The 60948-nt window shown below is 38.8% G+C and overlaps 4 protein-coding genes across 8 annotated transcripts in view; 3 read left to right on the forward strand and 1 right to left on the reverse strand.

Moving 5' to 3' along the window:
* The window catches only part of c1h16orf87 (chromosome 1 C16orf87 homolog), a 16388-nt gene extending 8591 nt beyond the window's left edge, over nucleotides 1–7797 (forward strand). The window contains exons 2-4 of the mRNA XM_044346264.1: nucleotides 678–777; nucleotides 5130–5309; nucleotides 7274–7797. Coding sequence (XP_044202199.1) covers nucleotides 678–777; nucleotides 5130–5309; nucleotides 7274–7392 — 399 coding nt within the window. The 3' untranslated portion in view covers nucleotides 7393–7797. The remainder of the gene's footprint in view (nucleotides 1–677; nucleotides 778–5129; nucleotides 5310–7273) is intronic.
* A 7652-nt stretch (nucleotides 7798–15449) lies between these two features.
* Nucleotides 15450–30926, forward strand: gpt2 (glutamic pyruvate transaminase (alanine aminotransferase) 2). 2 transcript variants are annotated; one of them, XM_044346379.1, is made up of 11 exons: nucleotides 15450–16051; nucleotides 17572–17661; nucleotides 19641–19749; nucleotides 21506–21639; nucleotides 22000–22258; nucleotides 24284–24363; nucleotides 25161–25297; nucleotides 26574–26748; nucleotides 27415–27570; nucleotides 28898–29010; nucleotides 29614–30926. In XM_044346379.1, the coding sequence occupies exons 1-11, from the start codon at nucleotides 15758–15760 to the stop codon at nucleotides 29768–29770; spliced, it is 1704 nt and encodes a 567-aa protein (XP_044202314.1). In that variant the 5' UTR covers nucleotides 15450–15757; the 3' UTR covers nucleotides 29771–30926. The 2 variants fall into 2 exon arrangements, with proteins under 2 accessions (XP_044202314.1, XP_044202391.1); XM_044346456.1 differs by having other exon boundaries at nucleotides 15452–16051; nucleotides 22000–22243; nucleotides 29614–30138.
* A 4330-nt stretch (nucleotides 30927–35256) lies between these two features.
* Nucleotides 35257–42165, forward strand: mtfmt (mitochondrial methionyl-tRNA formyltransferase). 3 transcript variants are annotated; one of them, XM_044346739.1, is made up of 10 exons: nucleotides 35257–35629; nucleotides 38072–38269; nucleotides 38529–38651; nucleotides 38733–38835; nucleotides 38921–38996; nucleotides 39092–39183; nucleotides 39275–39353; nucleotides 40408–40481; nucleotides 41311–41403; nucleotides 41651–42165. In XM_044346739.1, exons 1-10 carry the CDS (start codon nucleotides 35439–35441, stop codon nucleotides 41654–41656), a joined length of 1035 nt encoding a protein of 344 aa, XP_044202674.1. In that variant the 5' UTR covers nucleotides 35257–35438; the 3' UTR covers nucleotides 41657–42165. The 3 variants fall into 3 exon arrangements, with proteins under 3 accessions (XP_044202674.1, XP_044202598.1, XP_044202521.1); XM_044346663.1 differs by having other exon boundaries at nucleotides 35258–35629; nucleotides 41311–41519; XM_044346586.1 differs by lacking the exon at nucleotides 41651–42165 and having other exon boundaries at nucleotides 35258–35629; nucleotides 41311–41627.
* A 7217-nt stretch (nucleotides 42166–49382) lies between these two features.
* Nucleotides 49383–59390, reverse strand: mthfs (5,10-methenyltetrahydrofolate synthetase (5-formyltetrahydrofolate cyclo-ligase)). 2 transcript variants are annotated; one of them, XM_044346947.1, is made up of 3 exons: nucleotides 59244–59390; nucleotides 53402–53666; nucleotides 49383–50189 (listed from the first exon to the last, which is right to left on the reverse strand). In XM_044346947.1, exons 2-3 carry the CDS (start codon nucleotides 53610–53612, stop codon nucleotides 49963–49965), a joined length of 438 nt encoding a protein of 145 aa, XP_044202882.1. In that variant the 5' UTR covers nucleotides 53613–53666; nucleotides 59244–59390; the 3' UTR covers nucleotides 49383–49962. The 2 variants fall into 2 exon arrangements, with proteins under 2 accessions (XP_044202882.1, XP_044202801.1); XM_044346866.1 differs by having other exon boundaries at nucleotides 59002–59389.
* Nucleotides 59391–60948: the final 1558 nt, after the last annotated feature.

Genomic DNA, 60948 nt, shown 5'->3' on the forward strand with positions numbered 1-60948 from the left:
TGTGATCCGTTGCACCCCTACTGTTAACATGTCAGTTTTGTAGACTATATTTTATATGTCGTGCACAAAGATCAGAGTGTGTAAGTCATGTATTCGATACATGCATTAATACTTTTAGAACTGTGAATGTTTTTAGTGTTCAGTCTTTCTAGTATTCAGCACTGATCTGAACCTGTATCACATTATAAGCTTTGTGCTACTTTATATATTTCTGTACACTAAGAAAATACACAGGAAACACATGTAAATCATGTGATATGTTGTCTGTTTTTGACACACATATATATATATATGTATATATATATATATATATATATATATATATATATATATATATATATATATATATATATATATATAAATGAGCTGTTTTGTAGTGCCTTCCAAGGGTCAAAGCTAACATTTTCACTCCATCTCTTCCCTTAAGTGGCAAAGCCTTAAAAATAACATCTGCCCCAATAGCCTATTAGTTAATACTCATGCCACATAACCGCAACATCGGCGTTTGATTCCAGCAGCGGGGCCTTTTATTGCATGACACCCCCCCACGTCTCTCTCTCCCCTTGGTTTCCTGTCAACTCTCTCCACTGTCCCTACTGTATAATAAATGCACAAAAATGTCCTAAAAAAATATCAAAACAATAACATCTGTATGTTCCCTGTTTGTCTTTCTCTAGATTCCAGTTGCGTGCAAGTCCTGCCCGTGTGGTTATGTGTTTATTAGCAGAAAACTCCTAAATGCCAAGGTAAATGAGCGCTCTTCTCCAACCATAGCAGGTAAGGTTCAGCTTACATATAAAAGCTTCTCACTCATGTCTGAAAATGTAGTTGGACCTTGTGTTTAAAGGTGTACTATGCAGGAATTGTCAGTCGGTGTTTTGTAAACACACAGCGTTCGAAGTTGGCCCCTCCTCCTCGGCAGAGAGAGAGAGACGGTTAAGTGAGCTAGAGAGTGAATGGAGAGAGCGAGCGGTGCTGGCGAGAACAAAGCTGTGAATCAGTAATAAAACATTATTTTCTGATTGTTTCGCAGCTGTTACGATCTAAAGCACAAAGTCTCGAACAACAAATCAATGACAGGCAGAGAGTAAAGTGTCTGCAGATAAAAACACCGCCACACACTTGTAGTGAGTCATAATGACGATTGAGAGGGATCACTTTTGTATGAGTCTATATATATATATTGTTTTTTTTTTAGGAAAAGTCTCCACAGTATACCTTTTTTATAATGTTTGCTTGATTCTTCCGAATGTATATTGTGCAAAGTAATATTAGCTCTGTTGCATCTTGCAGTACTGTCATTTATTTTCTAATATACCATGTATATTTTCTAACCGGAGAAGTGCCGGCTCATTAGAATAGGTACCTGCTCTCCTACATCTCTGTCTAACTGTGTCTCTGCAGCACTGTCACTTCTCATTACACACACTACTTAATGCAGATACACAAACTTGCATTCAAATTCAGAAACGATGTCGAGCATGTTTTGTTTCTTCAAAATATGACGAGTACCATTCAGCGGCATACGCTAGTAAGTAAGTAAAATATCTTGACAATCTTCCTTCCAGTTGCCACGGCGTCAACTATGCTTCATCGGGACAGCAGACCCTCATTCACCACCAACTGTAGTGTGTGTGTGCGCCATGCAGGGCGAACTCGCCCTTTATCAAGTGCTTTGGTTATATTTCTAGCGTTGTCTCACAACACCACATGAACCTCGGTCTTGTCTTTGTCCCACTGTTGTAACATAGTGTCAGATGTGGCTGGCAGCAGTGTGGGACTTAGTGTCGCTGGAAATCTTCATCCACCCACTGAGCAGTCAGGCATCAACATTGACATCAAGCTTACATTAGATGTCAAATGTCTGTTCTAAAACTGATTGATGCTTTGCAGTTGGCTTGCAGGCTCTATGTGTGGAATGAACCAATGTTAAACAACTCTGGTACCGCAACGTCCGAGAAGTATCGCCTACTCGGTGTTGTGTATTTTGGGCTCAGATCATTTTTCAAATTTCTGAAAGCTCTGTCCTCCACTATGGTAAATGTCTGGTCATCCAGTGCCATGAATTCCTTATATTCCTTATAATGGCTTTGGTCTTTTCATTACTGATGCCAGTGGTAGACAGCAGAGGCTGCTGACTTGTAGCTGGCTCTGTGCTCTCACTAGCTTTTTTTTTTTTTTTTTTTTTAGCTGTTTTTGCCTTTGCTTCTTCAAATTGGGCATGTTCACTGGGGTGATGTTTTTTTTTTTAAAGTGTCTGATTAAGTTAGTTGTTCCAAATGTTTTCAGTGATGTTCCTCCACAGCTTATTCTGGACTCACAGCTTTGAGTCGTCTTCACTCGTGCTCATAACATGTTATTGATCAGCAGGAGGTTGAACTTTTTCCCCCGGTCCTGGTGAAGATGGAAGAAAAGCGTAAACATTAGAAAAGACAATGGTGACTGAGGAAACGTTTAACTCACAGCAGGGTGTGTGAGAGTTATAGTAACTTACAGGGCTCAAAACTTTAACTTTTTCACCACCTTCCAAAAACTGTCCCAAAGCATATTTGTGTATATTTGGTTCCCACGTTGATGAATCTGCAGATATGGAGCACGGACACAAGATTCAGCCAGTTTAATTTTCCCCATACGGCCCTGGTGAGAGACGGGCTCAGGGACACTCTCTTATCTTTTTAACATTTATTTTTTGTTTTTCAGTTGATTTATATTTAGAGTTCAAGGAAATCCACTGTTAAAAAGAAGTTTTTTCAATAAATGCATGATGTTTCCAAAGTCATTGAGTAATCATGTTAAATAATCCTGATCTCAGTATCGACCAAAATAATCATGATCATGATTTTTGCCATAATCGAGCAACCCTATCACCCTCTGTGCCACTGTGTACAACGTGCATTTTGTGTGTGTTTGTGTGTGTGTGTGTGCTGCTGTGTGTGTGCATCCTGAACCATGGTGCGGCACATGTGTGTAAATTTTCATGGTCGGCCAAAAATCAGATATATAAGACTGATGGGGCTGGTCACCAGTTATATCCGATCAGCTGCAAACCAGCTAATTTCCATCAGCGGCCAATCGATGGGTGCATCTCTATTTTAAATCAATAAAATTCATTCTACATTCAAAAACCCATGAAGACGAACTGAAAACATGTTTTTAACAATTACAAAACTTGACCTTGACCACTGCATTTGCAGGAATATTTTAATCCATTCAAAAAAAAAAAAAAAATTCATCAAGGTTAGCGCAGTACTTTCAACAACGCCAAGTTCATGCCTTGTCCTTTCCTCATGCGGACACATGCAGAGATGTGACCATATACAATAAAACAAGAGGTTAAAAGCTCATTTAACACGTCAGAATTAAATCCCCCAACACTCCTCTCAGTACTGTGGATACTCGGCCAGACGTGCCAATACACTTAATGTCATTCTTGCAAGTCACTGTTTTAATTTAGCTTTCTAGCTTAGCACACACATAATAGCACAACATGCTGTCATCATAAAAATAAACATGCTTCAGTATATGCCTACTTGCCAGACTAATCAAACAGTCTGCTTTATGACAGACTTCTGTCTTCTTTTTCTTGCTCTCCTGTTGAGGGCTCATCCACGGCGTGTTGTGCCTCTTTTACCTACATTTCTGCAAATCTCAGCAGGGACGGAGGAAACATCTGGTCCATTTACTGCATCATCACATAGCCTAGACGCCATCTCATCTCTACTGTCATGCAAGTGCTGACAGTAAAAGTTTTCTTTCTTTTTTTTTTTTTTTTAAGGCTATTTTTATTTTAGATATTTTATTTGGTCTGTGGGTGAAGCAGCATAAATCACTATGAGGGGGATATATTTTTGTCACCACCAGGGATAAAATTAACTCAGCAGAAGGGATATATAGACCAAAGGAGGAGAAATCCCCCCCCCCCCCGGCAAATCACACCCTGTTTAAACCTTAAAACTGCGGAAAGACCTGAAGATGACAGTTCTTCCCATCCAGTCTGATGGAGCCAGAAAGAACAGGATAAACTGTCCGAATCCAGGAGTGCAAAGCTTGTAGAAACTTACCCAAGAAGACTCAAAGCTGTAATTGCTGCCAAAGGGAATTCTACAAAGTACTGAATCAAGGGTCTGAATACTAACATAAATTTTTAATAAATTTGCAAACATTTCCAAAAACATGTTTTCACTTTGTCATTATGGGTTATTGAGTTTAAATTGATTAGCAAAATGGCAGTTTTACCCATTTAAAATTAAATCTACAGCAAGTGAAGTGAAGGGGGGATGAATACTTTCTGAATCCACTGTAAAAAGATATGAACCTCTTAACATCCATCCACTGGTGACCTGCTTATGCCAGTTGTAAGGAGTAGCATCAGCAATTGGCACAATTTGGCCAATTTGAAATGATTGGAGAAGTTCAGGGGCATCAGTGACACCACAAACTAAAAACTCCCTAGCTCCCATAAGGTTAGGCCTAGAGGTCTGGATTATTATACAGGTTGACAAGATGTAGAAGGTATATGGTGTTCTGCATAGTTCTGGCATAAAGCATGTTTTAATTATTGTTATTTAAATATGAGTCATGATAGACGAGGACCAAAAACACTTATTTGAACTGATGTAGTTTTGTTTGTGTTTTAGCCACATGCTAAACAAGCACATTTTCAGAAACTAGACGATGTCACTTGTCAAATGAAGCCTTAAAGTTCTTCTGTTATGAGCTTTTCCGTTTAGGTATGCCAAATAGGCTAAAATTCTATAAAAAAGGTGGATGTTAAGGGGTTAAACATCAGCAAGGTTCAGGAGTAATTATTAAAGAAAATACTCAGCTGTATCCACGCTAACTACACAGACTTGTGGAGGACAGTCTTAAATGTATTGATCTAAAGCTTTTTTTTATTTTTTATTTCTGCATAGCTGTATCCATCTCATCCACACACCTTTTTTGTGGCTTTGGCACAGGAACATGACTTCATTCTTAATTTTTTTTTCTACAAAGCTCTGATTGGCTCGGTTGTTTTTTGCTGTCAATCAGCACAACGCCAGACCTTTTTGAGTTGCTGAACAAATCAGAGATGTAGGTCTAGAAGCAGGCTAACACATACATTATGGTAATATGTTTTTTTTATTCAGACAAGCTGGACTCTAAGCGGAGGAGGACAGAGCGCATTCGTAGAGACCGGATCGACTCTCCTTTAACCAGTGACATGGAGAACAGGAGAAGATCCCGGGCCAACAGCCAATCAGATCCAATCCGGAGGGGACGAGGCAGACCAAAAACAGTAGGGCTTAAGAAACAAGAGGAGGAGAAAGGTAAAAGATGTGATGATTTACAGTTCCATATTATAGGTGTACTCTTGTAATGTCTTATATTAATTTATTGGTTCATTTGTCTGTCCATGTCAGCAACATGTGATATTTTTGATTGAATTCTTTGGGATCCTGCTACTTATATTTGTAGCAGGGCTGTTTACAATATTAATGACTATAATACTTCATCTAGTAGCAGCACATAATGAACCGATTTCGGCAAAACTCCCTCAAATAGTGGTCACATCAGGACAAAAACCCATCAAGTCTCCAAATTAGGAATAATTTGCAAACCATTTTCTCATTAAAACCAGATCCTAAAGGTGTTTTCAGACCTCAAGTGGTTGCCATCGTCACCATTGTTCGCCATCGTTTTCAATGCAAATGCAATGACAGCCGTGCCACAGAGGTCATGCATAGTAACCACACCTCTTCACCAGCAGTGAACACACAGATCAATGAAGAGGATCATCAGCTTCACCATCAGCTTCAAAAGTTTGATTATGGACTAATAAACTGCATTTATGACATTAGTTAGCAAGACCTGGTATTGTAATGGTGTCATATTGCTAATCATTCCTTTACAATAAGCTACAACCTGTTCTATTTAGCTACTTGATGAGATTATAGGAGGTGCAGAATCCTGTGGTGTATGGTACAGGCTGGTAGGACTGGAAGTAGCCGGGACCCACCACCATAGCCTTTCACCCTGCTGCCACACACTCAAAATGCGGCAGACAAACCGGTAACCACCTGCTGTCTGAAAACACCTTAAATCAGTTTGAATGTTGTACGGGAGTCGAGCTGTAATTTAGTATAAATGGGTTGCATCATACAAGTTAGTTACAATATAGAGTTGAGATCCACTTGCCTGAGCAGATGCAAAGTTATTTCTTATTAACTACTTTTCAAAAAGGCCACTAAGAGACTTGGTAGGCTCCTATATGTGACACGTCCATACAAAACCATCCCGAAGTCCAGATGACGTTTTACTGATGTTTTATTGAAAAAATAAACAAAAATGAAAGAGTCTGACAAGCAGCTATTGCACAAAAAATTTACAAAAAATGCAATCTGACTGTGAAAATAAAGTGATGAACAGACGATGGTAATGATAGTAATGATGGTGACGATGGTGACAATGGTGACGGTCAACAGAAAATATCAGGGCTCTGCCAACTCCGTTTGTCCAAAACTCCCGCCACCACCTAAGTCAACAGGTTAAATAATAGGAAACCACACCCATGTGTCAAGCAACGTAAGTGACGCAATATATAAACAGAAATAACAACATATTTTGGCTCCTACAACCATCACTAAGGTTATGGTAACAGATGAAAAGACTGACTATGGAGATGAAATCATTACTCTGCACCAGTGATTTGGTAGCAGTTGTTTTCAGTATTTCAGTGGAACTGAATAAAGCGGCGAGTTTGGAGTTTCAACTAACTCGTTACATGGCATCTGTCAGTCTGGAGTAACACTTGAACTTGCCATCACTCACTCTCAGCTGGTCCGACAGATGTTGGTGTTATGCACAACGTTACCATTATAGGTGTGCAGGCATGGTGGTATGTGACATCAGATACTACAGATCAGGGGTTATAAGACTGATACTGTCCCCACCCCCCACCTTTTTGTACCTTTTTTGCCACGTGTCAAAGCCACTACTGTTGATTAGCAGACCAAATTACAATAACTAACTTCTCACTGTTTTCAGAACACCTGTGTGCAACAATTCCTTTTGCCTCCATCTCTCCCTCAGCGCCCCCCTTTAACTCTCAGTAGTCTCATAGTTTGAAAACCTCTGCTCCACATTGAACCCAACATTATTAACCCTGTGTTCTCAATATGTTTACCCTCCAGCCCACAGTACAGCTCTGTCTCATATTTGCTACACTAACTAGAAGTTGGTCCATTCTGTCAATGTTTTGTCTGTGATCGACTCTGTTTAATTGTGTTCACAGAGAAACAAGAGAAGGAAGTGGATATTTACGCCAGTCTTTCTGATGAGAAGGCCTTTGTGTTTTCGGTGGCCTTGGCTGAGATCAACCGCAAGATCCTAGGTCAAACACTCATCTTATAGACTAAAGGCTGAATAACTGAGAAACCCAGCACAGAGGACCTATCATAGGAAAACTACCAAATGGCAAGAGGATGACCAAAGAGGCCAGAACTGGCTGAAGCTGAACTTTGACCTGGATGTGTTTCCATTTGGGTGACTGAACGAGATTCAGAAAACTGCTGAAAATGAAACGAGTTTAATTTTAGGAGAGTGAGAGACTGAACAAATAATACACTCATCTTATTTGAAATAAACGGACCGCTATCAAGTGAATGTCTACAGTTGACTTGAGCTCCACATTAACAGAAGGAACCAAGACATTATCAACCAAGTGTTATCTTGTCAACTGATGATGCCTTTGTTATTCAGACTTAAAAACCAGTTGTTGAAAATGCAATAAAAGATTTTTGGGATTGCCATTGATAAGTGATCTAACGGAATAGTTGAGTGCATAGAGCATCCTGGTAGAGTTCAAACTTACACTTCACTGAGCAAATCAAGCATTACCAGCTCCAGTACTGGGACAGACAAGAAAAAATATTGTCCTTTTATTACTGTGTTCAATACATGCCATGCATTTAGTAGATAGTCTCATTCATGTTCCAAGAGAGATGAAATGAATCTTAAATAAGCTGACCTGACATAGTCTATAACGATTTGTGGCAGTGTTTTAGGTGCTATACAGTCAAATTGTGTTTGACTCTTTACTAAAGGACTGCACCGAGGTTTCGAACCGGCTAAACAGAAGAACAGCGGCACCACTGACCACTGTGTGTCTGGTCTCATATTTATTTTAAGCCATTCCTGTTTTAGAGGTGCAAACTATGGGAGGAGGTACTGGAAATTGCTACAAATACCCTCAGCAGCTTATTAATCACTGCATACTGACCACTGCAGTTGAAGAACCAGTGTCTGACACTTAATGTCTGGGAGAAGCAAGTGTAAAAATCTGTGCCACAGCTTTATAGCAGAGAGTGACAGACAGAGAAACACAAATTAAAAGATGCCTTATAAAGTTCTTTTTACTGATGCTAACTATTCAGCATCATAACACAAGACAAAAGAGCGACAATGAAACAACCAGGTATTTCCTCTCTGTTTCCTCAGTGTGCTTATTTTCCTGACTTTTAATGTTTCACAGCAGTTCCAGCCCAGTTTGATATAATTGTAACAACCAGTAATTAAGTGGGCTTGCAGAAGCGAGCAAGTCAGAGGAGTTGAAAAGTTTTCAGTCATGATGTCTTTGTTGTGCTTGCTATTCAATACTTCCCATCATAGGGGAGACCAGGGGCAATTGTAAAGAAATTGTCATTACTCAAAAACCTCTTGAACTATTTGAATACCTTTTTTTATGTAGGTACCTTGTATTTTTACACGCAAAGTTAGTCAATCAGTGTTAAATGTTAGTCACCATATTGATTGAAAGTCAAATGATACATCTGCCCCCGTGTGCAGCTGCAAGCATGTAGGCCTACCTGCTTCATGTCAGCACAACTCAGTCATCAGTTGATTACCACACAAGTATCAAAACCAAACAGCACAGTAGTGTATAGTATAGTTTCTATAGTTTATTGGCACAAATAAGACACGGATAGGTCAAATAGCAAAACAGCCTATAAACACAGAAATGTATGAGCATTAAATCAAAAACAGCACGCCAGGCTGCCTACGAGGGATTGAATCCTCATCAACAACAGTTAAGATACCCATCACATACAGATGAGCGCAATAATTTTGTAGTACAATTAAGACACCAAATGTGAGGGTCACGTGTCGACAAACCAGCCTATAACAACACACACATGCATGAGCATTGTAAATACCAACAAAAACAGGCCAGGCTGCCTACAAGGGATCCAGTCCTCATCAACATCCATCACATACAGTGTCAACAGTGAATAATACAGTTCACAGGGAATAGCCCTTACCTTGAAAAAGAAGCAAACATAGAGGCCTGGTTTCAGATATATTGGTAAATCCAAAATTTGCGAGTAAGTTTCCTTGTTCTCTTTTTTTGACATATCTGTATGCTGACTACAAAACAGAGAAATGAATGATGGAAGTTCAGTGTGCAGACTGAAGAGTAGGACTAAGAAAGTGTTGGGGAAAGTGAGTGAAGTTTATGATATTGTGCCGCCACACACCTATGGTTTAGCAAGAATAGCATGCATGCAGGTATCTGTATTTAGGTGAATTAGTGATGAATCACCTTCAAGCATGAGTCATACATCAATAATAGCCTAATCATACACATGATCCATGATAATGAACATACAGACAAATGGAAATGCATGGCAAAAATAGCAAAATTTCACAAAGCATGTTTTCAGGGAGCTCGTGTCTTATTAAGAGGAGCTAAGCTACCCTGTTAGCTAGAAACAACAAAGCTAACATTTGACAAAAAATATTAAATGTTAGACAACAGAATGGTCATCAAAACAGATTTAAATTAATAGACATTAAAGGTTAAGACAGTACTGTAGATGAATAAACTGAATTTCATACCTCAAAAATGAGTCTTGGCAGAAAAACCTTGACACGTATGAGACATCAGTTTGTCCTTTAGCAGGCAGAAAGGGATCATCACAGACCATGTGCATAATGAGTTTCATGGTTCTGTCTCGTTTATGATTGGTGCACTTTGAGACGTTACAATTGCCCCCAGTCTCCCCTACACAAAGCCACCTTCTTGGGCCAATATTCCAAGTTCAACAGCAGAAAATGCATAATTATTTTCCAGGTATGCGCAGCACGACTTAAAACAACCCAATATCAGCTCTTACTAAGCAGAACTTAATGCAAATCAGATGAACTGCAACTCTGCACAAAAACTTTGTAAATATCCCCCTATGTAACAAAAAAGCCACAGTCAAGACAGTTTCCAGCTTTCCTAGAATGATACAGGAAGTCAGTCAAATATTTATGATTGCAAGGTACTGTTGATGTAGTTCTGAAAGCAGAATAGGTCATAGTGAAATCATTTTCTTTTAAAATAGTATTTTATCAGTCTGTCCAACTTTTATTCAGTCAACAGTTATTGTTGGTTTATTGATGTTCTGTTTTATGGGCCATAGCAGAATGTCATATATCATTATTTATCATGATAACACCACAATATACACTCAATGGTCACTTTTCTTGGCCCATCCTTTTTTTCCCCCAGAACACCCTGGATTCTTCGTGGCTCAGATTCAACAATGGGATGGAAACCTCCTTGCTCAGAGATTCTTGTCCATGTTGACATGATAGCATCATGCAGTTGCTGCAGATTTGTCAGTTGCACGTTCATGCTGCAAATCTCCCATTCCACCACATCCCAAAGGTGGATTGGATATAGATTTGGGCCTCATTTCCCCAAAAGCATTTTAAGGCTAAGATGATTGTAAAAAAAAATCAAGCTTAAGAAGTTTTTCCTAAAAGCTTTGTAACCGAAGTCTCTTAGAAATGATGGCAGATTAGCGAGTGAGGCTAAAAGCATCTAACGAAACTCTGCAGCTCACAGGAGGAACCGAAATCCACATGCTCTGTTGAAGTTTTCATTGTTTTTGTACATTTTTGAAGTCTTTACTTTTTTCATGAACACTGATGTTCTTTAAGTGAAGTTTGATGTAAACTGAGTGATGTTTAAATTAGAAAATAAAACTAAACAAACACACGCACAAAATTAATTCAACAGTTGATCTGCCCTCTCCTTCATAATACATTCATCTTCTGGCTGAAATGTCACTTCCCCACTGCTATAGTTTCAGGTTCCATATCTTCTCTTTTGTTTTTATTTATGGTGTGTATGGTTTTGGCTTCACGCTTATATACTTTCTAAAACCAGCTTCCACCCACTAATATGAACTATAAAGACTGTGACTGTTTACTGTACATTAAGCTTTGTTTTCATACTCAACAATTTCGAGTATAAAACATTTATTTGTGTAGTTTACAACATCTATGATTTGTGATGTGTATATTTTCAATATGCAAAGTAAAATATATATTCAGCATCATCTTCATAACAAAAGACAGCTGACTTTAAGAAGCTGTTAGCGCATGTGCTCTTGTTCTTAAGTACTGCTTTGGGAAATTCATGTAGAAATTTAAGAGTGTTCATAGAAACACTCTTAACTTTGATTGACTGTGATTGTGAAATAAGGCCAAGGTGACTAGAGGTCACTGGAGTACACTGAAGTGGAACCAGCTTGGTGGAATGTGTGCTATGTGACACAGTGTGTTATCCTGCTGGATGGATCCATGCTCAGAAGGTATTGAGGGACCTAATGTGTGCCAAGGAAATATTCCCCACATCATTACACCACCAGCCTGAACTATTGACACAAGGCCACTGATCCACTGATTCAGTTGTTTATGCCAACATGCATGTGACAGCAGAAATCTTAGACTCATCAGCTCAGGCGATGTTTTTCCAGTCTTCTACTGTCCAGTCTTGGTGTGCCCACAGTGGCCTCAGTTTCCTGTTCTCAGTTGACAGCAGTGGAACCTGATGAGGTCTTCTGCTGCCAGAAATTTCACACCTGTAAAGATTGTTGGGGCTCAAACATCCATCTTTACAGGTTTTTTTTTTTTTGTTTTTTTTTAATCTTCACATCACTTCACATTAAGGAAATCGACTAAACTGAGTTCTGTGATGGAATATTTTGCGCAAGCATTGGGACTGTTATTTAACAGAATGAACCTTCTTGGTATTAACTAAGACTAACAAAGTTGAATATTTTACAATTAAAACAGAAAGTGTGTATGTAGAACATGATGCTGGTCAGACATTGAGCCAATGAGTCGTTCGAGCTCTAGCAAGAATTCTAACTGCTGTTCATCGTGTGATGCTGCTGAGCTACGGTATTCTGAGCAGGCTTGACTCATCTCAAACAAGCCTATTGCTATCATTTATATGAAGCTATTTGAAATATATACATAATTGGAATATATATTTCTTAAATTTTCTTAAGAGAGTTTCAGAAAATACAGGTCCACAAAGCAGTTTTGCATAAACTTGAGCTAATTTACTATTAAACATACATTCGGGCTAGCTGTCAGGATGAAATCATAGCCTATCCCAAATGAAAAGAAAGAAAATTCTACGAACGAGTTCTCTAAATCCTAAACATGAGTTCAAAAGAAGTAGAAAAAAGATTCTGTAATTGAAAACCATTATTTAAAAACAAGAAAATCTATCTTTTCACCCAACCGTGTAATATAACATATTTTATTAATTGTATAAATTGGAATATATAATAAAAAAAGCCCACAAAATGGAAAAGTGGAGTGTGTGTAATAATATAATTTCTCTAATGAGTCTCCACTTGCACTCTGTATTCTGGCTGAGAAATATTGCATTAGCACAAGTTTTGAACGGTCTGTTCTGATATCATATTGTTATTGACACAATAAAACACCATCACATTCTGACCAGTCAAATGACAGCTGATCCTGGTGCTGTGTGGTCTTACTTCATAGTGAGACTGCTGAGCATTCACATTGTATATTATGTTTTAAAACTGGTCACGTATTTGCTAAAATGAAGGCACAGAGTGAGCACAAACAGCAGAAGTGAATGTGCACAACATGACATATCCTCACCTCAGTGTAGGAAGTTAAAAGACAAAATTAAGATTCTAAGCACTTCCTTGTTACTGAAACGCATAAGATCAATACATCTGCATGGTCAAACAAGAGGCAGGCCAAAGCAGCTTTGTGTGTTTATGGTGTGGTCTAAGTTGTAAACAAAGGAGAGAAGAACTGCACATCCACATCTCTTTATTTATGTTATAGATCAACATTTCAACTCACCTTACTAAGTTGTTAAAACATATGAAGTGAGACCAGCAAATGTCCAACTGTTCAAACCGACCATATGTACATTTATGGCAGAAACTGACAAGTCAAAGTTCAACTGAAATAAAATTACCATTAGATTAAATGACCTTTTCTTTTTATATATTAGGTAAAAACATCTACTTTGCCTGAATTGACTGATAGGATACATACAATGAAAAAAACAACGGTGGGCCTGTCCATAACTAATTTACATATTTTTTCAAATTGTGTTAAAATGTAATAATGTGACAATTATCATGACATTTTTATCAACCCTAATTTTGGGAGCCCCCGCCTGGTACTTGAGGCCCCACGCGCTCTGGGTGCTCTGTGTACGCGGAGCAGCGGCACTGCATCCGGCAACTCTTCACTACCACCCAGCACCTGTCTTAACTCCTCCATGAACTCCACACAACAGTCTTCCTTCTTCAACTTCCACCATTTGATCCTTGTTATGTCTCCAGTCTAGGGGAAACCTAGACGCAACATGCTTAGAGCCCCCGCTCTTCCCAATCCCAAGAATGGTCAGCCCGACAACCATCAGAGTTCATTATGTAGCAGTTTATTTTTGAGTTGTGCAATGCCCAAAACAACAAACAAGAATTAATTAACCCCACCCTAAACTTCCCTAATGAAAAATAAAGTTGAAACAAAAGACAAAGCTCTAACCTAACTTCTAATTGAGAAAAACAGGAGAAAACATAAGAAGTGCCCTGAGATAACTTGTGATTTGGCTGAGTACTGGATAAACATGACCACAATAAGAAGTTCCTAAAATGACAGAAATCAGCTCTTATAATACATCCATGCAACCACCAGGGGGCGATCAAGATGTTTTGGCTTCACTTTTAGGGAGCTGTCATGGGGTGCTTTTCGTTATGCTAATTGTATATTTCCTCACATCCTCTTTCCTCCGTGACCCGGAAACCGATCTCCCTCCACCATCATGGAGGATATACCAATCCTTTAAATGCACCTGGAGGAGATGAGGAGAGAGGAGAGAGGACAGCAACACTCCTTTGATCCAATGTGTGTATTGATTGGTCGGCTGATCTGACAGGACAGTAAACTGTCGGGCTGCTGTTATAATACAGCAGATCAGCAAAACTACCTGTGGAAAAGGAATGAAAGCACCAACAGCAGCTTCTCATAGCCTATTTATTTATAAAATAAAGATTACTGAATCATGAATCAATCATAAAAACACTACTATTTTTCTTCATAAGCCAAAAGGCTTCTCCTTTCTTCTTCTTCTCCGTTTCAGTGCGTCTCAGCTCCCTCAGGAAAGTATGACGCTGCACAGTCACTTGTCTCCTACAAAATCATCCTGAGCCTGAAAAGCATGTCAGACTTTCACAAACTAAATAAGCAACGTTTTATTTAGACATATTCTTCAGGCTACGGCTGTTTTTATTGTTCATATCGGTTTTGTTCTTTTAGTAATTAACAGATTTAAATGGTCTGTTTGTGTCTTATTCTGTGACAGCCAGATGCTTCTATAGATCTACAATCAAATGATAAAAACATTGGAGCAGTTATCAGGGGTGTTCCTTCTAGCTATCAGTATGTATAAATTATTAAGTAACAGTGTAAAGTATTAATTAATTGTACATGAATTTTAAATGCAAACTTTAGAGTTTAAACTGTTATTTAGTAATTTATATTGCTGACTTATTCATATTTGACATTTAGGATGAAGTGCGTCATGACAACTTGTCCTCTCCTTAAAATGACGCTTTAGTGAGCGAGGAAGTTTCCTCCCTCTTCTCATTTCTCAGTTTGCACATCCTCGATTCCTTTTCTCGCCTCCTCTCATCATGTCTTCATGTCATGTCATGTTCCTCCCTCCTGAGATGCGAGCGGAGGAGGTGAGGAAGAGATACGAGGAGAGAGAGGAATCGAGGTCACAGGCATTTAACAGAATGAGACATCCTCGCTTCGGAGTCGTCATGTCAATGAAATATGCGGCAGAGCTGCATCATCTGTCCATTGTTCGGGTTACAGCCTACCGCTGTATTTTCTGTTCTCTGACAGATGAGCATAACAGTGTTCATGACAACGTATATATTTACTTCTAATTCAAATCACAACGTAATAATATGTATGATATAACAAGAATGTGCGAATGTCACACATGATTATATTTTATTTAACGCGCGTGCACACACGCATATCCTTTATATATTTTATTGTGTGACGCACTACAAATGGTTTGTATATTCCAGCTGTGTGTCACGCCTCTTTTATACGTCATGGATGCTGAAAAGACTTCCGCAAAGGATTCACCTGTGCATCCTCGCTCATAGCTCCTCCAGGAAGCCTCTCCTCTCTCCTCGCTTCTCTCTCCTCCAGATGCATTTTTAGGAAATTGAGACATCCTTAAACATATGACGCGCTGATATCGATTTCCGGGTCACGAGCAGGAGGATGGAGGAGAGAGGAGACAAGGAGGCACAAAGCAGAGAAATGAGAAGAGCACAGTGTTACGGTCACGCAATCGGATTGCTGTAAATATTAATCGGTGTTGTTGACTGATGATTCATCGAGCAGATCCAGAGGAAACATGTTTCGTCTTCAACACATAGTCCATCGCTCTCAGCCTGTCCTCCACCGGATGAAGTCGATCAATTCATATCTATGGCAGGATGCGCGACTTAAAACGCAGGGGCCTCCAGTTCAGTCTGGACTGAAACGGTTCAGCACAGCAGAGGCTCCTGTGGAGGCAGGGGACCCATCCAGGATGAGAGAGAGGACCCTGACCATGGAAACTTTAAACCCGCAGGTGAAAGCGGTGGAGTACGCAGTGAGGGGGCCCATCGTTATAAAGGCGGGAGACCTGGAGAGGAGGCTGCAGCAGGTTAGTAGCTACAGTATAGCTAACGTCACTAGCCCACTGGTTTCAAAGATTTGTTTTTTCATCTATATTTACAGCAAATAATTGATATGCGCTGTTTGTAGTTACGTTTGTCTTTAACAGCTGACAGATTCCGTTCACTACCGTCCTGCGCTCTGTCTGAGGATGGAAAGCTGTAAAAAGCTGGTTGAATTTCAGACACACACACACACACACACACGCAGCACTACATGCAGCTGTCAATGTCAGCAGAGCTGAACAGGTTGCATCATCTCTCACTATCACAGCTTGTGCTCTGAAGCTCTTCAAAGAGCAGGGGACCAGATCCGGCCATCCAGCACATATATGTACACCCGTGATGAAAGCTGATGTTTGACTTTCAGAGCTGACATCGAAATTTATACAGACATTTTCACAAATTTACTATAGATAACGAAATAAATACAATGTCCGTGTGAAGATGACTTGTTCCATTAATCCTGCCCCCAGAGAGGCGAGGCATTAAAACCATGGTGTTACCCTGCTGTTGAAATTAAGTCCACTAAACTGCCAGAAATGACACATAATATGGGTCATTCCATGTCGAATCAGACAGAATCTAGGAAAGTGGTTGCAGCACCCTCTCAGATTTTGTTAATGTATATAATGTTTGGGTCCCAAAAATAAATAAGGCCTGTAAAATATTTTTGTTCAATTCCAATGTTTTAATATTTTTTTGGCCCTTGATATATTTTTTTTAATTTTTACACTCTCAACACCTTATCTGGGAAGCCATGTTTGGGCATTAATCTTGAAAAGTATTATTCCTAGCCTCACCAAAGTTTGTAGGATGGAAGACAAACATGTTCTCAGTATGACTCAACCATAAAAAGTTTGTACTGCATGCCTATGGATTTTCTATAAGGCCCTAGATTTAGAAAAAAAGTGAAAAATTCCTTTACGAGTGATATTGAGGGTATTTTAAACCCATTTTTTGCACCCATAAGGTATCAATCATTATTTCCTCCATAAATACAATCTTTTGTTTATTTTGTGGCGGTATTTGAGGTCTCTACCACTAATGGACATGAAGATATTAAGAATAAAACAAGGTGTGGTTGCATTTTTCAGCCATTTTCATAGGACTAAAATGGTATGTGGGGTAGCTAGTAGGAGGATGTATGTGGGAATAGCTGTATGCATGATCATTTAGTGTACAAATTCCAATGTCCTTCCATCTTCTCTTCATAGATAAATACACATAGTTAAAGGCTTTGTTTTCACACCGATGGTTCTGTTATGCTGTGGGGGGCATTGTGCTTGCATGGTTTGGGTCCACTTGTCCCCTTAGAGGGAAGGGTCTCCACCTTTACCCTGTGATGAAACATTTCTATCCTGATGGGAGTGGTGTCTTTCAGGATGGTGTTCATCCCTCCACAAGAGTTCTCAAGACTTGTAGAATTAAGTGCCAAAGCTGAGGAGGTTCAAAAGCCTCAAATTAGCTTGATGATGTATTTATGATGATTTGCTTCTTGTCTCTCCAGGGAGTCAAACAGCCTTTCACTGAGGTCATCAAAGCCAACATTGGTGATGCCCATGCCATGGGCCAGCAGCCAATCACTTTCCTCCGTCAGGTAAGGGTTGAATTAGGAAGCAACAGACCTACTGTTTGTCTTAACTGCTTAAAGCATCTGTCACCTGTAGGTCTTTGTCTACCTGGTACAGATGGGCACTTGATGAGTTACTAGACATTTCGATTGCACTTGAATGAAACACACTTTGACATTGAGTTTGACTTAACATTCAAGCTCAATTAATCAACATTATTTGCTTTTTTCAAGCTGCTTGGAAACAGCAGCTTGAAAAGGTCCAATCCAATTTTTAATCAGGAGCTTTCAAGCACATCCAGTAGCCTTTTTCATTGGATGGGGTTTGCTGGATTGTCATTAAGTGGTTTATTTGTACTTATATGACAACACGTGAGGGGAGAGACCATCAACTGTCTGTGAACACCAGACTAAATCTAGTCACAACATTGTCTAAAAGTGTTTTCATGTTCTTCCTGGTTGAAAGTTTTAAGCTGTGTTGCACCTCTGACCACTGATGGGTATGATCAAAAGAGTGCTCTGTTGCACCTGTAAGTACACCCAACACTGATGTCACTTTGTACTGAGTTGTTCAGATACAGAGTCACTTCATGACATAGAAAGGAAGCTGGAAGACTTGTAGAGGAAATGGCTCAGGTATACTGTGTTTAGACTCACCCTGTGATGCAGATTAAACCCGTATCAGTTGACCCTTCTCTTGACCAGAAAATGATGTTTAAATGTCATTTAACGAGAGAGAGAGAGAGAGAGAGAGAGAGAGAGAGAGAGAGACAAACAGACAGACAGAGATCTGTGGTTTATCAGCGAAATGTATGAATTGCACAGTAGACTGTAGTCTCTGCTAACAGTGAGAACTAAGACACTATTTCTGTGCATTCGTTATGTAAGGGACAGGTTAACATAATTCACATCAGAATCAAGATTTTTCTACAATTCTGAGTTGGTTCACAGATGCCAAATCAATTTTTTTTTAAATAATGTAGTTAATAATGTAAACAGACTCAAAGGAGAAGGCTCTCTCAAGCTTCTCATCAGCCTTAAGCTTGTGGATGTGTAAAGTGTGTAGGCACCATGTCCGTCCTCACGTCTCCTCCTCGCATCTCTCTCATATATCCTCACTGGGAGGAGCTAAGATGCGAGTGAGGGAAGTGAGGAGGCATGTTAGCGTAATGAAAAGCACATCTGGTTTGTTCCAGACTTCTTCCATTTAAGAATTCTGAAGGCCACTGTGCTCTTGGGAACCTTCAACGCAGCAGAATTGTTTTTTGTAGCCTTCATCAGATCTGTGTCTCTACATAATCCTGTCTCTGAGCTCTGCAGTGTGAGACTTTATATAGACAGGTATGCCCCTTTCCAAATCATGTCCAATCAATTGATTTTACCACAAGTGGCCTCCAGTCAAGCTGAAGAAACATCTAAAAGATGATCAAGAGGAATGGAAGGCACTTGAGCTAAATTTCTAGTGTCATAGCAAAGGGTCTCAATACTTATGTCAATGTGATATTTCAGTTTTTCCCTTTTATTCATTTGCAAAAAAATCTAAAATTTTGTTTTGTCAGTATGGGGTATTGAGTGTAGATTAATGAGGGGGAAAAATGAATTTAAACAATTTTAGTATAAGGCTGCAATATAAAATGTGAAAAAAGTGAAGGGGTCTGAATACTTTCTGAATGAACTATATATTCCCATTCTGCCATATCTCTGTAAGAGTGAGCAAACTGCACCTGTAGTTGAGCTGGTTTGTTCAGTAAACCAATCAGTTGACCTGTGCTGGAGAGTGACCTCACATTCCTCATGAGATACATCAGCAGGAAAAGTTTAAGCATATGGTCTAAAATTTAAAAACGAAAATGCCTCGTCTGTTTCACATTCAATTTTCCCTATGGAAATTGTTGAAAGGAGCTTGTCTTAATATGAACTGATCATATATATGAACTAAATGATTGATCTGATTGATTGAATACAATATAAGGAAACTTATCTTTTAACATTCGGCCTTTCTGTAGGTGGTGGCTCTGTGTTGTTTCCCAGAACTGCTGGATAGTCCGGCTTTCCCTGATGATGCCAAACAGCGAGCCAAGCGCATCCTTCAGGACTGTGGTGGACAGAGCCTAGGTTTGTGCGTGTGTGTGTGTGTTTTCCTGTTTCTGTCAGCTATAGATGGGTAAACTGTGTGTTTGAGAGGAGTGGCAGATTATATAATACAATAGCACATGGAGGCATATTTACCAAGAATCATTAAAGGATAAGGCTGATGATTTTCTATATTTTTCTTATTGTCAACCAATCAACCAAACCAACAACGAACTGATCTACTTACTAGTATTACTTACTAGTATCGTTTGACGAGAGAAAAATGTCTATCCTTTCATATTATGCTCTATTGTTTATTTCATTGTGACGCAAATCACATTTTTACAGCAATATTTTTGGTTATTTGGAGTCTGTCCATCTTTTGCACAGATTTACTCTTCTTGGCTTTTTACTTGTGATGTTTTTATTGCTCTTGCTAACCTAACAAGTTTAGTTGTCATCAACTCTCCAAGCCTGCACTGCTATCTGTCTCTACTCTGCTGCACTGCACACACGAGGAGGGCTCAGCCCCATAAAAAGCCAGACTAGTAAATTATGCACATTTGCAGGGAAGAGAAATCTGAAAATGGTGTGCCACACATTTGTTCGTGGTTAAATTTGTCTGTTTCTGATGGGCATTTCTGGTCTGTGAGCCTGCAGGTCTTAAGCATTTACTCTTTTCGTGAGGTAAAACATCACATGCAGACAAGGAGTTAGTTTCTTTTCTATTGGTGTGGTTACTAGGGATGTCACGGTGTGAAATTTCTCCCACCAGTTAATAAACTCATGACAACACCGGTATCACCGATTACACCGAACATTTTGCAAGATAAGATATGCGTCTGACGCTCATCCATAGAGCACTTACTTTGATTGTCAACGTTGGATTTTTATTTTAGATCTTCCCTTTACTTAAGAGTTAGTGATGGTGGGCTTCAGGCCGCTGCCAGCGGGTCCTCCTCCATGTACAGCCGGCCTGCAGCACAAACAGATGCAGGGACGAGCCAGAGGACAACCGCTGCTTAGAACCATACCAGAGAAACCTGTCTGACATCTGGAGAGAGACACACTGAGAGCAGGCTGGGCAGGCAGAGAGTTGCTGCTGAAAACAAGCACCTAGACCTGAGGAGACATGAGAGCAGCTGCTCGCTAACAGCTAATGTTATGTTAGTTTACAGAACAGAGCAGTACTGAGGACAGAAGTCTCAGTCTGCTACTTTTGGCTGTGACTATGCTGCTGCTGCTGACTCACGGAGCAGAAACTCTAGTAGTTTATAATAAATTACTAAGTATTGATAACACGCTCAGTACTTTTTTTTATTTGATGAATGTGGACGCTGATATGCAAAAATGAACTAAATGGGTTTTATTTATATAGAAATAAACAAAATGATGGTATGGGCGATGGGCAAGTAATGTAATCAGTGTATGCCCTAACACCATGTAACACCATGTAACACCAGTACTACGACTACTGCGGCAAGCCTACTGGTTACTGTAATCAGCTGCGGCTAGTGCTCTGTTCTGCTAATTGTGTGTAGGACATTGGTGTATGGAAAGAAAGTACAACAAACTGTAATTACTAACCACAAGCAACATAGTGCTGCTTAGCAGGGGAGAAACTTCTTTTTTGTGGATTTCATGTAATTTTACCCTTGAGTGCAGCAATCTATGTAAAACATGAAGTTACACTGACTAATATCTCCATTAAAATAAAAGTTATTATTCATATTTATCGTTATTATTGCATTTGAAAAACTATTTGGTGTATATTGTATATTGTGTGTTTTTGGTTCAGGTTCGTACAGTGCCAGCCAGGGAGTGGAGTGCATCCGTCAGGATATTGCTGACTACATCACGCGCAGAGACCAGGGTGTACTTTCTGACTGGAACAACATCTACCTCACCACAGGGGCCAGTGATGGCATCATGGTATGAAACACTGCTTTTGAGATGATGGGAGGGGGCATGCAGGGAAACAAGGGGCTTGACATGAATGACAGTTGTCATAATAGTGATTGCACTTCTACCAAAGTGGGAGAAATGCTAACAGCGATGGCAAAGTGAAGCGGTTTCAGAGAAGAGGGTGGAAGAGCGTGGCTGAAATCTGGATCAGTTCCGGCAGGAGTTCGGAATTATTCTGTGCTGAACTGTGTGTGGTGTGATTTCTTAATGACACAAAATGTAGTTCTGTAACATACGTCTGATTGGGTTAGCAGTACGTCAGTTTGATTGTGGGGAGCAGCTTCTACAAACAAATTAACCACATCAGTCATATCTGTTGTTTTGTAGAGCATCCTGAAGCTTCTGGTGTCGGGTCAGGGCAGCTCCAGGACAGGTGTGATGATTCCCATCCCTCAGTACCCACTGTACTCTGCAGCCATCTCAGAGCTGGGGGCAGTGCAGATCAACTACTACCTTGATGAGGCCAATTGCTGGGCACTAGATGTTGAAGAACTGCAGCGAGCTTACCTGACAGCCAAGCAGCACTGCCAGCCCAGAGTCCTCTGCATCATCAACCCTGGAAACCCCACTGGTAGGATGCATTTATGTGTGTGTGTATGTACACCGAACACTTTATTAGGAACACCTGTGTAATATACTGCAATCCAATACAACAGCTCTGCCATAAATTTTACAATTACGAAGCTTATACGTTTCAGTTTTTGTTGACATTGTCAGAAAGGTGATAATTCTACCTTATGTTTATCATTGAGGTTGTAATAGGTGGTGCTGGTGTACTGGTTTGTATTATACTGAAAAGTGTTCCTAATATTTTGCCACCTTCATGTATGTTAATAAGGTGGACAAAATATTAGGAAAACATTTCGATTTAATGCATTGGCAATGAGAATCCCTTGTCCTCATATCAAAACTAGAGTCCAGTGGAAACTGCTTGGTGATCACGGTTACAGTAATCAACTGCTTATATGGATCAAAAAGCTCTGGACAGAATCATTCCTATACGAATGCTGTTTGAATAATTCACTTATAGAAATCAAGTAGTCAGCTAACAGTGTTCATTTTGGGTCTTTTCATACATGAAAAAATATGGAAAAAAAAATTAAAAGCTACAGAAATTCTATTTTCTTTTTACTTTACTCACATAATACATGTATGATGTGTATTTAGCGGCTGCACCACCATTATCAGGCGTTGAGGCACACCTCTGCAGGTTTGTGTGGAGGTGCGGGGTGTGGATGATTAATGTAATTGCTGTAAAACAATCAGAAAATAACATTTAATTGCTCTCATTCACCTTTCTCGCTACCACTCTCTAGCTCGATCAACCACTGCTTCTCTCTCTCTCTCTCTCTGTCTCTCTCCATCTCTCTCTCTCTCTCTCTCTCTCTCTCTCTCTCCATTTCTCTCATCTTTTTTAAATGAGTCGGGAAGCCGTCAGCAAAGCCTAACTTTATTTTTAATGTCATCAAACAAAGAGAAATGTCCTCCCCTCTTCCTAGCAATGTTTTGTCTTCCCTCATGGTAGGGTTGTACAGCGTTACAAGTTGTGTTTCTCCAAAAGTTGATTCTGGTTCAATTTTCTCGCTGCGGGCCGCTGTGGCCTCCACCCCCGCAGCCTAAACACACAATCTATCAGCCTGGTGACCTGAGGTTGGTGCTGAATGCACACTGAAATCATGATGGGAAAAACAAAGTCATTTTCTCTCAGTGAAAAACGTAGTCTCCTTGAAGCTTATGACAAGCTGTCAAAAACGAGCCAACGAGATGCAGCAGCGAAACAACAAGCGTTTAAACAGCTGTTCTGTGTTTTCAAACAGTCAATAAAATTCAGTAAATACCGAAGCTGCCTGTTTCATTACTTTATATTCATGTAATAAATATACAAATGTCAATTAGATGGTAATTTACGTTAGAAATTAAGAAAAAGAAAAAATCAGTTATAACAATCATCTACTTACAGTGATCAATTTGACATGGACGGACATGATCATTATAAGCGGTTTCCACTGTACTTCCTTGCCTTATGAACGAAGTGTCTGTGTTTGACCAATCAGCCACAGTCATCCCTGCAAACCCCACCCCTAAAGCTTTTTCAGCCCCTGGGACTATCCCACCTGCTGCCTCTGGTTGAAATGCAAGTTTTGTGTCTTTTGACCACTTTCACATTTCTATGCTTATTATAGAACATTTAAGTCATTTTTTGTGACATGTGTGTGAATATCCATGCCAGTTGCATGAGAACATACTATAGCTATTCTCCTACTTCAGTGTTTTGTTAACATCAATTATGCTGCAGTGGGACAGTGGGACAGCTAGCTTCCCCTATTCACAAAAATCTCCCAGTTGCTTCCACTGTACTATGTCAGTAGTGTTTGTTGGCTGGGTCAGGGTCACTCTCAGACTGTGTTAAGTTCTGAAGTGTATCAGCATGTAATGCTTTTTACTGTGACACTTCCATCGCTTGTTGCCATATTTTTGAATACCTTGCACCTGGACACTTATACATGAAAGCATATTTGTTGCCATGACACCAGTGTGGTATGTACTTCCAGTGTGCATAGCAGTTACCTCTGTCTTTCTAACCCTCTGACATCCCCTCTCTGTTCTCTAGGTCAGGTGCAGAGTAAGAAGTGTATAGAGGAGGTCCTTCACTTTGCCTATGAAGAAAATCTGTTTGTCATGGCTGATGAGGTAAATTCCATAACTGTCAAACCACATCAATGTCTTCACAGCGCCTGGCTGTACTGCATCATGGGTCATATTCAGACTGAGCAACATGTGGAAAGTTATCTGTATTCACACTTGGTTCTCAGTGGGAGCACCAAGAGGGTAAATTCTCCCAAATTACAAATGGCATACTTGTCCACTTCCCTCTAGTTGTATGTTTCCATCCTAACAGTTTTGGTTTTATATGTCCACTTTTTGAGATATCTCAAAATGTCAGTATCTCTGAGATTTCTGCAATAAATGAACAGGAAAAGGCCAGAATATATATGTCCATAATGAAGTCCTAATATTGTGTGATGTGTATTTTAATACTAATATAATATAATATACTACTTAGTCTGGCATCCCCAGACTTTTTTGTGTCCCTTGTCTTTAAGTGCTTGCATTTGTGCACATAACGAACAGATAAAATGCTTTTCTTCTTGCAAATTCACAACTTTATTATTGAGATATTATCATTTCTATTTTTCTCTAGTTTATTCCATAAAAGTAAGTTTGTTTTTTTCTAAATTAGTCAGACCTTATTTTCCAAATCTTAGATTTTTCTTTTTCCCCAACAGTGGTCTTCATAATCTGACGTTAAGAACCAATCTGTGTTTTTTATATTGAATGCCACTGGCTCTCATGTAAGCCTCCCATGAAGGCTACAAACTGCAGCTTACATTGGCTGCAACAATTCCAACAGACTTCCTTTGTCAGTAATTGGAAAGATGTTTTTGTGTGATACCAGTTTTTCATCAACCTGGCTGGTATTTTTACAGGTTTACCAGGACAACGTGTACTCCTCAGACTGTCAGTTCCACTCCTTTAAGAAGGTTCTCTGTGAGATGGGCCCTGAGTACTTCAACAATGTGGAACTGGCCTCCTTCCACTCCACCTCCAAGGGCTACACTGGAGAGTGAGTATCCTCTTATCTGAGCTCTTATCTCATCACAGGATACCTGCACACGAACAGAGTGTACATTTGAATGAACATTAAAATGTGCTTTTACAACTTAACTTACTTTTAACTCCACTGAAAAGAGCATTAGGCTTGTATGCAAGTTAGGTTATTATTAGAGATAGGCCTTTTTTCTAAGAAGACTTCCCAGTTTTCTGACATTCTCAGCTCTGTTTTAGACCTTCATTTCTGCAGTGTTTCTGACAAGTTAGGAGAGACAATTCTTGAGTGTATTCCTGGGCTGTCCAGTTGTGTCTGGAACAGAAACACAATTTATTAGACATGTCTGAGGTGAAGCTGAGCAGGGAGAGGGACGTTTTAGTATTGATATAGCATACAAATGTCAATACATGTCAGTAAGGCTCCACTGTTATCCAAAAGACTCCTACCTGCATGTTATCAAATACAAAGCTATAAAATGAAAATTGTTCTTTAGGGGAATAGTTCCACATTTTGCGAAACTCAATTCAAGTTTCTTTGTTGAGTTAGATGAGAAGATTGATACCAGTCTCAGACATGACAGTGTATCAATCTCCTCATCCAACTCATAATAAGAGAACAAATAAGTGTATTTTGCAAAATGTTGAAATGTTCTTTTAAGACAAGTTCAGTATATTTATGAAGAACTTAAATTGACCATTAGAGTCGGCACTGCAGTTCAGGCTTTTCACATTCGTTGAGCACAGTTTATGTTCAAACTCAGTCAGGTTTTACACAGTTCAGTAGCTCCCTGCGATCCTGGAGGTCCAGCCATCGGTGGTTAGAGCAGCTGCCAGGGCAGTGGATAATTCCTGGACAACTGCAGCCTGTGCTCATGTATAAAGTTCAGACACAACAGACTGACTAATGCACACATGAAGGCACAATTAAGCAGGGCTGTAACAGACACAATGGTTCAGTATTTCTGATTGTTTCTGTTCACAGAGACATAACTAACTAACTTTTTTTCCAGTCCCCTACTCATTATCCAGTGTCGCTGTAACTGACTGAAAAACCAAAAAACTTCTAAGCAGTGGATCTGAATCACTTGCTCCAACTCACTTATGTTTTCTATATGAGCCACACATCTCAGGGAGAAATTGACAGTTTTTTTTTTTTTTTTATTTCACTGAAGAACCAAGTGGTTTGGTATGAATACATGTATTATTACACTCCTAGTGTAGATTGCCTTTTTGTTGACCCATGACTTTCCATGTCATTTGTCCACTACTCTGTGTTTCTGTCTCCCACCCAGGTGTGGTTTCCGTGGAGGCTACATGGAGGTGTTGAACATGGATCCACAAGTGAAGGCCCAGCTGGTCAAACTGCTGTCTGTTCGCCTCTGCCCTCCTGTCTCTGGACAGGCAGCTATGAACGTCATTGTAAATCCCCCCAAAGTGCATGAGCCCTCGTATGCTCAGTTTACCAAGGTGTGTGTCTCTGGCCTCTTGTTGTTCAAAATAACTGCAGATGTTCACAGTGTCCAGTCAAAAGGACATGGTCAAAATACTTCGGTTGGGGGGGGGGTGCTTATTATATTTGCTACATGCATTGACATATGAATATATATATATATATATATATAGTAAACAAGAACAAACATACAGATGATGTAGGACTACAACATTTTTATACACTGCTATTGCCACAGGAAGACATGTAGACATGCCTCACAACGTGATTAGATGTGAGTTCACCTTTAATTAATTAAATTAATTAAATAATTCATTCATTTTATTTCAACAAAATATTTGAAAATATTTTCACAATGGTGCCCCCTGTCTTTGCATGAATCCAGTGGAATACTGTCAGTTCTCAGTAGAAGGGAGAATCTCAGGGCACCTCTCACATAGAGCAGGTCTAGACCATACTCTTTTAATTTACAGAGACAATTTCCTATACATATATATATATATATATATATATATATATATATATATATATATATATATATATATATATATATATATATATATATGCACTTTACAGTTTTCACCTGAGTAATGGGTACCCGCACCCCGTGTGTGTACAGTGTATGTGATGCGTACCTGACCATGAGTTACCTTGACTGTTTTATGTGTTATGTTGGTGCCCAGGAAAAGAGCTCAGTCCTGGATGCCCTGGCTCACAAGGCCAGGCTTACAGAGCAAATCCTCAACTCGGTCCCTGGGATTAAGTGCAACCCAGTCCAAGGAGCCATGTATGCCTTCCCTCAGATCTTCATCCCACCACGAGCAATTCAGGAAGCCCAGGTCTGTTACTCTTTAGGCACTCTTTAATGTAATGGAATTTTTCCTGTGCTGTGTTTTTTTGTTAATTGATGCAAAACAACAGAAGTTCACTTCACAGAACAATAGGGTCCAAAAGTCTGAGACCACTTTCTCACAAAAATAAATGGGAAAGTGGTCTCAGACTTAGTTATTTGTACTGCTTCCACCAACTGACACCAAAATTCATGTGTACATGCACTAGTTCTCCAAGTAATGTCAAATTTCATGAAATATTTTAATGCCTTAGATTTTTTTCATTTTTTTCTTATATCTTAGACATATTACGTAGCTTTAGTGGTCTCATGCTGCCTTAGTGTTTTTCTGTCCATGTGCGGGTCTCTTTCTCTCCCTTGTATTTAACAGCTTACTGCAGTCTCTTATTGCCACTGAGAAATAGTTCAGATGGGTAAGCTTCTGTCTGGTAAAAGATGCTTTTTACAGTCTGTTTGCTGCACATGTCATTTTTTTTTTATTTTCATCAATTATTGACATGTGATGCACTTAATTTCATGATTAAGATGTGAGGTCATGTCTTTCTCATTTTTAAGTATCTTCACAGTATTGACACAGAGCCAGTGATTGCTTCTGTCTTTGGAAAATCTGTCATCTATCTCTCTTTCTTAATCTGATGCTCAGTTGACCCCAGTTGAGGATTATGTAAATTAGACTGTGAGGCTATAAGGAAACCTGTCTTTTTTTTTTTTTTAAAGGGTTAAGGTTAGTTAATACTGGATAATAATGTGATATTTCATCACAAATTGTTTATGTAATACCGGTGTATTCACTGTGGTTGAAATTTGCTAATCGCATTATACAGACACACACTGATAGTTATATCAAGAAATTAAATGCAATCCATAATTTCTTCTGTCTCACTGTGAATGAACTCTGCAGAAGCTTTATAGTGATGAATAAACCATATGTACATGTGTCACTTGTAATAGTCCTGCACTGTCTGACAGTTCATGGAAGTTGAGAAGTCACCTTCTGTTAACGCTAATTAGTCAATCACACATCCCTTTTTAAATATAGCCATCCACTGCATGTCGAAATGTCTGTGTATATCTGCTAGCTTGTGTCAAAAGTCCAAGCTATGCCTTTATCTTATACATACACTTAAGAATAAATCGTCTGATCCCAGCATGCATTGAGCGACAGGCAGTGAATTTCCTTGAACATGTGTCCGGTCTGTGTCCAGATGGAAAGCAGCTGAATAGAACAGAAGCATAATTTGGGGACTGAGATCACAGTGGGTATGAGATGGAAATCAACTAAATGTATCGTTGCTGTCTCTGTGTATCTACTGCAGTCCCTGTCCATAGCTCCTGACATGCTGTACTGTCTCAAACTGCTGGAGGAAACAGGTATCTGTGTAGTTCCAGGAAGTGGATTCGGCCAGAGAGAGGGAACCTATCACTTCAGGTTAGATATGAACATTTTCTTCCACCAACAGTGTTTATTTTATATGATTTGAGATCATGAGATTTATGTATCTCAATATTCTTTCATTGCCTAAAATTGTTTGAGACTGAGTTTTATTCAAGAGACAGTTTTGTACCACGGATTGTCCCACGACTGACTGCTGACCATACAGCATCACAGTTGTGGAGCTGTTTGTACTCTGACACGGATTATTAAACATTGGCAAATTGTGTCAAAGTTCACCAAAATTGAAGTTTGAGCTGAGATTTACTCCCTCCACATCTCCACAAATGAATCCACCAGCAGCTGCCAGGGGAAATTATTTGATTTGGTATGATGTTTCACTGTCACAAAAATGCTAATGTGATTGGGGCCTTAAGAATATGGGAAACAAAAAAAGTGAGAGGCATCAAGATGCATGCTAGATCATTGTGTGATAAAATCATAGCTCACTGAATCTAAATAAGATGGTATTCTGAGATTACCGTTCCCAGATCTAACATGTGCCGTAACATGTCTTTTAAAGCAGTTTATGGTAAAAGTGATGATTTAATATGAAGACAGAAAATGCGTTGACTAAAAGAAAACACATTTGTTTCCTAGAATGACCATCCTACCAAGCCCAGGGAAGCTAGAAGTCCTCCTGGAGAAGATGAAGGAATTCCACCTCAGATTTCTTGAGGAGTATTCACAACAGGAACAACAGATCACCATAACCAACCAAGACCATCACAGACAAATGTCAAAGCAACCAGACTGATGACCCGTACACTTGACAGTTTCTGTGATTTTAATATTGCTTTGAGTTTTGTGTTACAGAAATATTGTGCCTTCTCAGATGATATTTGAAGAGGCACAGGGTTCTCTACTCGTCTAGACATGTGGCCCTCTCCTCAAAGCCCTGAATAAGAGAACACACAGTATAGAGAAATAAGAGGAACAGTGTTCCTATTTTCATCTAGGTAGTTCCTTCATGCTGTCATTGATCTGTACTCTGTGCCTTAGTGGTGAACTTCCACTGAGAATCCTGCATTCAACCATCTGCTTTTTCTTCCACTAACATCTCTTTCATGCTTGGCCAAGGACTTCACAGCTTGTTACATTATTGCATAAAGATATCTCTTTGAATGCCTCTGTGTATAGTATACTTTTTTTTTTTTGCTTGTGTTGGTATTCCCTTATATAACATTAAAGGATCAGTTTCTCCAAATCTCAAAAAAAAACTTTGTCTCACTGTTATCTAGTCATGGAATGAGTTTTTGTTTTACTTGTTTTCTAGAAGTCTGTCTCTGAGATGTCTGCATTTACCCCAATACAGTCAGTCTGAGTGGAATCCTTTTATGGTGACAGAAATGAAAACTCCACAGCAACGTTTCTCAGTGACAAAACATTCCCTGAAGGTATCCAAAATATTATCATGTTAAGATTGTAAGATTGAAAGGAACGGTTGCAAATTTCTTTTCAGTTCATAGTAAACTGTATTTATTTATTATTACTAATACACACGAAAATGCTTACACCATGACTGCAGTATGACTTTACCAGAATTCATTTGTAAATTACTTTGAGCTTCAGAATTAGGGTTAGGGTTAGGGGTTAGTATTTAAAGAGGCTTTAGCATCAGTGATAATTAACATTAGTGTTAGCTTGTTCTCCTTTGCTGTTATTAACCAAGGTATTGTTAAAATTGGTAAATAAACAGGATGGACATAAGGTCAAGAGTTACATAGTGTACAGTAAATACATGAAGTGTTAATGATTAAAGTGTCATTCAATTATAATTCTAGATTTGATGATAAACATAGCAGCCATACCAGATGATTACAGATAACAATTTGGTTGTTTATTGCTTGTTTTGTAGTCCTGAACCCTACTAGGGATATGAATTCATAGGGGATTGCAAGGCCCTCTTGATTTTCAAGGATCGTAAGAAAAAGAAATTGCCACATTATTGGTGTTCTATCAAGGTTCTATCAAGGTCTTCATCTGTGTAGATGGATAATGGAATGGTGTTTCATCAAATTTGTGTAAAACTAGAGTGCGCCATCATGAAACCAAAGAATTTAAAATAAAAATTTCTCCCTTTTGGTTTGCAATTTTCTTTTCATAGGAGAACACAGGACGTGATTTACAGAGCAGATATGTATGCTGAAATGACAAAAAGATGCTATTTAATTTCAGTTGGATTTAAATCTTTCCTCATGTATAATTTGTGAGCAGTAATTCTGCCACTGCAACAGCATTGTCACAGTAGCATAGCACTAATACTTCATGTATGTATCTTACAAATAATGTGTTTTACTATAAAGACGGAGAAGTTGTAGGCCTTTACTGTGAAACCAGAATTGTTGATGCAAGTAGGGAGTTCCTAATGTTAGCAAAACATATAGTAGGGTCCAAAAGTCTGAGATCAGTTTCTCCTAAGTGGTCTCAGACTTTCGGATGCTATACTGTTTACTGATAACATTTTTTCTGAAGAAATCAGAAAGTTAATTTACACGTTGTTATACCCCCGAACAAGCATGGTCAAAGAAAATTGATTAAAAAATGTCAGTAATGGTGTGAAGTAGTTTTTAACAGTAATTAATAATAATAGTAATAATAATGATGATACATTTCATTTATAGAATGCTATTCAAGATGCTCAAAGATGCTTTACACAGACAGTAAAATAAAGAAGTTAAAAACACTTAAGGGACAAATTAGAACAAGAAGTTAAATTAAACATTAGAAGCACTTGTAAAAAGGAGTTTTGAGTAACCTCTTAGAAAGATTGGAGCTGGACTTGTGGGGATACAGACATTTTATTGGCAAGACAGGCTGAAAGAGCTGAGGGGGAGATAGATTTGAGATTGCACAAGGATGTTTTGCAGTCCTCTTTGGGGATGGAAATTGAAATTTGGATACTGATATCCATGGTGATTGCCAGGTGGTCAGCGATGTTGAGATCAAGATTATAGAGCTGATGTATTGTCAGACCAGCAGAGCAAACCAGATTCAGGATGTGATGGTGGCTGTGAGTGTGGAAGTTGATATGTTGTGTGAAGTTGAAGCATTTTCAAAGTTCCAGGAAATCAGAGGCGATTACAGTGAGTGGCATCAATGTGAATATTGAAATCACCCAGAAATAGAACAGAAGGTGAGGTGGCACATAGTTGGGTCAGAAAATCAGAGAAGCCAGAGAGAAAGGAATAGATTTGGTTGACTGCAAGGGTGTTACCAGAGAGTTTGAAGGTATTGTGTTGAAATGACTGTGTGGCTGGAATGGAAATGCTGGTTGTTTTAATGTCCTACCCTAACCCTAACACTGACAAACATAACATGTTTTTCTTGCTGTAATCATTCCTCCTGTTCATACTGACCATTAGAAGATCCCTTCATAATGCACTTACAATGGAAGTGACGGCGGACAAAATCCACAGTCCTCCTTCTGTGCAAAAATTTATTAACGTTTATCTGAAACTAATATGAAGCTTCAGCGTCCAAATGAGTCATATCAAGTAGATATCTTTCAATGTTACAGTCTTTTTAGTGCCAACGTCCCTCTTTTTGTTACTATACTTCCACCACAGCTTAACAGGGAAACACTGTCTGAGGAAACACAAAGAGGGAATTTGATGCTAAAAAGACTGTAAATGTGTCAGATATCCACTTGATATGACTAACTCAGACTGCTGAAGCCTCATATAAGCTTCACATCATGACTGTGTGGACACACTGTGGATTTTGGCCTCCATCACTTACATTGAAAGCACATTTGAAGGATCTTTTAATATCCAGTATGAACAAGAGGAATGATTACAGCGAGGAAAACCTCTTTCACTGCTCATGTGGACACCTGACTGTTGTTTGAAGACAGGCTTGAAAAATTGTGATCCTGTCCTTTAAATTTATGGAAATATTGTGACATTAGTCCAACTGGAGTAAGAGAGCAGCAAGTGAGCCAACTGTCAGTCACAGCTGTCAATCAACGCCCACACGGCAGACATCAAAGAATCTTATTAACAGAGCGATAATTTCCTAAATGATCACCAGCACACTAAAGACTCTCCAGCTGGTCCAGAATGCAGCTGCACGTATTCTGACTAAAACTAGAAAAAGAGATCACATTTCTCCCATTTTAGCTTCACTACATTGGCTTCCTGTAAAATCTAGAATATAATATAAAATCCTTCTCCTAACTTACAAAGCCCTTAATGGTCAGGCACCATCATATCTTGAAGAGCTCATAATACCGTATTATCCCACTAGAACACTGCGCTCCCAGTATGCAGGCTTACTGGTGGTCCCTACAGTCTTTAAAAGTAGAATGGGAGGCAGAGCCTTCAGCTATCAGGCTCCTCTTCTATGGAACCATCTACCGGATTCAGTCCGGGGTGCAGACACCCTCTCTATGTTTAAGAGTAGGCTTAAAACTTTCCTTTTTGATAAAGCTTATAGTTAGGGCCGACCAGGCTCGCCTTGGATCAGCCCTTAGTTATGCTGCTATAGGCCTAGACTGCTGGGGGACTTCCCATGATGCACTGAGCTCCTCTCTCCTCCTCCTCCTCTCCATCTGTATGCATTCATGTAACATCAATGCATGTCACTAACTTTGCTTCTTCCCCGGAGTTTTTTGTGCTTTCTCATCTCACAGGAAAACCTGAGTCCCGGGCCGAACCTTCGCGGTCCTTCACAGTCCTGATGGCATCCTTCCCTGGCTATTGATGCTTGTGCTTGTTGTTGTTGTTGTGATTGTTTTTCTTCTGTCCCCTCTCCCCCTTTCCCTCTCTCTTTCTCTCTCTCAACCCAACCGGTCAAAGCAGATGGCCGCCCACCAAGAGCCGGGGTCTGCTTGAGGTTTCTACCCGTTAAAGGGGAGTTTTTCCTCACCGCTGTCGCCAAGTGCTTGCTCATGGGGGAATTGTTGGGTCTTTGTAAATTAAAGAGTTCGGTCTTGACCTGCTCTATGTGAAAAGTGCCTTGAGATGACTTCTGTTGTGATATGGCGCTATATAAATAAAAATTGATTGATTGATTGATTGATTATTAGAGGCCTGAATTTTAGAGATTGAGACTATAATGACTTGTTGGAAAAAATGATTGACTTAGTATTTCATGAGAGAAGTTGAGGCTTTTTGAATGGGAGTCAGTCAGAGCATCTAGCAGCTGTTGGTGGCACTTTAAGGTCCTCTCTGCCTCAAGCCGTGGGAGCCACGATCACAGGAGTAATGATGATGTTGTTGTGTTGTTTTTTCTTTTGATAACTAGATTGTCTGCCATGTGCTTAGCTAGCCTATCAGAGTGTATATCATACGTGTATGCATTTTTCTTCTTGCACACTTATACAATGAACTTGATATGCAGAGTATCTGTTGGAATATTATAAGAAAGGTCTCATTTACAGACTCATGCATAGAGTTTAGCTTGCTGCTTAAATGACTATGAATGTAACAGTTTATGATTGGAGTTATTGGTGTTGCATTGTAAGGTTAAGAAGTCTGGTTCCCATTCTGTTTGAAGAAAGACTATCTTGCATCAGTGTATACTGTTTTAATAAAATGTTTCATTATTGACATGGCTTTGTGTTTTTATGCAGTGATAATACAGATAGAAGTCTTATATCTGCATGTTAAAAAAAATGTTAGTAAGTTATAAGTTTATCAATTTCAAATAAGCTATCAGCAAACCCATATAATTCACCTGCAATTATAAGTATTAATAAACAGGCTAAATAATAAATGGCTCTTGTAGCAATCCATTAAGTTTAGAGTTGTAAATGTTAAAATAAGTTGCTTATGAAAAGATTTTGTTATGTGGTCAAACATTCCATCGGAGGGGTTCCTGATGAACTAAAGACAATGATCAATGAAGCATTTGTAAATTATGTATTAACTAATAATGAAGCCATAAATTACTGCAGATAATAAATGTTTATAAACAGTGAGTGAGTGGTACTGTAAAAATACACTGCAATAGATAATATAAATAACAAAAGATAATGATGTATGAATAAATGTTTTAAAAATATAGACTATATAATAGCCCTTCAGCCATTTCTGCCTATTATTTAGAGAAATAAAAGAAAAAAAGATCAAACTATGGGCCTTCCTGGAAAACGGACCTTTCATCTCTCTGTTTAACCCACCTCTTGCTCCTGCGATACACACACACACACACACACACACACGCACACACACACACACACACACACAGTGTCCAGCAGGTGGCAGTAAGCGTTTGCCAACCGGCAATAACATCTACGTCAGGAAGAAGGGACGGAAGTGCAATTGTACACATGGCGGCCTCCACAGCAGTGTCACTGTCAGTCGGTTTGGAGCATGGATGTATGTAGGAAGGGTCATAATACGTCAAATTCCCTAGAATTGGTATGTTCATACATTCAGGGTAAATCTACGTCATCGCAGATATTTCGGTAGTCAGCACTGATGCGGTGGACGCGCGGCGGACGCGCGGTCGGTATGCTGACTGCCTGCAGGAGCGTCCTTCGCCGCCTGCAGCACTGCCAGCCGCTTGCGGTATGGAGGCGGCACCTGTCCTCCGGACCCCCCTGGAGGCTCCTGTTCTTTGGCTCTGATGAGTTCGCTGTGGAATCTCTAAAACTCCTCACATCCAACAGGTGCGGTTCCTGCACAAGAAGCTCAGGCTCCTTCCTTTCCTTTATTTATAAAGAGCTGATGAGGAAATGATTGATGATATTATTTGACATGGATAATGCCAGGCAGGCAGAGACAGGATGAAGAATATTGCTTACTGCCATGACTGCGTTTCACTCGCTGCTGTGTTACCATGGTTACATATGTATACTTACACCGTGGTCCGGGTGAATACTCCTCTCTGATTAGCCGGTAGGGGTGCGTTAAAACCGTTTAATGCACACAGTATTTCGGCTCGAGTTTAATTACCGTTCGAAATTCATCCGCAGCTCAACTTGTTACCATAGCAACATTATTAGTTTTGAAGAAAGGGAGCAGCAGAGAAAAAAGAAATGGAGAAGAAAAGAAAGAAACCAAACGAAAGACGGCACAAGGAAGTGACACCTGAAAAGCTTCAAATGATAGAGAAAGAGAAGAATGAGATGAATACAAAAAAGGCAACAAAATGGGCAGTTAATATACTACCAAAAACAAAAGAACACTGATTTGGAGACATACTCTGTGGTTATGCTTAATGACACCTTACATGAATTCTATACCTTGGTTCAGGCTGGCAGTGAGTACAGTGTGGCAAGTTGTCATGACAACGGTAAACTCTTGTTTCATAACCTTTCGATTTTGAGTGCAAAACTTTCACCAAAAATTTGCAAATGCTTGTATTTTACATTGTTGGCAAATAACCATGTAATAAGCGGGATAATCAACTTGTAGCTTTGCGTTAAACGGTTTTAAGGCACTTGTGAACCGTTTAACACACACCTACTCACTGATTATCCCTTACTTTGAAAAGATCACTTCCTTGACAGTTCCAAGGGCAGTTCATGCTCAGAAGGTGGTTTTAACAGAAGTTAAGATTTTGAATTCTAAGGTCAAATATCTGTTATTAAAAGTCCAGTGGTTGGTCAGTTCGTCACAGTAAAGACACATACTATTATAAGAAAACTTTATTATTATAACAAATTTCATAATTAGGAAATACATCAAAATCCAAATCGGGCCCTCCAACAAAAACAGTTGGCCCTGTAACAAAAGCTGAAGCTTTTCCCCTTTATAGATGACATCAAATCTTTTACATGACGCTACATAAATCTATAGCAGATAGCAGTGTAAACACAGGGCTAATGTAAATCCCAAAGAATATGATCTGTTAACCTCTTATAAACTTATGATATTTATGACAGGTAGAAAACATCATTTGGCTGATCTGACCAGAACAAATTTGGGTCAATAACAGTACTTTCATCCATAAATGAAGCAGACCAGTGTTTGTTGTGTGTGGAAAGCTATCAGTTACATTTCTAGTCTCATGTATGTTCATGTTTGAATCATTTTTTTGCCAACTCTTTATCAATTCTGTTTGCCGTCACTTACTAATGAGAATCGTGACATCAGTTTTATCCTTGTATGATTTCAAAGAAATAAACAAACCAAATATACAGTATTAAAAACATATTGGGCTGTATTTTCACTGTGCCTGTAAGACGTTGGTCTCCAATAAATAGTGCTGAAAAAACTGGCCCATGGTTGAACCTAATTGCTGACCCCTGAAATACATTCTCGTTACAACGAGAAACTCTTTCAGTTGGATTAAGAAGCGTGTGAAAATTTGTGCTACAGCTGTTATGCAATGTTGATTTAATATGTATGTGGCATATTGAAATATCTTCTGCTGCTATGTAAATCTAAGTATCAGATCAGGTTCGGCATCGGCAAATACTAATATTAATGGATCGGGGGTAGTAAAACTTTGGGACAGTCAGTTCAGTTCAGTTCAGTACAAAACTAGAGATATACAGTGCTATTTTTTAGGGTTAAACGCTCAACAGCCACTTATTTGCAACAGTAATTACATTATGATTGTTTCTGTGGGTTTCACAGTCTTTTAAAAAGCCTTTAAGGAGGAAGTAATGTGAGTTTTGTGTTCTCAGTCATCCTTCACCAACAGCTACTGATATGATCAGTGATGATGGTTCAGTATAGTCAGTTCAATTTAAAGACGAAGTGTTAAAGATTAGTTCGTACATACACTGAACACCTTGAATGTTTTCATTCATATTCTTGGAGAAAAGCTGCTTTCTGCAGGTTTAACTTGCCACATTAGTTCCAAACTGAACTCAATTTGAGCTTGAGCTGTCTTTTTGTGTAAGATTGAAAAGCTGGCTAAGCCTCCAATCCTGCTCTGTGATACAGGACCCAGTTTGTAATATTTGAACTGCTAGTTTCAGATTTAAATTATAATTTTGCCAAATTAGACAATTTTGTTGTGACAAAACTCTTGTGTGTCTTGTGTTTAGACAACGTTTAAGAAGTTTGGCTTATTTTGTTATCCTGACATTCCATTTTCAATATGGTGTCTGGCCTTAAACCCTAATCTTCTGCTACTAACCTTCATATTGTGTTTGTAGGAGCTCCTGTGGAGGGATAGTGGAGTCCCTTGAAGTTGTTACTTTGTCTGGTGACATCCCAGTGAAGAGGTTCGCTCAACAGAACCACCTACCGCTCCACACCTGGCCTCTTGGTGATCTGCATGGACAGTTTGATGTTGGGGTGGTGGTGTCTTTTGGCTGTTTACTCCATGAGAGACTAATCAACAAGTTTCCATAGTGAGTATTTATTGTCTATAAGTGATATGTTCTATAACCTGTGGACTGTTTCTCTGCTCTGGTCTGGCTGCAGTATAGGAACAGACCTCTTACCCTCAACTCACTGAACCTATGACTAACCTATGATTTCTGTCTCATAATCTCATACACTTAAACCTAGAGTCTAATCAACACCACAAGTTTTTGTGGTTCATTGACAGCATGAAATTATAAACTCTTTGTGTGTGTGCGTGTGCGTGCGCATGCTGTTTTATTGCAGCGGGATCTTGAATGTTCACCCCAGCCTGCTGCCGAGGTGGCGAGGTCCAGCGCCTGTCTTCCACACCGTCATGCATGGTGATACTGTGACAGGAGTCACCATCATGCAGATCCGTCCTCACAGGTAAACAGAAGGAAATCTACCCTGTGTTCTTCCTGTTTTCTCTTTCATGCTAAACAAAAACAAAATGTCTTCACATTCCAGGTTCGATGTGGGCCCTGTTCTCGCACAGGAGCTCCATCCTGTCCCTGAGAGATGTACTGCTGATGAGCTTGGAGCTGCTCTAGCCACTAAGGGAGCACATCTAGTGAGTTGCTGAAACATTCCTGGTACGTTATCTTCTGACTAACAGGATGGTAACGTAGTTGCTGTGTTTTCTTTCTAAACCACAGCTGATTGACACGTTGAGGACACTGTCAGAGAGAATGGCAAATAAAATGGAGCAAAGTCAGACAGGTGCAACTTTTGGTATGTAGCTCTCTGAACCACAAAGACACAGTCCTGCTACATATAAATCAAGAGGAATCCTTCAAGCTTACACCTTCCTTCTCTCCAACCAACAGCCCCGAAAATCCATCCATCCATGAGCTGGATGGTGTGGGAGGAACAGACTTGTGACCAAATCGATCGTTTATATCGTGCCATTGGATCCAGGGTAATGAGGACTAATCTGGAACTGTTGTTCAGTATGAGCCATTCAAGACTCTGTTGAATATCGCTGTAATGATCCCTCTCTCTGCCATCAGATACCTTTGAGAACCATATGGATGGGCAGCACAATAAAGCTTCTTGATTTTGTAGGAAAATGTCACATTTCATTATCAGGTAAGTTTTATTTGACCATGAAAATATTTAGAGAACTTGCACATTTTTTTCCAGTCAGATTTATATCCTGGCTTCAGAAATAGAAAGAAGTATTTATTCTGGTTCTGAAATTAAAAAAAAATGCTAGCTGGGTTACTCTGACAGAAACTGGGATAGTGCGGCACATGAACCTGATCCAGGTTTCTAATCTTATTGTCAACAAATCTCATGTTTGGAGCCAAACCAGCAATGAACTGATCTACTAACAAGTATTGTGTGTGTGTATCAAAAGCCTCCATAGACCTCTGTTGTTGTCCAAAAATCATTAACATCTGGCTGACATCTACCTTCATCCCTGAAGACAGTGGCTACCGTAGTTTGTTTAGATACAGCTCCAAAGAGTAATAACAGCATGTTAATAACCCTCAGGAGTGAGGTTCCTTGTGTGGCAGTATGTCACTGAGTATATGCAGGAACGTGGTTCTGTTTACAGCTTTGCTAGCTTGTTGTGCTGCATATTACAACTTCTTGACTTTGTACTGAATTATACATTTCTTAAAGAATGTCACTACAAAGTCAAGAGGTTGTGTTATGTTGCACAAAAGCGAGCGAAGCACTGTTTTCAGGGATAAAGGAACATGTCACCCAGTGCAGCAGTGTGACTCATTGATGTGATTTTTGGACAACAATGAAGCTCTATGGCACAGAGGAATAAAATGTACCAGGCTTTGGATACACACACAATACATGTTAGTAGATCAGTTCATTGTTGGTTTGGCTCTGCACATGACATTTTTTGATTTTAAGAAAAATATAGAAAATCACCAGCATTAAACTTTAAAAAGAACACAATTTCTCAGAAAAAAGGATAAAACATTCCTGCCACAATAAACCATATTCTACTACGTGTTGGATTGAGTTCATCACTATTCACTATCCTTTTCAAAGACTTGAATAGCAATATTTTCAGAAGAGTTAGAGGCCAGATGGCGTAGAGATTTGACGTGCAAGTGTCCGTTGCATTAATGTGTAACCTGAGTGCCATGACCCTGAACTGTCACTGATGTGTTTGCAGATCAAAGGAGGAAACCAGTTCCTGGCTCAGTGAGCTATCAGAAGGAGTCCAACACCCTGGCTGTGTTGTGTAAGGTCTGTCCAGCTCTGTCAAACTCAATTAGAATACACCTCTCCCTCTTTAACTCCATCCCTATCGCCAAATACCAAATCATCTTTCCATTGATATCAAAAAAGTAATACATGGCTCTCAGGGGAGCATCCTCCAGACTGCTTCATTTAGCTTTTTTACACAGTTAAAAGCAACATTAGCATAAGTGATAACACAAAGAAGCCTTATGAATTTAGCTAATATCTTAGCTGTAATAAACACCAAAACATACAGAAATAGTAAAGAAAACTTGAGCTAAAGATGTGATTTCCATACATTTAACATGGTTTGGCATAAGAAGCATAAACTGAGTAATGTCAAAATATTTCTCAGATTCATTCATTTGAATTAGTATTTTCACACGTGTGGTCTAACTTGTGTAAATGTGGCATCTTATCAGCTTTGTAAAATAATGTGACATGTTGTAATGTACATTTCCACAGCGTTAATTCTATCAGTACGACAAATTCATGTCAGATTCTAGCATCAAATAGCATCTCCGTTCCCTAACCAGTTCCAAATCACTTCTACTTTGCTGGTATTTAAACTGCTGTTAAACTACATCCCATGAAACTCATCACCAGCAAATTAAAATAGGAGCAGATAAGAAAATTGTGAATTTGACAAAAAAAAATGATCAAATGAACAGTTAAAATTAAGAATGAAGGCCTGCTTCAAATAGAGGTCTGGTTTTTGTAATGTTTTGAATGAAGTGACAATAGCACTGCAATCCCTTTCACCCTTTCCTTCAGATTTATGTCATTCTGATATTTATTTGTGGCTCATTGTGTTGATCTGGGTTCCCTGTTCCAGGACGGCTGGGTGGGCTTCAAGGCAGTGCTTCTGAAAAAAAGGCTGACAGCAGCTGACTTCTATAATGGCTACTTGCACCAGACAGTGAAGAAGGTGACGCCCCATCAGACAACTGAATGCCTGTTTGTCAGTAGAAAAGGAGTAACGGAAGCTGATCAGATGAGAGAGAACTCAAGATAGTTCATTTATTACTCTTGTCTGCATGTAAAGTACGATATTATTGTATTTAATACTTGCAATAAATGAATATGCTGCTGACTGACAGATACCAAGAACAGTCATGAAAATGTATTTATATAAATATTAACCTAAAATGACTTTTGTTTCCATGACTTGAAAGATTTGATTCACCAGTTATCTGGAATGTAGTGCCATTGCAGCTGGAGCGTCTGCTTGGATGGATTATAAGGACCACGGGCCCTGGACACAAACTCGCCATGAGCCCCTAACTACACTCGACCAGCGTGTGAACCCCCTGTGCACAGTAGCACAGGGCAGCCCAGTCACACCGCATGTGTCTCTTTGAAATGATGTTATTTTGATATTACATGTAGCGACATTTTAGGCCTGTTTTGCTGTACACACATCATGTACAGCACAGCATATTCATCTTTAAGACTCAAAATACACACATGAATAATGCAAATAATTTCTAAGTAACTGTTCAAGAAACAAAATCAGATGTAGCACAGACTATGAAATGTATCAGTTGTGTCCATCACCACCCGGTGTGGTCTCTGGCACGAGCAGAACTCCAAACAGATTGTAGAGTTGCTTATGCGTTAACTCTGTGGCTGAGACAGCTGACTTAATGATCAGTAACCACATTAAATCTGAAATTTGCTTCTCTCTTCATCTCATTGTTTCTGTACACACGGTACAATCTCACACTAGATGCACTGCACTATGACAGTCCTCAACATTCTCGGCCCCTCGTGTTGTGGTAGCGATGTGAGAGGGCGCAGCCAACTTCTATCTGAGCCCATAAGCTAGTAGTCCCAGTGCAAGCATGCACCATGTCATCTGCAGGAGGCAACTTCTAGCACCTCTACACTACAGTCACCTTCCACCTGTGAAAAATATTGATTCAGGGAGTATTTGCTGAACCACGGATGAATCTCTTGCTTCTTTTTATTTGTGAGGCTATGCTACTGTAGGCACATTCTCCATGTTTATATCTTGGTTGACCAAGCTTCTGTCTTTACGTAATTAAATTGGCTACTTTACAAAACATTCATACAAGATCATAATTATACCCCACTACATTTTTAAATTATAAGTTAAAATTTATATTTACATATATTTAAGAGCAACAACAAAGATCTCAAGGCCAAGGGCCTGATTGGCATAGGGCCCTGAGCACATGGCCATGTCTGAGCATCTCAGTAAACAAGTGCCTGTTGTGAGAAGAGTAGGCCTAGTTGACCTGTTAGCCTAGCCTACTTTATTTAGAATGATAATTAGCGTGAGAGCTAGAACACAGCTCTCACACTATGGTCGTTGTTTATTGTGCGATTGCTTTAAGCAATCACAATGTTCTTCTCACTCTTTATTCTTATTCCACATTCTGTACATTTTTTGGCCTTTTTTAACTGCTGCATACTTTGTGCTATAAAAACCATTCAAATGTCAAACTGTGTAGCTATTTCAGCAGATGTCTGTATTTTTCTTTATTGTAACGTGTGTCAGTGATTTTATATAATTTTTTTTAAGTATTAAAATTTATAATGGCAGTCTATGGGAGGAATTGTGGAACTGAGTTGGAACCTTTGTCACTTTGAGACTTAACTTCTTGGACATCACTTATCCTACAGACCCCAACAGCAGCTGGGAGCAGCAGCAGCTAACAGCTTCCAGCTCTCACATGCATTTACTTCAGGAAATGCACATTCTAGTGTTGCCATTCCATCAGCCTAGGAGCTTATAAAAACACATCACTGAGAGGATATACACAAAGTTTATTTCCCATTGAGCAGACATGTAGTGGTTTTACATGCACATAAGTAACTAGCTTACAGTCAGCTTTCTCCAGAAAGCTCATTACTTAACTGTCATACAAACAAGAAACTTGGTTACTGTAATGGAGCTAGTAGATCAGGAAACTTGGTTTCCCCAGGTAACATGCTGATGTCTCTGCCACATATACATATAACAACACACTGCAGACAGGGAACAACACAGCAGAGCAGCGATGCATCCTCCTATTCAAAATAATTCCATCCAGATTCCAATTAAAACTGAAAAATTGTCAACATTTTTGCCTTGACAGGGGTTAAATATTACTTTTAATAAGATTTTCCTAATTTGTAGGCCTAGTGTTTTCCAGTGGTCAATGGTATAGCATGTAAAGACTAAACCAGGTTACTCAGAGCAACTGGGTTATGTATTTTATGTATTTTAATTTATTTTTTGGTGTGTATGTTTGTTTCTGAGCAGCCTGACAGTACAGTGAGAGAGAGAGAGACAGACAGACAGACAGAATGGAGCTCTTCCTCACATAAAAATGTTCAGCAGGAGAAAACTTATTTAGACTTCTACAGCCTACTTCGTCTTAGTTTCAGTTTTAGATGTTAGATGGAACTATTTTAAATATGAGGATGCATGGCTCTGTGTAATGATCTCTCCTTTCATCCAGCTGTTCAGTTGTACTTTCTGTCTGCAGTCTGCTGTCATACACAGACAGCAGTGTTCTCCAGGAGAAGCCTACTTGTGGAAAGCAGGTTTCTCTAACCCCCCAGCCCGATTACAGTAACCAGGTTTCTCATTTGACAGCTGAAAAATCAGCTTCCTGGAGAAAGCTGACTGAAACTGGGTTGCTAAATTGTAATGATTTCTAAGGCAAGTACTGTTCAGAAACAATATAACCTTCACTGTCAGGTTCATCAAAGATGATAAGCTATATAAAGTCTACAGTTTATGAACTTTTAGACTTGGCAGAAGTAGTGTTTCCCTGATAGGATCAGTCTGGGGTTTTCAAGACTTCTTTGATTAATCTTGCAATCTTTCTTTAGGTGAAGTTAATGTTATTCAAATGGAAAAATCCTTAACAATGTCCATAAAATCAATCTCACTGGATAGTCTGTCCATTCTGTCATAGTGCAAGTAATTGGTTCTAACTGTGAAAAGGATCTCTGCTGTTGTGACAGTGACAGTTAACGTCTAGAACAACAGGGCAGAGCGAACGTTGCTGAATGTAGATATGACTGCATGGTGATCCACAATAAACATCTTTGCTCTGATGGTGATGACCTGTTGCTGGTGAACACTTCGTCTGTATCGTTTCTAGGGTCCAGGTATAACAGGAGTCAACTAGTTTTTAAAAAGTCTCACCGTTTTGTTAGCTTGGCAACCTTAACCTATCTCATTTCTTTACTGAAATCTGCATTTGTGTCTAAAATGCATTTTTGGAAAACATGAATGTCACATGATGAAATGGACACTAGAATTAGACAACAGCATTTACCAGCAACCACTGCATATGGTGAACAAAAACAATGTCCACAAGATGACTTACACAATTCATTTCTTCATAATACACTATATAGTTAAATATACATATAATGCTAATATACAGACATCAGAATACGTGATAGCAGTTTTATAGTTACACTTTCTTGGAAATGTAATAGCAACCATGACATGAGTTACCTTCTTTGAAGTTAACTGCTATGGTAGCCATACAAAGGTGTTAAAGAGACTGCTTCATGCAATATTACTTGTATGTGCCATAACCATGTCTAGTGTGCCATGGTGGGCTCCAGGAGTCTAAGGACCCATGTGAAGTTGGGGGTAGACCACCTACAGTGCATTCAAAAAATATCCAGACTTTTTTTTTCACTTTATTGTGTTGTAGATTTAATTCTAAATGGATAAAATTGCTATTTATACCCATCAATCTACACTCAAAAACCCATTATGACAAAGTAAAAACATGTTTTTCGACATTTTTGCAAATGTATTAAAAATCAATAATAAAATTAAAATATCAAAATATATTCACACCACCAGCATGAATTATTTGAAAATGCTATGTTTATAGACACATCAATAAAGTTATACTAAAATGGTATTCCAAAATGTGGAAAAAATAATTTTCAGGTGTCAAAATTCACTTGTCAAGTCGAAGTCACCCTTTAAGTAAAGTATGTGCTGAATTGATTCCTATCACTGTTTGATTCGATGTGCCCTTACTGAGTGTTAAAGGGTGGATGTGTTCTATCTGTTTTGCTGTCCCTATCATTTTAAAGCTCACTGTAGTCTATTAATGCCACTGAGAAATGGTTCAGGTGGTCAAGGGTTGAAATCCAGGTATTTAGTATTGTGACTGAAAGTATGTTGGTTTATTTGAAATATACTTACATCAAGCTAGTCTCTCCATAAAGAAACTCAAGATATTTCAAAATAAAAAAGATAGTTTATTTTTCAGAAGAAATGCACATTAAACAGTTCTTAAAACCCCAAAATTCTATCTTTTCTGCCCATTGTCTACCATCAGTGGTTCCTCTGTCTGATCGCCATCTGTAGGTTACTTTGTAGGGCAGTGTTTTAGTCATGGATGTATAAAGAGAAGGTTTTAGTGAATCGGCCTTTAATGTCAGGGTGTCAGCCTCATCAGAGCTTCATTAGTTATGTAATGCTGCCATCTAGTGGTCACATAACCATCAACAGAGCGCTGTATGTCTCCATGGAATTCTACCATACGGATGTTTCATTTACCAGTTAAACCAGGCTTATTTCAGTAAATCAGGCTTATTGTTTTGGTAAATTCAATTCGGAGTTAAGTGATCATAAAAACTTATCCCTCCAGACTAACCTGGTCCTGGTCAGGTTAGTTTTCATGCTTAGCTTCACCCCAGGTTTAAACAGTGTTACAATCTATTTGACAGACTGAAACACTGTGTTTCTTCAAAGTTCCAGCCAAAGGTGCTTGTTACAGTATGTTTTCTGCACATGTCAATATAGCTCAAGCTATATGCTATATGTCTGCATATTCATGTGAGTGCGCAGCCTTTCTTAAGTGTTTTAAGTGTTTTGCCTGTAGTGCATTTTAAAGGAAAAGCTGGTGTAACTCGCCGACAGTAGCTGCCTCTGTGATGATTTGGAGACCAGATATAATGCTTGAAAGCAGGCATGACGATGTTCTCAGCCAAATAATTGTTTAAAATTGTAAATACACCAATTGATCACTGGCCAAAGTATATACACTGTTTTATTGTAAGGTCAAAAGGAAAGGTGCATATTTAAGAACGAACTGCAACAAAAGTCAGCACAGCCTTCATTAGTGAGACTCCATTCTTTCATTTTTTAATATTTTGTATGCCCGCCTTTTGATGACAGATTAGATCCTCCTGGGCACGGATGATACCAGTCTTCCACAAATCTGTGCAGAGATGTTCTGTCATTCTTCATAGATGATTCTTTTCAGCTGATCTTTGCCTGAGGAGTTTTCCTTCCACCTTCCAAAAGGTGTTCTTTTGAATTCAGGTCAGGGATCATACTTGGCCAGGTCATAGTTTTCACTTTTTTATTCTTTATAAATTCTTGTGTGATTTTTTGCAGTGTGTTTGGGATCAATGCCATGTTGGAAAATTCATCTCCTGCCAACCTTCTTCAGATTGGGAGTCATCTTTTCATTATGTATTTAGGTATACAAACTTGCATTCATAGTGCCATATATAAATGTCATCTCCCCTACACCTTTTGCACTCATGCAGCCCCAGATCAGCACACTCCCACCTCCATGTTTCACAGTCAGCACTATGCAGTCACTGTGGCAGTCCTGGCAAGGTCCACACCAAACATGCTGGACCTTATCTGATCCAAACTTATTCATTTTGGTTTCATCCAACCAAAGAATGTGCTGCCAATATTCATCAGGTTTATTTTCATGTTCTTTGGCAAAGTTTAATCTTGCAGTTTTGTGCTATTTTATGAGCAACTGTTTTCTTTTTGGACCTCGCCCATAGAGGTTGACTTCATGCAATGTCCTTCACATTGTCTGAGCAGTCACTGAAACACCAATTTCCACAGATAATCCTTGTGCCAACGATAGTAGCAGGATTTCACTTTTTTCTCATTCTCTACTCAAAATGTCAACTTCTCAGATACATCTATATATGTTTGAGCTGGAACCTGATCCAAAATATGAGAGTGAATGATATGGAAAAAGCTTAGCACCAACCATAGCAACCAATGCTACAGAAGGGACAGCCATTTGTGGGCATGTGCGAATGATCTCACATCAGTTTGAGGTAACTCTGCTAACAAAGTGCTCAGAGCAGGTTGGCTTTTGACTTGAAAGAGTAATTTCTACATATGTTCACTTCAAGTTTTGGAACTTTTACATGTCTAACATAGACATCCAACATTAATAGTATATAAATCACAGAAAATTACAAAAAGCATGTAATGTCTCCTTTAAATAACAATGGGTCAAAGAGGTCAAGATACAATTTTTTTGTTTTTGATGACTTGGAGGGATTCTGTCTGATCAGCAGCTCCTTTGCATTTTCTCTTCACTTTTAGTGAAATTATAGTTTGATCTGTCCTCCCCACCAGAGGATGCTGATGGGTTTCAACTTTGCTGAACAGAAACACTTTTTAATGCCAGGGCATATCATATGGGGTATGGGGTGGGTGAATTGTTTAAATCCATCTTCTGCTTTTACTGTAAAAAAAATACCAAAACACCACCCATTGGTTTCTGGACTGCAGTTTTGAAGCCTCAAATTGAGTGATTTGATTATCGCCATCTTGGATTTGACCGTCGCCTCACCTCACCAATATCACTGATGCTCGGTAGATGGGTACCAATAATGTTCTGGGCAGTTTTAATCACCTGCCGCAGAGCCTTCCTGTCTTGGTGCACATCCCATGCCAATTTGTGATGTTTCTAGTCAGGATACTTGAGATGGGAATTTTGCCCTCTTAAGTTTCTTTAAGAAATACAGTTGTTTCTGAGAATTCTTTTTTTTTTTTTTTTTACTAGTTGAGATGTGTGATGTCCATGACAGGTTCTCTGTGATGCTGATACACAGGAACTTAAAACTGTTCATCTGCTCCACCTCAGCTCCCCTGATGTAGACAGGGCTGTGTGTCTTTGCCTCCTTTTTTCTAAAATCAACAATCAGCTCCTTGGTTTTGTTGACATTGAGCAGTAGGTTGTTCTCTGTCCACCATTCTGCAAGATTGTTGATTTCCTCCCGATATGAACTCTCATTGTTGTTTGAAATCTGGCTGATGATGGTGGTGTCGTATGCAAACTTCACAACAGAGGGAATGCAAAACCTATTGTGAGGTAACACAAAAGTAGTTCAGAAAATAATTCCCATGACCTTTCAGGGGCTTCATACTCTACAGTATCAATGGGTAAAAACTGAAAATGATGAGCATTATTCATAAACTGCCCAAAATGGAAAGGATTCGTCCTCTTGGAAACATGAATGTGTGCAGTAAATTCCACTGCAATCACCCATGCTTTTTTGATAATGTAGAATTTAATAGTACATATTTTGCATCTCTGAGGGTGTTGTCTGCAAATATCAAAAAAGGACAGCAGCACGACTTTGACCTGAGCGGCTGTATTATGTTAGAAATTCAAATTTCAAATAAGCATATTTTGTGCTGATGAATTGCAATATACAAAGGTGAAAGTCAAACTCCTTTTCAGAGAGGTAGCTCATGTAGTGAGCTAAGGCAGTGAGCTTGGTTAGGTCTTGCTCAACAAGCTGGACTCCAGATAGATGACTTTACTAAACCTGGGCAGGAAAACATTTAAGGTAACTGAGTCTGAATGATTCAGCTGATGGGAAAACAATCCTGTCAACTGATATGTTTTACAATATATGTGATTTCGTTTGAATTTTGCATCTACTGCAATTAGAATACTTTAAAAGTTAGTCAAAAGTAATCACTGCAAACTCAGTTTTGATGAGAATTAGTTACTGTTCATCAGCATTATTTCATAATGGCCATTTTATTTTAGATTGCAACAATAATTAAAATTCAAACATTAAAATATATATATAATGTTGAGGTGCTCTGAATAAACTTGACACATGATGCATTACCTCGTTTCATACAGTTGTTTTTATTTGAATGTAAACATAATTTTCAGACTAAAGAAATATGACATGTCTTGTTAAAGCCCCCCTACTCTTGCAATGTGTTTTTATTTTGTGCTTACTGTTCCCTGAGTTGGATATTTGAGCTCCACTGCTTGACACTAGAAGGCTGTTTTCACATTAATTTCTCTGTGCTCACCTTAAATCTGAGTTCAAGGTTTATACTTATAAGCATGATTTGTGACATCACAAATAGTTTGGAGCTAATCACACTTACACAAAGTGTGATGTGGAAACTTGAAGCCTCCAGTGCACATACACTGAGAATGGACTTTACAGTGAACTAGAAGACATCTTGTGTCCAGGAAAACTTTTGAAGTGAACATATTTGCATATTCATAGATTCTGGATTTTTCAATGAGGGAGGCGTAGAGGATTTCTAATTATAGAACTGAAATTTCATATGTATTTGAACATATATGGTGGGGACCTTTTGCAAGTTGAAACTCTGATATGGAAGGTTCAACAGGCTTTGGCATGTAAATATAGATAGTTTTGAGTTCATGGACCACCACTAATGATTCACCAGCTACTCATCATCCTCATACAGGACTTCATCTATGAGCACATCATTGTCGTTGACGGGAATTTCCTGACACAGCTGCTCTTTGAAGGCCAAGGCGATGGTGTAAGGCTTTCCTTTGGGGTGTCTGATGCAGCGCTCCAAGTAGGTGTCATAGAAGCCCTTTCCCCGTCCCAGACGCTTCCCTGACATGTCAAAACCCAGGCCTGGCATCAGGATCAGGTCCAAACCTCCTGGACAATGAGAACAGACAATGCAGTCAGTGATAAAGGTCTCTTGTAAATATCAGTCTTTGCCAATATATATATATATAAACCAGCTACAGCCAAACCTTATCCAAAACTGTGTATATTCTTTATATCTGCAGATATCTCAGAGTTACATTTAATACTTTATAGATTTTGTCACCAGAAAATTCATATTGTGTTATCAATTGAATTATTGAAAATGACTCATTTGGGATAACTATTTAACACATGCTCTTAACAAGACTGAAACAGAAGTATAACACTTTTTGAGTGGTGTCCCCCTTTCCTAGATGTAAATACCATATACTCTATTTGCTGTATTTATCTATTTAACAGAAGTAATTAATTGCACATTTTTCCACTTTGGTGTTTTTCTTTCAGTGTTAAGCTGTTGTCATGAAAGTCAGGACTTCCCCAATACAGACTACTGACACTGCAACATTTGTCATGAATGACATTTTTGTGAATGAAGTTTGCTCACAAAGCCAAGCTTTTAATGGTAATTTGAGGGAATTTCATTAGGCTAATGATCAAATGTCACAAACATGCACCATGTTCATTAAAAGATGACATTCATCAAGCTGAAATGAGCAAGTTTGTGTAGTTATAAAGCTTTGCTGAATTCAGCTTGGGACATTTGTGAGGGCAAAACATTACAGTAAAAAGTAAGAGAGGTTTAGGATAAAAATACATGTTGGAGACATTCTTCTCCCTGAATATGTGTAAATGTTACCAAAATATAATGTATACAATCACATGTTCGGTCTCTCAATACTAAAAGCTTGTACATTTAATCTTTGAACCCAGCTGACAGTGACAGTGATATTCCAATCTAAAGAATGAGATCTGGTTCATTCAGGGTCATCCATCTCTCATTATACACAACGAGCAGTCTGACTAAAGTAGCAGCAGTATTCTTATTATCTCCAGCTGAGAACAAAACAGTTTTTGACAGGATCTCCGGCTCTGCATAGAAAATGAATGGGACCCATCAACTTGACATTCATCAACAGATTTGGTGCCTCCGCACCATTAAGCTCAAATTATAGTTGCCGTGTCCGCGAGGGTCCGCTAGGGTCCATGTGACGTACATCTCGTCATCAGAGGGTGTGCGCGTGGGCTCTGTGCGGACATCCGCGTACCTGCAATTTGTTGTGTCCGCGCGGACCTGTCCGCACCAGTCCGCGCGGTCACAACGTTGTGTTCCTGTAGACGGCGATCTGACGGCATGTGTGGAGCGCGTTCTCCGAGCGGACGCTGATCAGAGTCAACTTTTGGAGAAACGAGATTTGACATCACGCTGCAGTGGCCAATCACAGCCAGCGATCGGACTGATCAGAGCTGTAAAACATTCCTAAAAGTGAACAACTACAACATCTTCTATATGAATCAAATTCATATGCCTATCAGAAACATGGTTACACGACAATTTACGCTGCTGATATATAAGTGCACAGCTACGATATGTTTAGACTTGGAACGTATTGGTTTCAAATTAACTTAACTCTCGGCCCAAATGTCATTCGCTACTGACGAAGACTCCTTTAGTGGAAACACGTTGGTATATCCACATATTAATAAAGGATATTTAACTCACTATCAGTGCCTTGGATGCTTTTCTGACTGCCCCTCTACACCATGGACTTCCATTATAGGTAAGCTGGACATTCATAGTTTTTTTTTTTAATTCTTATTTGTCAAGACTATCAGTAGTGCACAATTTTAAATATTTAGGCATAATAATAGATTCACAACTCGCATTCAAAACACAAGTTAAGTCTAAGTCAATTTGTCGAAGTTTAGACATATTAGGAACAATTTAATTACCGAGGCCTCAAAGTTGTACATCAATGCCATGATTCTCTCACACATGAACTACTATCTTACCAGCTGGGCAAAGACAGGTAGGACCACATTACAATCAGTAGAAACACTTTATAGGCAGGCTTTTAAAACATTTTCACCAAATATGATTTCTTAAACTGGAAAAACATATTTTACTTGTGTATAAAATTCATCTACCAGAGGGGACTGTAAAATACCACATAGAAGAAGTACCTTTGGGCAGTCAGCGTTTCCCAGTGGAGTAGCACATACCTGGAAACTACCCACAAGAACTACGGAACATCACATCTCTCAACTCTTTCTCCAGATCTACAAAACAGTGGTTACTGGACAATTGAACATGCTGATGTGCTCTTGTATGTTTTCTTTTAATGTTTTTTTATATGCCATCAGCGTGCTAGGGACTGCAGATGTAGATTAGCCTGTATGGCTATATCTGGCACTTTTACATGATGGACCCAAGTGCTCATGTTAATTAATGTGCATTGTCCCTTCTTAAATAAAACTAGAAATACCACCTCATGGTTGTATGCCTCTGCCAACCAGTCAAGTTGCAGTTTACAACCATGTCTGTCCAAACTCAGAATATTTGTAGTGAAGGCTTTATTAGAAGGAATCTAATAAAATCATCACAGTTTCAAGGTGGGCACCCGAGATTAGTGTCACCAATTTAGTATCTGACCAAATGTGAAATATGGTCATAATTTCCCCTTCTGTTCCTGAGTTATTGCGTTGAATAAAGACCAGAAAAGTGTTTTTGCAAAACATAATGATGTCACAGTGAAGTTGATCTTTGAAACTTTTGAATAGAAAATGCATTCACTTCATAATTTTATCCTATAAGACATTTATGAGAAACTTTGTCACAATTAGCACATAAATTCTTGAGTTGGGGCCAAGAGCATGTTTTGCGAGGTCACAGTGACCTTGACCTTTGACCACCAAATTCTAATCCAAGGGGATTGTTTGTGTCAAATCTGAAGAAATTCTGTCGAGGTGTTCCTGAGATACTGCATTCACGAGAGAATGGGATGGACGGATGGACGACCTGAAAACATGATTCTATCCAAGTCTGTCGCCGGCGCATTAACAATTATTACTAATTCTGAGACTGCACACACAGCGAGGTGCACAACAGTGTCAGCACAAGCATGAGCAATGTAAATCCATCAAAACCTTATTGATAAACAGTTTGCACAACTTGCTCCAATACTAGCTCCGATGTATTATAACCAAAAGCAATGTTGAGAATAAGCACAGTCCACTGGAGAAGAGTTGTGTGACCTGTTCATCAGCAATATAAAGACTCAATTTTAAATGGTGTGTGTTTGCACATGCACACACATGCTTACCTGCAGCCAGTGCTTCCTCTCTATTGTTGTCATCGTCAGCAGGCTGTTGGATGTTCCAGGATGTCAGAGGCAGCGTCTCCATGTCCTGCAGACTGTTGAGCTTCAGCATGTCCATGTGGGTGCTGCTGCTCTCGTATCTGGGGATGAAGCAGCTTTTACCCCCTTTAAACACATCTTTGATGATTTCCTCAGTGCGCACTTCATCGTCCATACTGAGAAACACTGCGATCCGCTTACAGGACACATACTTGGGGTGTCTGAACAGCTAGAAGCAAACGCAGAGGAAAGGAAAGTTAGAATCAGTGATGTTATCATAGCCCAGGAGCAGAGGCAAGGCTGCATTATTAAAGTCCCCCCAGGGGCCACAAAGGGTCACTGTGTGGCAATTATTTTGTGGTGATTTGATTTGAACTGCAAATTTGTTTGGTAATATGCAGCAGTAAAGGGTCTAATGGCTGATCCTACTTTTTTTAAAACCTTCATAATTTCAGTTGATGTTATGCTCACATGATGCATATTTCAAAAATAAAATTCTGTTTCAAATGACCAGAAACTAATTGATACACAGCAATCCTGCTGCAGGAAGGTTGGTTTCCTTGGTTGTAGGTAAAATATAATGAAGCTGCCATGTGGTGGCTGAGGTGAAAGTGGCTGAGTACAAGAGGGGCCTAAGATACATTTTTCCTAAAAGGCCCCATAAAAGTTTTTTTTTTTTTTTTTTTTTGGATCACAGAGTATTCCCAAAAGAATCAAGAGTTTTGTCTTCCATGATTCTGAATTTGTTCACAGAAGCCAAAGCTTGATTCATATTTGACCGTTGTGCCTCACTTTAAAATACTATCAATACAGCATATTAGGGACCTAAAAAGTCCCCATCAACTGCCATAGAAATATTATATATTAATATAATATTCCACTTTCACGGAGTTACATTTTTAACCAACTTCAGGCCTGATCATTAATCATAACTACCAAACAGTCATTCATTTTCAGAATTTTAACCCTTGGCATGCCAGTTTTTGTGATGATACCAATAATGTTTATAAAAGAAAAACACATAAATGAAAATATTTTCAATATACTAAAGGCTGGGTGAATTTTCTTTGATTATCACAGTCTGGGATATGTCAATGATTAGCAACAACAGTGATATTTATGCATTATTATTTTTTGTACAATGTCAGATTTAAAAAGAAAACTCCCTCTCAGCATATTAGGGACCTAAAAGGTCCAAATCAAAAATGGCCATAAAAATATTATATATTAATATAATTTTATACTTTCACTGAGTTTATTTTTTTAAACATCAGTCCTGATCATAACTACCAAATATTCATTCATGTTTCAGAATTCTAACCCTTTAACTTTAGCCAGTTTTTGTGATGATACCACTAATATTTACAAAAGAAAAAACACACAAATTGAAATATTTTCAATATACTAAAGGCTGGGTGAATTTGTTTTGATTATCACAGTCTGGGATATGTCAATGATTAGCAACAACAGTGATATTCATGCATTATTATTTTTATGCAGTATAAGATTAAAGTAAAGAATCTCACCTGTTAATTTATAGTCTATGTAAAGTCTCAAAGTTTTTAACTTCTAATAGCATATGACCTTATTTTGCTCTTGAAATAAAGCATACAATAATACATCACTTAGCTTCACTTAACGTTAGCTAACATTAGCTAACAGTTAACGTTATGTGATAAGCACAAGCAGCTAAGCACTGTACAGTGGAAGTTTTAATAAATGTTGTGTTTTTAAATGCTCTCCTGCTAGACTCTTGGAAGTGGTCAAAATCATTTTCTGTGGCAGTTAGTATTTGTAAGACTGCCTGTGACACCTGTCTGTGACAGTGGTATCTGGCAGTTTGATATATTCCATTTCTGCAGTATAGATGTCAGTAGATGCTTTGGATTTGCTTTCATTTGCCATGAATTTATTTCCTCCATGGCAGAAAAATATGTAACATGAGCCTACAGAAACTCCTGCAGGTTAAACTGGACTAACAAAACACTTTTAGTGCCGACTGACTCTAACACACTCACTATAAACAGACTTTAAGACACCAGCTAGCTTAGCAACATTAATGCTACAAACAACCCGTAATGCAACACTCTCTGTAAGAGTCAGTTTTACACATCTGATGTTGTGAACACATAATTGTCTAGCCGTTAGTGGATTGTGTATGCAAATGAACCTACAAACCAATGTGTGTAACCGGTCAAAAATATTTTTGGTGGTTAACTGTTGACATCCCTAACCAGGATATTGCTGCACAGTGTTAGCTAACTACGAACATACACAGAGTTTACAACTTGCTGTGAGATGGGCACACACACACACACACACACACACACACACACACACACACACACACACACACACACACACACTTCCCTGTAAGCAGACAGCCAATTCTAAGTTAAGACAGATCAGGAGAGTCTGTCGGCTGTTACATGACTCGCAGCTATCATCCTAGTCTAGTCATCAGTGTGTTTAATGTTTAACATGTAAAAAAGTGTTTTATATCATTTTTGTGACTGCTCCTATGATTGCAGACTCAAATGCTAATAGTTGCATGGGTGTTGAAACTTGTTCAGATTCATTTTGATCACCCTTAGACCATTTATAGACTTTATTTTATCATTAAAATATAACAATAACAATTAATATAATGAATTGTTCATATTTTTTATTAAAATAAACAATCAGACATTTTGTAGCAAGTCAAACATTCAGTGTACAGATTTAAGAAACTCAGTACTGTTTTTCAATACACTAACTAATAATTGTTGATTGTATATTGTTTCGTCTTCATACACTGTTATTATCACTTATTGTTATTGCACCATTGGTTTTGGCTGCAATGCTCCAATATATTTGTATTTATCAAGGGCTGAAGTGGCCTTGCCCTAAAAATGACTTAACTCCAGGCCTGCAACAGCTCTGCCATAAATTCTACATTTACAATGCTTATACATTTTCAGTTTTTGTTAATATTGTCAGAAAGGTGAGCATTTAGCACAAAAGGTTAAAAAAAAAGAGAAAATGGCTCAATCAACTGTAAAATAGTAAAAACTACAATTTTGAGGCCAGGGCTTCAGTTTGAAAGTCTTATAAAACAGAAAGCATGAATTTATGCTGTAGCAACCAGGGGATCAAAAAATGTGGTTTTAATGGGTTTCAATGGGACCTAAAAGGGCCCTAACAGGCTGAAAGTTACTATTGTTTCTATACAGTTTATTATAGACTTAATATAGGATTTGTGGCTGAATTCAAAATTCAATAAAAAAAAATATACACCTTTGCCAAATATCATGGCTACATCATAATCACAGCCAAAATGATTGAAAAAATAAAATGTTAAATGCCTTTTAGGTCCCTGGTGAGGCATCAGGATTAAGTAAACACGTGCTGTGTCTCAAATCGCATACTTCTGTACTTACACTTAACATTTTGAGTGCAGAAGTGCGTTCACACTGAGAAGTATGGAAAGATGCAGTGCACTGTGAGTACCCGGATGGTGCACTCAAAACGGTCAAAAAGTTGAGTGTGGAACTATGGACACTTCTCGCCCTCAATGGTCGCCATCTTGGCTACGTAGTGGAGGGGGAGGGACCAATTTTCAAACTGGAAATGGCGGCCGGGTACCTTGTAACTATGTGAACATCACCACATTATACAAATGTAAGTTATACATGTGTTTTTAGCACAAAGAACCACTGTACTTTTGTCGGTTATAAGCCATCAGTATGTTTTTTGGGTTAATTTAGCAATTTGTAATGGTATTTGGTAGCGCAAATGCTAATGCTAGGTAACGGTAATTTGCAATCGTCCCGTTTTCCGCTAAGTGCACAATGGCTGTGTTTGATTTGAGACAACACTACACTGTCAAATTTTGCGCACTATGCCAGTGAGTGCATAGTGTACACGGAGGTATGTGATTTGAGACACAGCTATGGTTTCTCTTTGATAAATGCACTATACCAACAATGGAAAAGGTAGAAGCCTGTGTTCGGGTGTACAGGGCAGCTGTGCACAATTTTAAAGTAAGATTCCCAAAGACTCCACTCCCAACAGCCTACATCTAAGGCTGCATTTACGCTGCCTGGTACAAGTGACCCAATTCCGATTTTTTGCTCACATGTGGCATAGGATATGCATTATGAACGTGTAAACAGGAAAAAAGCACATGGAATCGGATATTATCAGATCTGTTTCGGGCCTCAATCATATGTGGAAATAAGTCTGATAGTAATCGGATATCTGCCGATGCGATTGTCAACTAAATGGACAGCTCGGATATTCTCTGTAATTACAATTCACACATCATTGAAAATGCGACCATCTTATACTTTTTTCGCATTTTAATGACATATAACCACACTTCAACACTTATAACATTGTATGGTAAACAAACTATTGGTAATGATAAGACTGTACTTGCCAAAGTAAGATTGGGAAAGAAACACAAACAGAAATCAGTAATAATCCCTCACTGCACATAAACACCAGGAGGATGCACAACTACAGTGAGTACAGTACAGCAGGTCTTCTAACTTCTTTACTCTTACATCAGAAGGTAGCCTAAGTTAAATATATATCATAATTATATAAAAACTTGTTACTATAATTAAAACAATCACAAGTTTTTTGTAAGTTAGAGTTAGTGACTTGTTACTGGGCAACCATGGTGCAGGCTAACGTAATTATTATATACAACATCATCTCATGTTCTTTTAGCTTGAATTCTGATGAGTTTTACGTGACTGAGGCACGTGACATTTCCCTTCCTTTAGGAAGCCTCTAAATAAGGAGCATGTTTGTATTGAACAGGAGAGAGTTATGTTAACACATTTAACACATTTCAATGACACATAATCTGTGTCCTTGTTTACATCATTTACAATTATTATAATTATATTTTTCTCATCTCTTCCTTCTATGTTATTTAACAGCGGAAAATCTCATAGTGTCATTATACTATGTAGAGGCTTGTATCTGCAAACACTGGACACAGGTGAAGCTGATAATGTCATTAATTCACTGCTATTGAGTTGGCTCACTAGCACACTTGTAATTGAGCATCATCAGGTGGCGACAGGGAGCATGTTGAGAGTCAACAGTTAGCAAAGACAGACGTCATTCCAAAGTTGTTTTGATTATCAGTAGTTACATACCAGCTAGCACTTAACTTAAAACTTTATAAACTAATAAGAAACTAATCACTTCGGCACTGTTTTCAAACACCAAAACCACTTTATTTCAATAAACTATCAACTTAAAGCTCTGGCTGACTGTAACTGCCCACTCCCACCATGCCATGGTTAACTGGAAGAAGACCTAATGAAGGCAATTTTTGATCTTAAGAGTTTCGTGTTCTACTAGATGTATGCTGAACTGAATGAATGAACGAATGAAAAAAATCTCGTCATCTTCCAACATTTCTATTACGGTAGTGCTGAATTGGAAAACTGTATCGTTTTCTTATTCAATAAGTTTGTCTTCTGTTCTCGTTTCTTGCACACAGGTAACTTAGTTAAGCTAATACCCTTCTCTATACAGTTAGCGTCATTTTAACTGTCGCTTACCTTTTGTGAAACGACTACAGACTGTCGATGTTTCTCTTGGTCACTCAACGCAGAAACCCGTCGTTTTATTTCTTTTCTTAGAGCTTGCTTGGCTGCACGTAAAGCTGCCATTCTGCCTCTGTCTACTTTACATAACAGTGGCAACAGAAGACGATTCAACAAAAAGCTCAGTGGAGCGTTTTATGGTTTAGTGTTTGCTTCGGTTGTCTGTACTGTGGAAGAAAAGATTTCGACATTTGTACCGTTATCGCTGCATGCAACTTTGCAATAGTTACACATTAACAGGTGTATAAACAGATGGCAGGAGTCGGAAACACTGGCGATAGTGTCCCTAACTACTGTCTCCCACAGTCGTCTTCTTCGCCTTCTTCTTCTGCTTCTTCTTCTTCTTCTTCTGCTTCTGCTTCTTACCGTTTTTACGGCGAGTGGCAATCACCGTAAAAGCGCATTACCGCCACCCACTATGTTGGAGTGTGAACCAGAGTTATCTAACTTAATAAACAAACATCAGAGAAAAAGAAAGAAAAAAAACTATATTTCCTGAACACTAAATTCTTTTGATCAATCCAGTTTCTTTCAAGTAGTGGAATAGACTCCCTAACCTGATGGCAAATACACTTTTCATACTCTTCCACTCCAAACTTCCTGATTTCCCTCTTTAATAATTCTTGCTGCACTGCAAAATGTCATGTTCCACTGACTCCTCTATTTGACATAGGTCACATAATCCTGAGAGATGTTTGTTGATTAATTGCAGTGTTTTATTAAGTCATGTGTGTCCTACCCTCAGCCTTGTTAAGATGGTCTCCTCTTCTCGCTGTACTACATAAAGGTGTTGTCCCAGTTGTGCTGCCTCTCTTTAATGATGTTTCTTTTGATTATTCCTTTTGCTTCAGATTTACTGAGTGGAATGTCTATGATCTCCTCATGTTTCAGTGCCTGTTTTGCTAATTTTGGTGCTCACTTATAGAGCCCTGCATGGCCAGGCTCCACAGTAATTTACAGACCTTCTGCACCACTACGCCACTAGCGGGGCTCTTAGGTCCTCCGCCCAGAGCTTTTTAAGTGTACCTCGTACACATTTTAAGACCCAAGGAGATCATGCTTTCCAGTCGGCAGCCCCTAAGCTTTGGAATAGTCTTCCAACAAGCTTAAGGTCCTTGGATAATGTAGACTCTTTTAAAAAGCAGCTAAAAACCCATTTGTTCAGACAGGTATTTGGGTAGTACGTGCTATTTTATATCTTAATTTCACTGTTTTATCTGCTCTCCTTGTATGTTTTATCTGTTGTCTTTGTTTTTTATTTATTCTGATTGCATTTGATTTTATTTCTTTGACTGTGAGGCACTTTGTGACTGGTATTTGTGAAAGGTGCTATATAAATAAACTGCTTGCTTGCTTGCTAATGCATCCACAATTTCATTGCCCTTAATCCCTCTGTGTGCTAGTACCCACATAAATCTTATCAAAATATTCATATTTTTAAATCTGTACAGTTTCATATACTTCATCAACCATGGGTGCCTGGTTATGATTTTAAAAAATCATATTTTTTATTATAAAAAAAATTGTAATTTAAAACAAATTTCCTGCATTTCTACACCACCTAAACTCTTGGACTAAATCAAGAAACAGTCACCTGCACTAGTCTAGATTAGTTAGATTGAGGGTGTTTATCAGAAGAATGGCTATTTCATATTTGAAATTATTTTTATAAAAACATTATGCAGCCTAAAATGGTGATAGGTAGAAGGCTAATAGGCCATCTTCAAGGTTAAACAAGGACAAACAATTTATATAAATGAAATAGTCTTACAACACGTCACAATATGATTTGGATACATCTGACTGTTTGTTAATTCAGACACTTTCACGCTATAGGGAAAAGCTCTGCTCTCTCTAGCCCCTTTTGCACAACCCGTTCAAGGTGGGAAAACTGCGCCTGTA

Source organism: Thunnus albacares, chromosome 1 (genome assembly GCF_914725855.1).
Source record: "Thunnus albacares chromosome 1, fThuAlb1.1, whole genome shotgun sequence".
Taxonomy (NCBI): domain Eukaryota; kingdom Metazoa; phylum Chordata; class Actinopteri; order Scombriformes; family Scombridae; genus Thunnus; species Thunnus albacares.

Excerpts from the sequence above, each read along its gene's own strand:
- gpt2 (XM_044346379.1), top strand. The coding sequence starts at position 15,758 with ATGTTTCGTCTTCAACACATAGTCCATCGCTCTCAGCCTGTCCTCCAC. Across the intron at positions 19,750-21,505 it reads CTGTGGTGGACAGAGCCTAG|GTTCGTACAGTGCCAGCCAG; the intron begins GTTTGTGCGTGT and ends TTTTTGGTTCAG. Across the intron at positions 21,640-21,999 it reads GGGCCAGTGATGGCATCATG|AGCATCCTGAAGCTTCTGGT; the intron begins GTATGAAACACT and ends GTTGTTTTGTAG.
- mthfs (XM_044346866.1), bottom strand. The coding sequence starts at position 59,112 with ATGGCAGCTTTACGTGCAGCCAAGCAAGCTCTAAGAAAAGAAATAAAA. Across the intron at positions 53,667-59,001 it reads CTGTAGTCGTTTCACAAAAG|CTGTTCAGACACCCCAAGTA; the intron begins GTAAGCGACAGT and ends GTTTGCTTCTAG. Across the intron at positions 50,190-53,401 it reads AGAGGAAGCACTGGCTGCAG|GAGGTTTGGACCTGATCCTG; the intron begins GTAAGCATGTGT and ends CTCATTGTCCAG.
- mtfmt (XM_044346663.1), top strand. The coding sequence starts at position 35,439 with ATGCGGTGGACGCGCGGCGGACGCGCGGTCGGTATGCTGACTGCCTGC. Across the intron at positions 39,184-39,274 it reads ATCGTGCCATTGGATCCAGG|ATACCTTTGAGAACCATATG; the intron begins GTAATGAGGACT and ends CTCTGCCATCAG. Across the intron at positions 40,482-41,310 it reads CCCTGGCTGTGTTGTGTAAG|GACGGCTGGGTGGGCTTCAA; the intron begins GTCTGTCCAGCT and ends TCCCTGTTCCAG.